The sequence below is a fragment of the Diuraphis noxia genome, unplaced genomic scaffold, assembly GCF_037042655.1.
Source record: "Diuraphis noxia isolate RWA-SAM2 unplaced genomic scaffold, SU_Dnox_SAM2 contig0001, whole genome shotgun sequence".
Classification (NCBI taxonomy): Eukaryota; Metazoa; Arthropoda; class Insecta; order Hemiptera; family Aphididae; genus Diuraphis; species Diuraphis noxia.
Genome location: NW_028301711.1, coordinates 1,616,048 through 1,688,136, shown reverse-complemented (window position 1 = coordinate 1,688,136; position 72,089 = coordinate 1,616,048). Strand labels below are relative to the sequence as shown.

The following is a 72,089-nucleotide window of genomic DNA, read 5'->3' as shown; positions in this document are numbered from 1 at the left end:
GAGCGGAGTCCATAATGAGCTCTTTTGTTTTACACACTCCTGTAATATTATTTTAAAATTAAAACCAGACATTCGTTTATAATTAAGATTTTTATCATACACTGGATTCCACAAGTATGGTGTGTATTAGCAATATATTGAAATATGAGTTAGATATACACAATACGCATTGTGTCTTCCAATATCAGAGTCTGTAAGTTACTTTTATAGTTTCCCATACAGTTTTCACTTCAAAAAATACGATAACGAATAATATCAGAAATTTATAAGAGTTGATTTGTGTATTGGAAGCCACAAGTATACAATATACATGATAGGGTTTATACGATGGACGGAGTCCATAATGAGCTCTTTTATTTTACACACTCCTGTAATATTATTTTAAAATTAAAAACAGACATTCGTTTATAATTAAGATGTTTATCATACACTGGATGCCACAAGTATGGTGTGTATTAGCAATATATTGAAATATGAGTTAGATATACCTACACAATACGCATTGTGTCTTAGAATATCGGAGTCTGTAAGTTACTTTTATAGTTTCCCATACAGTCAACACTTCGAAAAATACGATAACGAATAATATCAGAAATTTATAAGAGTTGATTTGTGTATTGGAAGCCACAAGTATACAATATACATGATAGGGTTTATACGATGAGCGGAGTCCATAATGAGCTCTTTTATTTTACACACTCCTGTAATATTATTTTAAAATTAAAAACAGACATTCGTTTATAATTAAGATGTTTATCATACACTGGATGCCACAAGTATGGTGTGTATTAGCAATATATTGAAATATGAGTTAGATATACACAATACGCATTGTGTCTTCAAATATCGGAGTCTGTAAGTTACTTTTATAATTTCCCATACAGTTTACACTTCAAAAATACGATTATGAATAATATCAGACATTTATAAGAGTTAATTTGTGTATTGGAAGCCACAAGTATACATGATAGGGTTTATACGATTAGCGGAGTCCATAATGAGCCCTTTTAATTTACACGCTACTGTCATATTTTAAGAATAAATATTCGTTTATAGTAAGGATGTTTATCATACACTGGAGGCCACAAGTATGGTGTGTATTAGCAATATATTGAAATATGAGTTAGATATACACAATACGCATTGTGTCTTCGAATATCGGAGTCTGTAACTTACTTTTATAGTTTCCCAAACAGTCTACAATTCGAAAAATACGATAACGAATAATATCAGAAATGTATAAGAGTTAATTTGTGTATTGGAAGCCACAAGTATATATGATAGGGTTTATACGATTAGCGGAGTCCATAATGAGCACTTTTAATTTACACACTACTGTCATATTTTAAGAATAAATATTCGTTTATAATAAGGATTTTTATTATACACTGGAGTCCACAAGTATGGTGTGTATTAGCAATATATTGAAATATGAGTTAGATATACACAATACGCATTGTGTCTTCGAATATCGGAGTCTGTAAGTTACTTTTATAGTTTCCCATACAGTCTACACTTCAAAAAATACGATAACGAATAATATCAGAAATTTATAAGAGTTGATTTGTGTATTGGAAGCCACAAGTATACAATATACATGATAGGGTTTATACGATGAGCGGAGTCCATAATGAGCTCTTTTATTTTACACACTCCTGTAATATTATTTTAAAATTAAAAACAGACATTCGTTTATAATTAAGATGTTTATCATACACTGGATGCCACAAGTATGGTGTGTATTAGCAATATATTGAAATATGAGTTAGATATACACAATAGCATTGAGTCTTCCAATATTGGAGTCTGTTAGTTACTTTTATAGTTTCCCATACAGTTTACACTTCGAAAAATACGATAACAGTAGTATATATTTGTATGTTCACAGGAAAATTCCCCCTTGGAGCACACTGATTTACCGCGTAACACAATACGGTGATTACACAAGATTGTCAACCTATTTGCCCCTTACACAAAAATATTTACCGTATCAACTATTTTTTCCGTTTTTTTTAATTTTTTCAATCAAATATCGCTAATTTTTATAAAAATTACAGGGAGATTGTTTTTATGTTTTTAATCATGTTGGTTACACTGTTCTAGTTTTTAAAAATTTATATATTAATTTCTACTATTTAGTTGCAAGTTAATAAATTTACATTTAGTTACTGCTGATCCGTCGTGTATTCGAGTTGTGTTTTTTCAAGTTATTATTTAAATTAATTAAAGAAATGAATTTACCAAAACTTTCAAGCGATTTTCAATCATTAGTTCATCGTATACGAAATAATTCAGTTCCAACCCATCCAGGATATACTTCAATTTATTCAAGATTAAGATCTTTCGAACATTTTCCTTTAAATTGTTTTCAAAATAAATATGCTCTAGCTGAATGTGGGTTAAAATATACAGGAGTAGAAGATATCGTCGAATGCTTTTGCTGTGGACTTATTCTTCATAATTGGAAACGAGAAGATGACGTTTGGATTGAACATTGCAGATATAATCCAAAGTGTATATATGTATTATTAATGAAGGGAAATCAGTTTGTTCAAAAAGTGTTAAGTAAATATTGTAACAATGAATATATTTGTAATTGTGAAACTAGGTCCTACGATACCGTTTGCTAAATCATGTTCTTTCATTATATGTTGTAATAAATAAAAAAAATATTATAAACAACTTATATGTGTTAGTTTTTAATCTAATATCTCGTGGACGTATAGTTCAGTGGATTAGTGCGTTAAGTTTAATTTAAAATAATGTCATGTTTTCAGGTAAGTAAGTATAGGTATAAATATCCCACCCTCTTTACTATGCACTAATCTACTGAACTGTACGTTCACATTTTTTTTTTTTTTTTTTTTTTCTTCATTTATGAAAGATTTAGAATATAATATGTTAACAGAGGAAAAAAACCTCAGTTCAAAGTATATGTTCCATCAGTTACATTATACCAGATTTTCTACATTGGTAGGTATCTGAAACATTATTATAAATATTATTCATCATGGTTCTACCTATAATCGTATCCAAATCAACTTTCGACATTCGTCCTTATAGTAAGAAGAGTGTTACGGTTGGACTATTAATTAATAAACAAATTTCGATTATTGTGTTATTAGAATGTAAATTATCAAAGAAGATAATTACTTTAAACTTAGAACAATGGTTTACACTCATGTCTGAATCTAATTACATTTCAATTACTAATAATTTACACACCAGATGTAAACGAACAAAAATATCTGATAACTTTACATATTCAACTAATGTTAAGCAGAGTTCAATTACTTTACATATCAATGATGATTATATCACTTTATCACATATAGATTTATGTAGACTTAAACAGCTTCAACATTGTGTAGATCTCTACATTGTAGAAAAACAGAAACGTCTACCAAGTTACCAAGCTACATTTAACACAGCTTACGATCTAATAAAAAACGATGTCCGTGGTCTACCTATCAGTTGCCAGAGAAATGAATTCACAAACCAGTATATACAAAACTATGATTTTAGTTATTACACTCATCTGCAAAACGATGACACATCATTCCTATATGAAATATTACAATACCATTTTAATACAATGTCAGACTTAATACTTCAGGATTTAATAGTATAAAATAAACAAATATTTATATAATATATTGTATTGTTTATTCAATAAAAAACTCATTTTTAAAATAAACATATAATAATTAGCCTATTATTTTACTTTTGATTGTACGACGTCCTGGGTCTTGTAGCATCGTGTCAAATATTGACTGCATGGTCTGATTCAAGCTTACATTCAATGTCTGGTCTTTTGACTTTTCGCTTGTATACAACTTAACACCAGCTTCACTAAACTTCCACCTATAATTATATTTATTTTTTTTTTTAAATCATGAAATGAAGTGATAATAAAAATACCTATTGAAAAAGATTAACAATAGTTTAAAAAAAGTAAATTAATTATAAATTATTTACCTATCCTTAACCGGAACATTTTCAATATTTGAACATTTATAATGTGTTATCACCCAGTAATCTTTTGGCTTCTCCTCAAATGTAGTTTTTATCGTAATTAAACCGTCACCTTGTCGAAAAGTTAGCGAATTGAAAACTTCCTCATCATATTCTTCTGATCTTAAACGATCACCAACATTGTCTCTGTATGATTCATTCTATAAATGAAAAATATAATTTATATATATATATATATATTTTATTTATAATAAAAAATAATTTAACTAACCATTTTCATCTGCTTCTTATTTGTAGATTTTTTTTCATTCGTCTTCTCAACACCACGTTTTAAAGTAGTTTTTGTTTTAGATGTTGATGCTAACGGTTTAGCTTTAGAGTCAACGGATTCACTGAAATGTTCATTCTATGGATCATAAAAATAATATTTTTTTTTTATTTAAAAAATGTACAAGTGGTTTTATAACCGATATCTAAAAGAAACATATTTTATTTTTTATGTTTCTTAATAATTATAACCATAACGTTGAGTAGTGTTACGACTGACCTCCAATTTGTTATTTGGTTTTTAAAAAAACTTTACTTACCTCTGATTTTGAAGAAATAATTGATGTTCTATAAGACATTTTTTGAGCTGCGTTGTAGACTGTGTTGAGGACTGAATTGAAATCTTGAGACTGATGAACGTTAATGGTTTTACACTGGCTTTTTATACACAGATATTAGCCACTACCACAATAATTTTATATGTAAAATGCTAATGTTAATAGCAATGACTTGAAAAACCTTTCTACAAACTTGTTTTACATGAACACAAGTGGCATTATATGAATTATTAAAGAAACAGGATCTAAAATAATCACCCGCCTTGAAAATCAGATTTGATATAACAACGTTAATGACATTAAAAGACTTTTCAACAAACATTTTTAATAATATGAACAATAATAATAGCATAATATATATATATATATATATTATATATATATAATATTAACATTTATTAGAATCAAAAAAATAATTAGTATGAACCGGATTTCAGATATAAAAACGTTAAAGGTTAATAGCAATGACCTGAAAAAACATTTCCAAAAAAAAAAAAAAATGATTATATATGAACATGACATTATATGAACTGGTTAAAATATCAAATATAATTTAAAATAAATTAGAATGTATATATTCAAATAGACTTCTCATATAATAATGTAATAAGAATTTGCATGAAAGACTACAAACATGTTCTTACATGGACAAAAGAGAATGGTATTAAGTAATATAATGTACAATCACCTCAGGATTATGAGAGGTACCTAATACTCAACGTTCAAAGAGAGGGTTAAACTTTAGTATAAAACACCGAATTTTTAAACATAAAATCATCAGTTCACCAGCAGCACTAACAGACCAAGAAGCTATCAGAACAGCAACCATCCTCGACTCTCCAGCAAAACAGTTGCCGACCATCAAAAACGTAAAAACATCTTCAACAGCAATAGCAACCGTCAGCCAGACTCAGAAAACAGTCAACAGTCAGGCTTAGAATACTTCAACACTAACTATGTAAGTACCTATTTTATTATTTTATTAAAACTTTTAATCTTTACTCCTATTTTTTTTTAAAAAAAACTAGAAACTGAATAACAATGATTTAAACACATCATCATTATAATAATATAGTTTTATGATAATATTATCTACGTTTATATGATAAAATGTTAACATCATATTTATAAGATAGTAATCACTAGATAGTAATTACATTTTATTACACATCATCAATCTACTATTAATGAACATAACCTTGAAATATATACCGTCTCTATTACCAGGTTAGGTTATTATTATTATCTATTGTTCTGTGGTTCCATGCAATATACGTAATATTTATGTCTACATAATTCTATCATATAAATAAAATTATTATTACCGTCGTCTAGAAGGAAACTCCGTCAAGTCTAATACGAGAGACTGAGAGAGAGAGAGAGAGTTCAAGAAAATGACAAATTATTAAGGGGCCTCGACACTAACATTTATTAAGGGACATTTTATAGGCAATTTCTATAATTGTATTGCGGATGTGTTAGTAATTGTATACTCGTAAATGGACATTAGTGTTAGTAAGTAAATTTAGATGGTTCCGCGACCACCGTACGACGTGACGGCACGACCGCGAAAACAAGATAAGATAATAAAATATTACATTGTAATAATATATTACCGATTCTAAATAATGGGAATTGTCTAGCATTATTATTTATTATACATTACCTACAGACTGTACCGTAATAATATTATAATAGCTTGATACCTAGTTTTGGTGTGAACTGGGTTGGATAATCATTATATGACTTGACAGTTGACACTCAAAACGATATTAACATTTACATATTTTTAACTAATATTATAACAGTTTAATAAATGTATTATTTTATTATATTTGTAATTGAAAATTGAAAACACCAACTATCTCTACATAACAGTTATATTGTTATATTTTTCATACAAGAAAACTTGTTCAATTGTAATTATAACATTTTTGATTGGTTTCATCTTTGAAAATAATAATTCTAACAGTATATTAAAAGCCTAATATTATACATTTTCAAGCTTTTTGATTTAAAGAATACAATTTTTATATTTAATAATATTATATATATTAGATTCTGAACGGAGTGAAGAATGTATTGATTTTACCATGATGTGTGTTTTTTTTTTTTTTTTGTGTCTGTCGACACGATTTGGGGCAGTAAAAATTCTTCGATTGCCTTATGTAGCAACTTTTCTGAAAGGAAAGTGACTCTAGTTGGTACTTTGGGGGGGTCAAAAGTTTCAATATTTTTTTAATGCGTCGGGAAAAACCCTTCAAAATTAAGGCAAAAACGGTACATTTTACGCAAAACTAGTTTTCGACAAAATCGAATTTTTTTTTGTTATAACTCAAAAACTAATCGATTTAAATACTTGAAATTTTCACCAAATGTTAAGATTAGCGTTCTCTATACACCGTTAAATTTTCAAAGTATTTTGACTTTTATTGAACTAATTATAGACAATTGAAATTTTCAATTTTTTTAAGTATTTTTTTTTAAAATAACGATTAAATTTTTTTGGCCGGCCAGAAAATCTTGAAAATTTAATACAAGGTTTCTTATAAGTTGTTCCTTACCTGATAAAAAAAATCCAAAATCGTAAGTCACAATTTTTTTTTAAAGTGCTCAAAGTTCCAATTTATACGAAATATGTAAAAATTACGAAAATTTGCAAATAATTTTGTGGTTGAAAAATCGTAAATTTTTTTTCTTTTATAACTAAGTTTTGAAAATTTGGTACAAGGTTTTTCATTAGTTTTTCTTCAATTATCTGTAAAAAAAACTACCGGATTCAGACAAAAAAAATTTATGAGTGTTTGAAATTTAAATTTTTACAAAAACACGTTAAACAACGGTTTAGCCTCAAACGATTTTTGCTATTTGTTTTTTTTTCCAAAAAGTATAAGTTGTAGAAACTTGAAAATTTTATCAGTTGTTTATATTGGCATTTTCTTTATATCATTTTATTTTCAAAAGATTTCACTAATTTTTAATCAATTTATAGGCATTTGAAATATTCGATTTTTTTTATAAATGTTGATAAAAAAAATTTAGCTCGGACAAAATACTTGAAAATTTAATAGAAGGGTCCACATAAGTTGTTCTAACTCCCATTCAAAAATTATAAAAATACATAGGTACAAATTTTTTTTATAAGCGTTTATAAGTGCGAATATTGACAAAATTCGTCAAAATCATGTATATTTGCTATGTATGTTGTAGGTAAAAATTAATAAAAATTTTTGTATTAGAAGCTAACAATTGAAATTTTAATACAAGGTTGTCCATAAGTTCGGCTTACCATAATTGTAAAAAATACGAGGGTAATTAAAAAAACAGCAATATTGACATAAAATTACATGTAAAACATAATATAATATATAATATTCTAAACTGACAAATCATATCGGTTTTTGGAATTTGCTCTCTAACTCAAAAACCAAATAACGTAAACACATGAAATTTTCACCAAATGTTTATATTGACGTTTTCTATGAATGATTAAGTTTTCAAAGTATTTTGACTTATTTATAGATTAAATTGTCAAAATTTTCGATTTTTCTAAATTTTTCGTTTCAAAATAAAATATACTTATTACAATTAATAACAATGTATTATATTCTAGACTAACATATCATCTCCGTTCAGAATCGTTTTTCGTATACAATGATACCTATCATTGAATTCAAATTTAACAAATCCATTGTACCCCAACTGTACAGCAGAGCGAGGCTCATCCGGTTTTTTTTTTTTTATTTAATTATGAACGGAGATGATTTGTCAGTCTAGGATATATTCTATTTAAATATTGTCATATATTCTATTTTGAATCAAATTCAAACAGTTAAGTAAAAGTTGTTTTTGGTTATCAGGAGCCTATAATCAAACTTTTGGAAAAGTTTTAAAACTTTCCGATTTAATTCCTCAAAAAATAATTAAATGACTGGACTAAATATAAAATTTTTTATTAGAATGGTGATATAGCAACTTACGTGGTTTTAGTAAATGCCTTTACATTCCCTTTATTTTTTTTTCTGTGGGATAACGGCTTTCTATGCTTGGGTATGTACTTGCTATTCATTTTAACTTATAAAGACAAAACTTCACTAAACAGTAGAATAATGTTGGTTACGTCAGACGATTGTCTAATGACTGAAACTTCTAAATCATTGATAATAATATAAACGATAGGTTTATTGAATTATATTTTGTTATCCTGAGCGTAGCCCTCAGTTCACAGTAAATATACGAAGTACGAAGTACAACAAATTACAAAATATCTAATAATAATATCCTTATCTACATTTCGCTTGTGCCGCGTCGGGTGACGATGACGAGATGGTTGAGAATGCTACGCGGGGAAATTTTACGCACCCGCAGGCACATGTCAAAGAAATTGTTCGAAACAAATGAATAGTGAAAATTTCACACTGAATACACGATTCTACTTTTAACAGTACGCTCCCATAAATACTCCGATTTAAGTTTTGAAAAAACTTATAAATTATTAATAACATTTCCAAGGCATCGCTCGTGATACAATTTAAAAAATATTTTTAATTATTTAATTATTTTTATTTGAAAAGTTGCAATTTTTCAAAATTTGAAATCATTTAAAAAATATTATTGAAAATAAAAATTCAAAATGTATTCCGACCGATGCATCAACCAAGTACTGAAAAATCTAAATCCGTTTTCAAAACTTATGTCGAAGGACGCATTCTGGAGTATGGTTAAATTTAGAATGTGCTATTTTCTATCAAAAACGGGCTGGTGTAGAGGCCCCTTAATTTGAAATCTCAACAAAAACACTACGTCAACTCCGTGTAAAAAAACGCTAAGTAAAAAAAAAAATATATATAAATGCAATAAAATGTGTGATATAAGGTGGAATCTAAGTAAATAGTTTAATGAATAAAATGTATGTATAAATAATTAATTCAAATTTAATAAAAATTGGTTATTTATATTAATTTATAATATGAATTATTTTAACTCAAATTGATCCAATTTTGGTTTACTTAGCCGGAAACAATTTATTTATTGTAATGGTGCTTTCATTATTTATTACATAAACTATTAGTACTTGGCTATACATTTTTTAGACTGAATCTTCCGGCCAAGTAAACCAAAATTGGATCAATTTGAGTTAAAATAATTCATATTATAAATTAATATAAATAACCAATTTTTATTAAATTTGAATTAATTATTTATACATACATTTTATTCATTAAACTATTTACTTAGATTCCACCTTATATCACACATTTTATTGCATTTATATATATTTTTTTTTTTACTTAGCGTTTTTTTACACGGAGTTGACGTAGTGTTTTTGTTGAGATATCATTAGTTTTTATTAGGGTCAAGATATTTTTTATTTTTTTTTCCATTATTATGATGTAATGTCTTATTTATAATTTTTTTAAGATGTTTAAACATATCGTTCTGTACAAAAGTACATTTTGTTTCCTATACTTCAGCACCCATTTTAATACTCTATCTGCAGTACACCTACCTTGAACCAGAGGCATTTTTAATTTACCAATTGATCTATTGGTACATTTTTCAATATTTAATAAAATGGAAATAACTGTTTGGATTTTGGATTCTTTCTTTTTAGTGGTACTTCATGTACCGTGTTAATACTGCACTGTTTAATAGTAGTACTATTATAACTTTCAACTACGATTTTAGATTGAGTAGACTCCTGATATTTTTTTTCCTCATATCTCGCGCCTTTTGGAGTTAAGTTACCATTTTTAATGTAGACACAATTCGACACAAATATGAAGACAGTCACAATAAAGTATTATAAATTATAATAAAGACTATTATAATAATAATAATTATTATAACGACTATATATTATTTAACAATAAAATGCTCAATGGAAAATGATAGATAGTCGATACGGTTAGGTTTGGTGATACCACGTGCATTGAATAATAATATTATGGACACGAGACAATAACGCCGACAACAAGCTCGTACGCAGGACGCGAGACGAAAGAACGAAATTTCAAATTACGAAAACAGAATGCACCGATACCGATAACTGATAAGCGATTGTGGACCATGTTCGCGTGTTAGTATGTTGTATGTGTCTAGCAGTGGGGGGAAGCAATAGTAGTGGGAGACACACGCCGCCGTCGCAAGAATCCTCTCACTCGTCCCGTCAACATGACGCGTTTAATACGGCAGCCGGCGGCGAAAGTAATATAAAATGATCACTTAAATATCCACAGTTTTTTGATCATAACTAAAATACTATTCAACCGATTCTATTTAAAATTATAAAAGCACGTAGCCTATGATTTTCTCGATCGATTGATATCTCATTCTAACTATTTGGTTCATTTATTAGACCTACAGCCTTTAATAAAGAATACCAAAATATTAACACGTATTAAATGGGAATGTTTAGGTTTCTGTATATATACACGGTCGAGTGCTTCGCCTTTTTTTTTTACTTAGCTCGCGACACTACCGTGTCGCTGGATAAATCCATCTATTATTAACAGCCAATAGGGGATAAGAATAAAATTCCAGTGACGCTCCTCGTGGAGCAATTAATTTAATTATTTTATGTTATCGATATAATATTTCTTATCGATGCATTGTTAAATGAAAACAATAGTGTGAGTAAATGATTTTATATCATTTTTTAAAATTCCATTGAAGACATAACGCGTGAGACGCGTGATTCGTTTTTCAAGAGTAAAAATATCGTATATATATAATAGGTACCGCAAGATACCGGTTTTGTGTTTTTCCGTCTTTATCATACACCAATACACCATCAAGTCATAATGTATAAATAGGGAATTTTAATTTAGCGACTACGCGACTATAACACTATTATTATAGATTTAGACTATAGTTGTGCAGTTGTGCTACACTACACTTCATGAAACATTTTACTGTTTAGAGATTTGCTATTCTGCCGTCAGACGTTGACTGTGCGCGTTACTAATCCTTAATCTATATATGCACGTTACTTTATACAATTTATATTTTATACCATGACAAAACGTTAGTGTTGTTAAATTTAATTAAGTTGTCAAGCTGTCCAGTTCGGCAGTACTCCAGTCTCAAGCACTGTTAAAATATAACCACTTCAAAAGTAAGTATAAAAGTTTTATTATTTTTAATTTGATTAATCAGTGTGCTGATTTTATTGCGATTTACTACCTAGTTTAAAAAGCATGCAATATGCAACATAATAATTGTTTACAATCGTGAATCGTGATTTAGTGGTTATTAACCATTGTACAGTTTTATAAGGGAAGTTATGAAAAAAAATTGTCAATATTGACATTGGTAAATTAAAAACTATTAGGTACCTAACCATGAAATTATAAAATGAAGGATATTATTTTAACTCTTAAGTCTTAATATTAAAGTATATTATTTTTTATTATCTTAATCGATAGTAAATATTATTACGTATTAGTCTTATTACTCACTAATAGGTTATACGTGTAAGATATTGTAAATCATATAGTGGCGGGGTTTAATAATTAGTTTACGTCAGTTTCCAGTGTTAACTATCCATACTCCTTAATAATATAATAAGAAATAATATTATTTATACTATTTTAATTATAATATAAAAAAAGGTGGGCAAGAAGATACCTACACTATGTGTTGTGTGGGATACTATTTATTACTATCTTACTATTAGCATTGATTATATATACTAGTATATATTATAATCAATGCTATTAGTAATACAGTAGGTTGAATTAATTTTTGTGAAAAACATTGCATTTGAAAATATGTATTGTTGTGTATCTAAAACATAATAATATACTTCAAAAGTTGAGTTTCAATTGTTTCAAGTACCCACAAATAATGTTTTTTTAAATTACAAAGTAACCAAAATTGTTTTTATTCGTTTAAATACTTAATTCCGTTCGAATTTGAACATAAAATATCCATAAAAAAAACTGTTCTTATAGTAAATATTTTTTGTTCTTGAAATCTTGATAGATATAATCTTTTAGTCATACAACAAAATGTAATTATATTAATATATTTTACACCTATCTGTTGTATGTGGCATGTGCCAACTAATAATAATAGAAAAATATTACTTATGTTTAAATTGCGTAATATTAGGCCAACACAGCAAATGAGCTGAGGCAGCACTTTGTAAAATAATATTTAAGGAGGTAAGCACCATAGGAGATGGACAGTGCGGGTTTCGAGTGAGAGACGGCTTATGTTTGTTAACAATTCATAGAGACCCGTATTTTTTTTGTGTTTGTTTTATGTTAATAAAGTTATTCAAAATAGTTTTAATTTCATCGATTATTTTGTGTACCATCGAGAGATAGGTATACTACATATCTAATAGTTTATTATAATTTATAACCTACTGGTATTAACTACTCATCAATTACTTTATTTATTTATATTTTTTAAGGAAAATGGGAATAAAAAAATCAAACCCTGTTGGTCAATTGTTTTTCAAATACGACCGTGAAAAAAATATATCTACCTGTAAAGTAGAAGGTTGCCACAGGTCAGTTTTGAAAGGAAATCACAGTAATAACCTTGAGACACATATCCGAAGTTATCACCCTCGTGAATACACAATATTGAATGAATCAAACAATAAACCTAACGTAGTGAAACAAATTGATGATTCTCAACCAAATACGTAGGGAATATTTTCTTTAAAGGTAAACGTTTTAATTAAAATTTGGTAATATTGATGCAACTGAAATCAAACTTAGGGTTTGAAGTAAATTTAAATTGAATTGATTGTTATGAGATTTACTCTATAGTTAATTTCCTCTATAGCCTAATAATTAATATACATAGTATGGTAGTATAATATAGTAGGTTCCTACCTAATACATAGTTAAATTATCATTGCAATAATAAAATATTAATGTCTTATGTGTACCTACTATGATATTTAGAAACGAGGTCCATTAGATGGCATGATTGAAATTTCTAAGAAAAAACTTTTTGTGAATATTGACAAGCCAGCTATTAAACGCATGTACTGAACTTGTAACTGTAAATGGTCGACCATTGTCAATATTCCACGACTCTGGTTGGAAAAAAATTTTGGATCCCCTGACTTCAGCTAGGTATTGGTGAAGGTTTGTAATTATACAAAAACTTAAATAATAAATCTAACTGTTTTATACATTTATAAGTTTACCTTATTATTTTTTTAACTTTTCATTAGGCTTTACCATAAATTCGCACAATATTAAAAAGCAAATATTTTCTACTTCAATTACAATAATGAACCAGATTAAAGATGATGTTAAAAGCAAACTTATAAGTTTGAAAATTGACTGTGTCAAACGACACAGTCGGTCGATTATGGGTGTTAATATACAGTATATCAAAAACAATAAAGTTTGTTTGGCGACATTGGCTATGAAAGAAATACATGTTCAACACACCTCAGCAAATTTAAAAACTCTGGAATATTTTAAACTTTTACCGTTATTTTACACTTAAATTAGTCGCACGTATAATTCGTGTTTTTTCTTACATGTACATTATTTTCTAGCTCCTTGATGTATAACAAAAGTTTAGTATCAGGAAAAAACAAATTTACTCAATAACGTGCGACAATGCTGCAAACATGGTTAAACTTATAAAATTAATAATAAATGATGAGGATAAAGATGAAATTACTATAAATGGTGTTTTTTGTAAATATATATATTCATAATAATATAATATATCAATATATATAGAACCTATGTAACTACGTAATATATTTATGGTTATATTTAATTTTATATTTATCAAATCCAACAATGTTTTAGTGTTTTTAGTGTAATATTTATCGTTTTTAAGAAGTGTAGTATAGATACTAAAAATAAAATAAATTATTATTTTGTCAGTTCGTTATTCGTTTGGGGTGTGTTAAAACGACGTCTTATGTGTGCCTGGTAGGTACTTAAGACTTAAATGTACTAATAATCATGAATGTGTTCATTATCTTTGATAATTTTTGCATGCTGCTTACATGTAAATATTTATCTTGCAAAATTGTTTTGAATACTTAAGTATACAAAAACCAAATATAGGTAAGTGTGATAAATGGAAAATTTCTACATATTACCAATATTACCATGAAGTTTGGTCTAAGTTTACTATTAAATATTTCGATGAAGTTAATGGTTATAGAAGATAATAGGCTACAGAAGAGAACTTAAAAGTTTTTTTCGACCTGTTATTGATAAATACTGTTTTTTCTACAGTAGTTAATTACATTAGTAAACTTATCTGAAGATTTTACACAATTAAATGATTTAACGACTAAGGCATAAGCTTAGATATTAACCCGGCAATTATTCTCAATTTATTAGGGCATAACTTGTAATTGCCACCTGTGTGTAGCCAATATTATTACAATGCCGCCTAAATCAAATTCAAATAGAAAATCCATGTAAATGAAAGTATGGGTCTAATGAAATTTCATCTTAAGATGAAACGAATGCTCTCAGCTTTCACCTATAATCTATAGTAAATACATGCATATGCAATATGCATGGTGCATACCTGTAAGAGACTACAGTTGCATTTTTACTTGCATCGGTTCATGGTCAGTTATTTTGCCATACCTACATCAACCAATTAATAAATAGTTCTCACCCTACAAAGAGTTACAATTATTTAATATTTTATTAAATAATAAATAATAATAAAATAATCAAGTATTTTTTATAATAGATTACACTAAAAAATAATGCAATTTTGAAATTATAAGTTTTATTTAAATCCCATTAAAATATTTTCATGTAGGAAAGGATTTCAAATTAATAAACAAATTGAAAACATACATTTTTATATTATATTTCTAAACAAGGATCAACAAAATAAATATGTTTATACCTAATTTATAATAGGTATTATTATTAATTTAGAAAAAGAATACTTCTAATTAACTTTATAATTTAGTATAAAATAGCAACTCCACATTAACTTTATAATCTTTAGATTTAATTGATACTGTATCTTTTATATCATCATAACATTCCCACTGATCATTTATTACCCTTAAACAACAGGCAATATAATGACCCTGGGTTTGTCGTAACTTCCAATCTGAGGCATTAAAAGCAATAATTCCTTTTAAATTATAATTATCATCATTTATGATAATTTTTTTTTCAATTTCGCCCAATTTCCATATGGCTTTTCCTGCATAGTTTTTTTTTTATTTCAGAAATTGCTTCTGTATCGCCATATGTTGAACTTTGAAAATCTATGAACAATAAGAATATAACAAATATAATTTATGTAGTAGATGATATAATGTTTTTTTTTAACAATATAATTCATATTTTTTGTCAGTACTTAGAACAACAATTTAAAATTAATTAAATATTACCTTGAGGTACTGCTACAAGTTCTACGATAATATGTTCCATAGGCTTTATTTCTTCATCTCTCATATGTCCACAGTTAAGTGAAACACATATCCTTGATTTAGATTGAAAATATTCTGCTAGTTTTTTTTGTAGATCAACTTTACCATCAAATGCATTGAATGAAATTACAACACCACTATTTGATATTTCTGGTTCAAAACATGAAGAGTTTGAACAACGGTGAGTTCTATTATATGAAGGCATTTTATCTAATAATTTTTCTGTCATTGATAGTGCAGTATCCATTGTGTCAATATAAGTAATATTACCAATCAACCTTGTATTTAATGTGCAAACCATGCTCAATAAATACACTCGAGCTCTATACATATCTTTTGATGGTTTGTTACCTATCATGTTTAAAACAAAAGTAGCTGTTAGGTTCTTTTGATCCTTGTGTTCCAATAAAAAATGATAGTAACTATTACTTTCTTCAGCGCAAACAGCTAAAACTGATAATATTGAATCAGCAGAGCAAGTATTGCTTAGTAATACATTATCAAGACCAGGCAAAAATGATAAAGGTTTGTTTTGAAAACAAGATCCATTTTTTAGTACGGCTATAGGAGTAATTTTTCCTTTTTTATTTAAATCAATTTTATCGAAACCTGGCTGTTTATTAAGATAAGATTTAGCAGAACGTAATCTTTTTGAGTTTTTTAGAGTACTGCCATTTTTTCCAATTTTCTACAGCTGTTGATTCTTTTAAAATATCTTTGTCAATCTCATCACATTCCAGGCACACTCTCTTTTCACCACAGCCCTCTTCAGTGTTTGCTAAAGTAACAGAACACCCAAATAAATGCACAAACTTATCACAATTAGCACACCTATGTAGTCCAGTAGGCATATCACCATTCTCACATGCTATGCACTGAACACAATCAAAAATGTTGGTTAACTCATTCGATTTTTTAGAAGGAATTTCATCATAAAATAACTCATTTTCTCTGTGTGAAGGTCTTTTGAGTTATCTTTAAGTATATCGTTTTCACTTACTTCTTCATTTATGCTAGATAAAATATTGATAGAGTTTTTTACATGTTCAACTTGCAAGGGATCAGCCTTTGATTCATTTATGTTCAATGCTTCCAGCAACAAATGATCACCTGCATAATGTTCTGTTATTTTTTCAACAAGGCTATCGACTCTAATAGGTAGTTCTTCATTTTTTAGAATTCTATTTTTTAAGTTATTAACATGACTTTCAACTCTACAACTAGAACCTATTTCTTCACCAAATCCAAACACATTGACCATTATGCTGGACCAGCAAGGAAATAATTTCATTGTCTTTATAATTATAGGTACAAGTTCAGGGATATATTGGGCATTATCGAACTCTCCAATTATATTTTCAACTTGGAAATCACAGGTCAAAGCAATTTGTTTTGCCCAATATTTAAAAGAAAAAATATTTAAATCATCTACATTATGATTGTCATGTTCAATTTCAATTTCTTCAATAATTGGCTCTTCTAAACTATGACTATTGATATTCTGTATTAAATCATCTGCATTATTTGATATTAAAGACTGTAAAATTTTTTTGCTTTGTGCACAGGCAGTTTCTCGGTGTATTTCTCCATCATAATGTATACAAGGTCCATCATACTTACTTAAGGCTATTATAAATATAGCCTCAAGAATACTTTTAGCTTCATCTAAAGTTTTGCAAAAAATTAGAAGGCACATTGCTCTAGTGAAAAGCTGTTTTGTCCTAGGATATTTATTTATTTTTAAAGGTTGCCATTTAGAAATTAAATGAACAAAATGATTCACATCATTTCTTATAAAACAGATTGGTTTTTCTCCATCATTTTGGCCAAGAAGGGAGAAGCAAACATTTAAATATTTCTCCAAAGTATTATATTGGGTGAATGACTGGACAATTGCAGATATTAAGGCAAGCGATTGATCACTAATAATCACCTTGGGTGCCGGTGTAACCGGGATTATTTACCCCCGTGAAATTTTACCCCCTCGGTAAATATTCACTAGTGAAATTTTACTCCCCCGGTAATATTTCACTAGAGAATATTTACCTTCCCGCAAAAAATTCTGGGGGTAAAATATCACTAGTGAATATTTACCCACCGGTAAAATTTTTCTAGAAAATATTCCCCCCCCCCCCCCCCGGTAAAATGTTCGGGGGTAAAATTTCACTAGATATATTATTTTAATAGTTTTACATGAATATTTGTACAGATTGCAGGTTAATTTATTATTAGCAGGAATTATGTTAAATTTGTTTATTTATTTCTCAAATTAACTATACTAATTAACTATATTAATTAGTTTTTTTTAAGTTTTGACACGTGTATAAAATATAAAAAAAAATTAAATTATATAAATAATAAAGTATTTTGTATAAAAAAAAAAAAATGTTGAATTATATAAATAATCAAAATAATCAAAACAATGAAAAATACAAAGTAAAAGTAATAAACATATAAATTAATAATTTGTGATTGTCAGGTAAATATCATCATCCTGGAAGCAAATAATATTATTAGATAACTGAAATGTAGTAATAGTGTTCTTATAAGTTTAAAATACTTTACTTGTTTATCAAAACCAGCTATTTTTTTCACTTTCAACACAACTTCAAAGTGGTTAGAATTTTTATGGTTGAGGTATATTGCCATTTTGTTGTAGTCTGGTTTAGTTGATAATTGCAACGAATGTGAAAATCGTAACCATTGATTTGCCGTAAAGGAATATATATCTGCACTAAGAAATGCAGCAGTAAAGTGCATTTCTACTTCAGTTGCCCAAACTTTGTCACTTTCCATGTTACTTTTAGTTATATAGGTAATTCTGGGTGTTGGAAAAATCATCTACTTTTTTGTTATGATTTTTCATAAACTGTATTATTAGTTTCTTAATTTCAGAGTGTTGCACTTCAGTTCCTGTGAGACACAACGAAATTGCTCTGAAAAAACAATTACCATCAGGTATAGTTGAATATACATTGGGAAAATGAAGAATACTATTTCTTGTCGTTTTAAAATCATCGCTTTGAACATAAGCCAGGTTCATTATTTTGCACTGTTCTTTTTGCCACTTATTATTTATAGGATGAAAACGAAATTTTGATCCATCTGAAAAAAAATTACGTATTTTGTTGTCTTACAGTTGTATTGTTTCTGCAGATATTTGTAAATTCGGTTCTTCTATTGCCACTATTGGTTTATCTGCATCCGATGTGTATCTATCTTGTTTTTTTTTTTAAAGTTTTTTCATGGATCCTTTAGTCGAATAATGTTTTAAATTTGAAATAGGATGTTGCTTTTGAATTAATTTTCCTTTCATTGTTTTTAAAATGCAGTTGTTATTTTTTTGAATTTTTATAATTGTGTAAGGTCCTGTAAAAGGAGCTTTAGACCACCCACCTTTTCGATCGTCTCTGATACAATTACGAAGCAGTACTAAGTTACCAATTTTAAAATTTGGTTTATTAGAATGACGTGTGTCATATGCTTTTTTTTGTTTTATTTGAATTTTTTAATGTTATTTGCTGCTTGAGTAAAAACAGAATTTTTAATTTGCAAAATTTGTGCTAATCGTTTTTCAAACAAATTTTGATCAACTTCATTGCATAAAATATTTGTATCTCCTTCTTTTAAAATTCCATCTTCCTTCATTTCATTTAAAGTGATTTCTTCTAAAGTAATGTCAATGGGTAATGTTGGTTCTCGATTATATAACAAAAAAAATGGTGAATATTTTGTACTTTCGTGACGAACTGTACGGTGAGCAAAAAGAACACCGTCAATTATGTCTGGCCATCTAGAAACATAATTTTCATTATATAATGTTTTTAAGATCATGTTCTTTATTGTTCGGTTCTGTCGTTCGACAAGCCCGTTGCTTTGAGGGTGGTAAGCTGATGTCAGTCGCTGTTTTGTACCAGTGAATAAATGAAGGCGATCTGATACCTGGTTAACAAATTCCCTACCTTGGTAATTTATTTGTATTAACATGCAGGAATGTCTACAAATAAGTTCAAATAAAAATCTAGCAACAGTTTCAGCAGTTTTATTTTGAACAGCTTTAATTTCTGACCACTTACTGAAATAATCAATTGCCACAATAATATATTTATTTTGGTTTACTTCAGGTAATGTGGCTATATCTATACCTATTTGTTTCATAACAGCAGTTGGCACAGATACTGGCTGCAGTTCTGGAACAGCTTTTAAAACTGCTGGATTAACTTTCTGGCAAATATCGCATTCTTTTATAAAATCACATACGTCAGAATAAATATTAGGCCAAAACATACGCGATTCTATTAAAAGATATACACGCATCTCTGCCACGGTGAGCAGATAAGGATATTGATTCTACACTAGATTCTGTACCTCGACGAGTCATTGATATTAGTTCGTTTTGTTTTTTTTTTGTCTAAAATAACTGGTAAAAACTTTTCTTCATTTTGATTGGTTAATCTATTCTTAATTTTTTTTTTATAGAGTAATGTTTTTGAATCGTCTACTGTAAATGGCTTACATTGTCTACGGAAATTAGCTTTTTGATTTTTGGTGGTAATATATGACGGATAAATTTTGTCTAATAAATATTGATGGACTGATGATAAGTTTAATGCTGAATAAGTAGATGAACGCACTACAGGTGCTTTATCCTTCTCAGCTAAGTTATTCTCATTTGAAATATCAGAATTTTCCCACGGCCGAAACATATTGTCCAAATTAAAAAGAACTCAGTCACTCTTTATATGATCTGTAAAGTAAAGCCGCAACGATAAGAATATAGCGAACTACTGTAAAAAAAACTACTCTAACTAGTCGCGTTCGACTGTTGAAGACACCTAAATGTGTCGTCAATTGCCAAATCTAAAATTACATATATATGACCCAACTCAATAAATATTTTAATTATAAAATAATAAAATATATAGTTATATATATATAATTTTAAAATGTATGATATATAATTATACATATAATTATATATATATAAAACATTTAATATACATACATATATATGTATACATCTTGTTTGTAAACTATTATAAATATTATTTATATAATATATATTTATTAAAAGTTCTTGACTTACCTGTAAAATATTGCAGCAGCAATATGAGAGGCAAAATGATTGGTCTCACCAATAACCAAAATTCAAACACACACACACACACACGCACACACACACACACACACGCGCGCACGCACGCACGCACGCGCACACACACACACACACACACACACACACACACCTATACAGGTATGGCGTAGTTAGTGACCTCCATAAGAATTTAACTGCCTTTATGCCTTCCACCCTTAATAATGAGTTTAGATGATCCGTTCAAAGATCAAACTACAGAGTATAATTTTAATATATTGGTTCTAAGTTTGAATATGAAATAATGTATAAAAAAAAATTTAAATTTAAGCATGTCTTGTTAACTCCGGTGCTTAATGGACTCCAACTGTCCAAACACACACGACTTGTGACCTCCAGCTTTGTCGATCCTTTTATTACATTTGTACAAATCGACAAATCGTAGGTGAATTTAAATGCTAGTAAGCACTAAGCATCCCGAATCCTTAGATTATAATTAATAATAGTTTCATTAAAATTATCATAATATTATAAAAATACGTTTATTAAAAAAAAATTAATTAAATTATTAGTTTTTATATACCTATCTATATCAAACTCACTTCAGAATGACTGAATATAATATTATTCAATTGATACATTTGTATATATTATATACAGGTACATTTATTTGTATAACTGATGGTTATTAGTTATTACTTATTACTATGATATTATATAAATGGCAACGGTAAATAATAAATACGGATATGATCTATATCCACGACGGTAGACATTAAGTTTATTTATAGATAGCCAGATAGGTAGGCAATTGGTATTACCTATAGTTTATTGTTTATTTTTACACCTTACTTACAAAATTCCCCGTAGGCACGGCCGATCGCGATTGCGGACCGACGACGATTAGCTATGTTATTGTTATACGATAATAGAAGTTAGTAGTTACTATATAGTGTTACTACTTACTACTACTTGTGACTTGTCTCACTGTCTCAGTAGTCACTAGTCAGTCTCATGTCTGCTCGCTGCGTCGGTTTGCGTGTTTTTAACTTTTTAGTATTTACTAATGAATTAAAATTCTATAGGTAGATATTTCTGTTCTATACTTCTATTCCTGTCACAATTTTTGAGTGTCGAGTATTGACGTATTGTGATTTGTTACTTTTTTAAATTTAACGTGTTTATACCTATACGTGATACATAATATTACTACAATGGTGGGCCAAGACGCCAAGTGCTGCATTGTGGGATGTACGTCTGACTACCAGCGAAAGCAACCAGAATTTTTTTTTCTATTTTCTGCTCTCAGATATACTTTTTATCCATAAAAGTGAAAGAAAACTATCCCTTTAAAACATTAAAGGTATTGACAATGATAAAATCATGTTTGCTTAATACGTTTTAGAGACGAAGATATATATATATAGACATAAAGTTTTTGGAAGTCTGGATGAATAAAGGTAAATTTACTAAATATTAATAACTAACTTTATTGAAATAGTTATACACACTCGCTAGTAATTATTTTGTTACTATACATACACAAGTGGGCAGGTATTACATATATGATATAATAACTATTATACAAATTATTTAAAATCAATCCTTTATGTTTTACTGTTATAGATTCCATACAGTACAATTAATAACTTAAAAAAGGTGTTATTCTTTCTCTTATCTTGGAAAACCATACTTGTTTAAATCAAAAATATGTCAAAAACATTCAAACTTCATATTGGTGATATACTGATATGACGTGTGCCTATCTATTTAAAATAATATGAATACTGTAAAAATATACTTGGATCCCTAATATGTATATTTTATACTTGTCATTTTTATTTATTTGAAAATGCTGTATCTAGAATCTAGATAATCGTTTTGAAGTAGGTATGTATTGTTAGTACTATATTTGAAATTTATTTGTTTTAAAATAAATTTTTCAAACAGACATTGATAATCAATGATAAAGTTTTGAATATTATATACTTATATGTACGCTATGCTGTATTGGTTGATATTTATTATGGTTTCTTTCAATAAAACAGGTATAAATTACAGAAATACAACGTAAAAATCAGAATTGGTACTATACTACATTGTGTCTCACCATTTGATTCAGGCAGTCTTTGTAAAAGTATACTGTTAGTGGATTAGATAATTAGAAACCTTTGGTAATGAAAGTAATTCTAGTCACCACAAAGAATATGCAGATCATCGTGTATTTTTGTAGCAATCGTTAAGCTCAACAGTTATCAAACTATAGGATGTTTTGCTTCTAAAGAGGAGGTGAATGGTAAATAATAGCTTATAAATATTAGAATCTTATATAATATATATTTATTTACATGATACCTAATTAAAGTATTCAAAAATTGATTGTTTTACTAGTAATGATAGCAAAACTGGAACTGAAAGCTATTAGTTCCTTAGAAAATAATGGTATATTTGTGGACGGCATTATTTGTGATGAAGCAGCTATCAATAGGAAGATTTCAGAACTTGGAATAGATTATAAAGATAAAATTAATAAAAACATTCATCTAACCTTAGTCGGAGAATTTATGCATTTTCAGATTTAGTTTGTTCAAATCTCTGCATAACCGTTTTTTTCAATAACAGATATTTACAAGTAAGTACCTACCTACTTATTATTAGTTAATCATGATACATACACTATACACTATAGCAGTTTTTTTTGGAATTATTGACTCATTATTTATCATCTCTGATTGAGCTGTTGTCCGTATTATAGATAGTTTGACTATATTTTTATTCACATATAAATTATAGATAGTAGGTACCTAACTAAGCAATAACTATAATATAATAAATTATATACTATTATTTGTTATTAATATAATAAATTATATCATAGTTATTACCTAGTTAGGTACCTACTATCTATAATTTATAGGTATGTGTATCAAAAATATTGTCAAATATCTTAAACATGGACATCAGCTCCAATCAGGAAAAAATAACTAATAATTCAACAACTTATTATTCTATATTAAATAATTTTTTTATAAATAATCATAACATTTGTAAAAATAATTTGAGTAAATAAATTAAAATATAGTAAAATAATAAATAAAAAAAAATTGTAAATTGTATAAAAAAATAGTTGTAAAAATTCCGAACCCAACTACTATAGCAATTTTTAATTGGGTACCCAACTCGGATGCAGCCACCCAGCCTAAGGGACTCACTGGTACAATGTTGAACTCAATCTCGATAACCCAAAATTATTCTTGGGCTAAATTCAATATTACAGAGCCATAAATCTAGCGATAGTAAGCCTATATGATAAGTGCTTAAATAATGGTGGTAACTATGTTGAAAAATAGAGTAATACATGTATTTTATATTCAAATAAAATTTATAATAAAATTTACACATTTACATGTTTTTATTGCCCAACGGAACTTACTTTCTGGACACTATTATGTATCTATATATATCAAACATGATAATTTATTTATTTAATGAATTTTTGTAAAAAATAGATTAACATAAATTAAATATGAATGATTATTGATTTTTTTTTTTAATACTTCAATTGTTATTCATTCAGCAATTTATTAATGTTTATTGGGGTTCATACTTATCAAAAATATTTATTTAACTCTTTATTATTTTTACTGCAAAGATTTGATTTGATAAATAGAACAAAAAACTAAAAAAATGTCTGTGATATAACAAAAATAATTTCTATTATTTAAATGTAAATTGGTAGTTTGAGGATACTGTTTTTGGTTTCATAAACATCTATAAAAATATCTGAAAATTATATCAAGACTAATTTATTAAGAAGATTTCATACCTGCACATGTTGTCTCCATCTTATAAGTGCATAACATGATAAATTTTATGCTCAGTAGATCTCTTTAGCTCGGTTAGTTTAATTACTAGAATTAATTGACTTCTTACAAAATTTAAAGGCAAGATTATTATTTAGACTTTTAGACACTTTTAGGGCGTTTTATTGTACATTAATTTTAAAGCAAGTTATAAGTATTTTAAAATTGTAAATTGTTTGTACATTTTGAAATACTTATAATTTGCTTCAAAATTAGAATATAATACAAGACCCATGATGCTTTCTAAAGAATAATCTTGCCCTTAAGTTTTATAAGCGGTCAATTCATTCTAATTTTTAAACTGACGGAGCTAAATATGATATGCTGAGCGTAAAATTTACTACCATCTTACGCACTTGTAGTTCGGAAAAAACATTATATGCAGGTATACGTCCTTTTAACAATAATTGATTTAATTCTAAATATTTCAAACCTTCAGAGAAATATCACTACATTTTAAATTTTGAAAATGTGTATGTTTCTCAATTTTGTAGCTTAAATATGCTATTATTATTATACCTCAAATAACACTATTAATTTTAGTCTTTACTAATTTATTTATATACTATATAACATTTTTATAATGATACAGATTTCAACATAGGTCAGAATAAATTAGGTTGAGAAAAAAACAATTTTTTAAATAGATATGAACTAATTTATCTAACTTCCTAAAAAGTGAAATACGAATACCAAACCAAATATTTTTTTTTGGACTCATTATTTATTACCTGTAAGAATCTTGGACATAATTTCATTTGCCATTTCTATTTGATAATCATAATCAGAAATTATATTTTCGTGATAAAATTTATCATCTGGGCCTTAAAGAGTTCAAAGTTATATTGGTGGTAAGTAAGAGTTAACTGTATGTTAAGATGTATCAAAAATAATGCTTACCTGATAATATTATACTTGTGGGTTCTACGACATCCGTGGTAGACTCATTTCCCAACATCACACATTCATTTTGTTCAACCATTTTTGTTTTCTTATATTCAGTATTAGTATCATCATATTCATTAATACCTATTAATTAATATTAAAACAATGTTTTAGGTACGTTAACTCAGGGTTATGTTAGAACAAATCTACAAGCAACTATTCTCACCTGACAGTGCCACACTTGTAGCTTCTACGGCATTTGTAGTAGAGGCATTTGTCAACATCACGCCTTCATTTTGTACAACCATTGTTTTTTTAATACATTCAGTATTAGTAGCATCATTTTCAATAATACCTATAAAACAATTTAAAAACAATGTTTTTGGTATGTATATTCAGGGTTATGCTAGAACAAACAATGTAAACAATTATACCTACCGGAATTTATCACGGTTTTACTTTCTGGAAGTTTTTAATCAAATCTACTGTAGCATTCTTAATGATGGTATTCAAGTATGTTTTTAAGTTTTCTTTATCTTTAAAATTAACATAATATATAATTTTAAATGCGCAATTTACTAATTTAACATCTATCAATCAAAATTAAAACCTATGATTGTATGTTTGAATTTAAATTATAATGAATTAATAAATAACAATGTGTTTTTCACATGTCCCATACAACTAGTTACTACACTCATAAATTTAAAAATTAACATTATTTTGATTCCATTATCGAGTGACTTTAATACTCTATGATTAAGATAAATATCATGGTAAATCATTACAATATTGCAAATATATATAGATATTTTAAAAATTAAAAACTAAAATGCTCTTAATTTTTACCCTAATTTTAATAATCCATATCCCTCTCCCTAAATTACCCTAAATACTTACCTCCACTTCTAATTATTTTCGCCTTATAGGTCTTCTTGTCTTTCCACTTAACCATACATATATTTTCATTTGTTTTGTTTTTTATTGTTTTTGAAGGGCAAATATAAAAAATTCCATCATCAATGTATTGTACAAGTGTCCATTCTGTGGAGTAAATAAAATACTTAAAACTTTATAATATAGATTTCATTTTATGAGCTTGGTTCATTCAATATAATTTAATTTATATATGGGATATACAGGGTATAACAGATAGAACTAACTTTTAGAATAAATTTTGTTCTTATTAATATTTAAAAAAATAGACCCTTGCGCTACACGTACAATATATAAAAAAATTTTTATATTTTAAGTAGTAGAAATAAAAAAATTAAATTTGATTAAATTTTTATTGAAAAAATTCAAACAGCCAATTGTAAACTTAATTAAAAGAAACATTTTGATGGTAAAAATATTTATCTAAATCAAATAGTTTATTTTTTAAAATTTTTTAAAATATCAATATTTTTTGCATAAATTAATTTGGAGTTATAACACTTCTTTCAAATATTATTTTCAATATTGTTTCTGAAATGAGTATATTTCTTAAATTAATTATTAATTATATAATTTTCACAATTTTTGTTGTAGGTTTAATTAGCATTTTTTTTTTTTTAGTCCTATCCGGTACTCCTTGTATATACATATGACATACAAAATTTTAAAATGTATTATTTAAATAAAAATATAAATATTTTTTAATTCATTATATGTATTTCATGTTTTAAAATTTGTAAAGAAATAACACCTTGATAACCACAAATATAAATATAGATAATTATTAGATATATTATATCATGTTTAAGTTATAAATACAATTAAACAATTTAAATAGTTCAAGCATTAGTCGTTATTTCCTATTCAAATAAGATAATTATTAATTAGGTTGTTAGATTGTCATGATTTTGCTTTACTGTTTTATTTTATATGTATTTTGTATAAACTTTACCGATATAATATAATTATTATTATATAAAAAAATAAAAAAAATAAAATAAATGCAACTAGATACTATAATCAGATTCGATTTAACTTCACACATTCAATTTACTCCCAAAAAACATTAATGTTTATAAAAATAATTTTTTTAATAAATTAAGTAAAAATAAAAAAAAATTGTAAATTGTATAAAAAAATAGTTGTAAAAATTCCGAACCCAACTACTATAGCAATTTTTAATTGGGTACCCAACTCGGATGCAGCCACCCAGCCTAAGGGACTCACTGGTACAATGTTGAACTCAATCTCGATAACCCAAAATTATTCTGGGGCTAAATTCAATATTACAGAGCCATAAATCTAGCGATAGTAAGCCTCTGATTATAGATCAGACCGTACATATCACGGTTACATAGATAAGACAAGATAATGTTTTTCCTTATGCAGTATACATAATATGTAAATATCAATGACACTGATTTATCATTTTTATGAACTAAATAATATACAAACGGCGGGAGAAGTCTTTATCACAATACAGATATCAGGCGAGAAAAACCGACATACTCGCTAATCGGTGATAACACCAAATCAGTAATAAATATATTGGATATATACGATATTATATTAAAATAAAACAAAATATTAAAGTGTCACAAAATTATGACAAGGTGATATGATAGTATTAATGATTATGCAAGACGTTGTAGTAATTAAAGTTAGATATCGGGGAACGATCGCACAGCCGTACTGGAACGACACGCACCCAATTATAAATATTAACACTGTCGTTCAGCGGCGGTAGACCGATAAGAAGCAATTACGAGCGGTTGCACAATAAAACCAAAATAGATAGAATGAGACATATAATATACAGGTGCACACAAAAACGCGTACAAATAATATACTTAAAATTAAGCCCTAAGATCTGCCGCTCAAATCTGCCCTGCAATGACGAAGAACACCTCCTCGCGACGTCGATAGAACCTCCGAGAACTAGATCGGCGGCATCTGGAACGACGGTGATACACACACACCATCATCTTCCGATCCCAGCATGGCGGAGAACCGGAAGCCCGACACTGTCTTAACCACCGGAGCATTTCTGAAATTAACGCAGGCAGTACTGGTTCTACGCAAAACTTAGACATACGCATATACACGTATATACACCCCCTATGGCCGGTATTGATACACTACCACGATACTTGGTGGGTTACTACATCTATAGTATATGTATTATATATTGTTCAATAAACACACGACGTATCGGTCGATTCGTATAATATACCTAGATAAGATGGTATTAGCCCGATCGGTAGTCAGTGCATGGTATATACACTTAAAATTATCCTGGCAAGGTCGCCATCTGTAACAACTCGCACGAGGCCATACCCAGATTCGGCGTGGAGTGTACATTGACGAGGCTGGTAAAGGTCGCAAACCCACAGCCGAGATTCGAAAATCGGAGCATGCGGGATTTTCTTTATATAAATAAATAAACAAATTGGAAAAGGGAAAAAAATTAAAACATCGTTATGGGGGTTGGTTTTTTAATGTATACCAGAAAATAAAAATTTAATTTATGACCAAGAAAAGCCATACGGCATAAAAACTTGGCCGCAATTGAAAGGCACCGAACAAACAAACATAACGGATAAATATAAATCATAATATAATAATATGGAATGGACGATATACCAATTCCAAACACGGCTCCGAATATTGGTTACCAGTGTATGTATAAATAAATAATAATGGTATATGAATATAGTAGATATATATACACGAACGATCAGATTCTATAATATTAACTAACACCATAATGTCAGAACCTATATTAACAATTAATAATATTGCACCGGCCAAGGTGTGACTGTATGCGGATTGTACGTACTACGTACCACGTTAACAAAACCATATTACCATCTTTGGTATATTTCTACTTTACCGGACACCTTTTTTTTTTGCGATTTTTGTAATTGAAATATATGTAAGTAAGTACGCTGAAAACGATGGTGAAGTCAGAATTTGGGGCTCGGACTTAGTTTCGAAGTTATCGGCGAATGAAGTTCGTTTTAAGTTCACTGTCCCTATCATGAAGATTGATGTTTTTCGGAGCGACGAGTGCCGCTAGCAAAGCATCACTGCCCATACTACGACATAACTTACCCTGTGACCTACTTAAGGTGGTGTTGCACAGCAAGTCGAGGGATATTTTCGATTTGCGCCGAGGAGCGTAGCGACGAGTGCCGCTAGCAAGGCATCACTGCCCATACTACGACATAACTTACCCTGTGACCTACTTAAGGTGGTGTTGCACAGCAAGTCGAGGGATATTTTCGATTTGCGGAGCGGAGCGACGGCGCCGAGGAGCGTAGCGACGAGTGCCGCTAGCAAGGCATCACTGCCCATACACGCGAATAATCACAAGTCCTAGCGTATGCGCAGTAACGCCACAGATTATATGATAACAGATTGTGCACTTCCTATGCACAACAAATTTTTTCAACTATTTTAATTTTTATTCACTATCAACTACAATTCTTATACATTATATAAGAATAAACAATCAACAAGCACTCGATTGATCGATTTTAAAAATAGTGAAGAACTGATCAATTAATCTATTAAAACAATCGACTTCCCCGGTTTTTTTTAGTTATTTATTACATTTTAGTAGTACTTACCTATAATTGCAGAGTTTTTTCCCCTTTTTACAATTAATTTTTTCACGACAAATCCATTTAAATTTGTCGAGTGAAAATTGGTCTTTCACCAACTTCATTTGATGTCCACGGATACACTTTTCTTCCGCGGGCAATGCACCTAACAGTTGTAATTTATTAATCAAACCTAAACCGTCGTTTAGGTTTGACATCATAAATAAATCGAATAAATTGATACGATTAATATGATTCTCCATCGTAGATGTTTTCGCGTACGCATAGAAAAACACAGTGAGTATTATAACAAGTAGGTATAAGATACTCGTGGTATCGAAATCTTAAACTTATTATTTTATCTTATCGAAAATGTTCAATGATTTAAAGGAAACACTATTAGATGTGTCATTAAATATTTATTTATATTCTTTATGTTGTTGGTTTCTAGATTACAAATTGAGAGTGCCATTCTAACCTACTTAATTAGATAAATTCTGTTTCCGCATTATATTACCCGTGCAAATCGAGGGATATTTTCACGTGGCAATGAAAACTTGCAGAAATTGACATTTTTTGTTATAGAAAATGTATAATACGTTAGATATACTTAATCTACAATTTTATGGTGTTTTAATGGAACAATAAACCTAATACAATGAGTTATTTATATCATTATTTAAGTTTTCGGTGCAACAAATATACATTTTTAATTTAACTTAGGTGGATTTGGATAGCTGATCGAGGGATATTTTCGTTTTTAATTACCTGATAAAGTGGATAACCTCGCACCGTAATCTGCATAAAAGCACAAGTTTCAAAAACAAAAACATCAATCTTCATGATAGGGACAGTGAACTTAAAATAGCGAACTTCATTCGTCGATAACTTCGAAACTAAGTCCGAGCCCCAAATTCTGATTTCACCATAATTTTTTTCGTCAAAAATATGACAAAGTCCCCCAAAAAAAATCGCAAAAAAAAGGATGTCCGGTAAAGTAGAAAAGTTCCCTGTGGCTTTATCTATATCCATTTCAGCCATTGTTTTTATTTTTTTCGTTCGAGTTATGTTTGGTAATTGTACGTGTACTACCCCTTTGTCAGTTCGTAAACCTGTTAGTTTCTTTATTGTACTATCACTATCACTTGCTGGACTTAAAGACTTAAAAGTTAAATTTAAAAATTCTTTATCTTTAACTGCTCTTAAATATTTTTCCCTATCACAATCTTGTGAATATTTATACTCTTCTGGTATATCTAAATTAATTAAGGGGCCTCACTATACCATATATTTAAGGAGCAACATTTAGGCAATTTCCAATCTTTTCGTCGCCGCCCGGGATCTATGTGTTAGTCGTTAATGAATATTAGTGTGCGTGTGGCTCAATGCGGGTACCGCTTCCTTCCGCACCATCCACCAAATAGACGTAATCATTATCGTAAATCGTAATCGTTATCGCAATATTGCATATCGAATAGTTATCGGAAATTATGTTTTCTCGTACGAAAAGTAGTTGCAAATAGTCTGCAGTGTGTAACGTAATTATAGTATTATTTATTAGGTAGGTTATAGTAGGAAAAAAATGATTCTACCCTTTTTTACTATAAAGTATTTAACTCCGCAAGTCTCGCCCAAGCCTCGGTTACCTTTAAACTTACGATCAAAATATATGGAACATAATATAGGTTGTACATTTAAAAAAAATATGGCTGAAAAGGGAAAAAACGAAGCATAAACATCTGCTTTATTAATTTTATTATAAGCATTATAAATTATTACATTATTATTTATTTTGTAATAAAAACACATCTTAAATTTTTGATAAAGGTATTTTTATAATACATAATAGAATAATAATTGTGATAAAATAGTATTAAATTATTTAGATAAAACTATAACAAAATATGTACAATGTGAATAGTATATAATTCAAAGAAGTATTAGTGTAGTTTATCCCCTTTTTTTCCTTTCTTCGTTTTTGCTTCCATAATATAACTAGGGTTTCTTATTGACATACTTCTGGTATGTCTGGGATCAACCAATTCAGGAAGAAGACAGTTGAAGAAAAACATTTTTAGTTTTGGAAACATTTTGTTATCCCAAAATATATCATCGCGTTCTATTGTTTCATATTTTATACCTTTATTTGTCCAATATGCTATTATACCAAATCTTCGGCCAGTGACGTGTAGTTGTCCCTGTACCTGGTAGTAATATTTGTGGTTGGTATTTATTCCTATATCTTTATTTTTATTGATTTTCCATAGTGTAATTTTTCTTTGAAATATTCCTTCTTCGGGCGTTATATTTGCTGCTGATAAAGGACATTTGAGTTCAACTAGTGTATCATCGCCGATTAAACCATCAGGTGTTGCTCCTAAAAAATAATCCTTGGAATCTATAAATAAACCACATTTTGATATTTGCACACCTAAAACTTTTTCCAATTCCAATATAGCTTCTTCTTCGTGTTCACGCCCATACTCCATTGCTTTACAGTCTATATCAGATTTATATAGCATACTTTTAACTACACTATCACATGATGTGTCACTGCGTAAGCAAATAATGCGTCCAAAATTCGAAGCAGTAATAAAATTTCTTCTGTAATCAAGCCATTCTTTAGATCCCGATTGTTCAATAGTTTCTCTTTCAATAATTTTCCGATTAGCTGACATTTCTTTTAATAATTGTAAAACGTTATTTTTTTCTTCTTCGTATTGTTCTTCTGTCATATCTGGTTTTTGAGAGTTTTCGCCATACGATGGATCTATGTTATCACTTCGAAATTTTAATTTTTTTCTATAAGTTTTATGTCTTACTTCATTTTGTCGATTTTGTTTATTTTGACGTTTCAATTCCAACTTCATTGATAGACATTTTGTGCCAGGGCTACGCTTGAGTAAAGCTTTATGTAATAAATAAAGCGGGCGTTTTGTATTTTTAATTACTGTAGCTGCAGAAACACGGCCTTGGTATGATCTATTCATGGCAAAATTAACTCTTTTTCCTCCGATTAATTTAGCGATAATACCGTTCAACGATTCGACGACGTTACTGTCAACATTGTGCATTAGACTGCGGCTATGTCTGGCCAAATAACGAACAGGTTGCATTAAATTATAATAAAATAGTGAATCTGTAGCTTTAATTTTTTCTAAATAATTAATGGTATTTTCTTTGTTGCAAAAATAAGACGAGCATTTATTATGTTGTCCAAAAATGTGATCAATTGAGTTCAAAATATCATTTCGTAAATCATTATCGTTATCTTTATTTTTTATTCTATATTGTATCGCTGAAACTATTCCTTTACGCAATCTTAAAATATTATTTTGTAGTAATTTTCTATTTTCCAATTTCCCTGCTTGTTTTTTTGTAGCGATTTCCCTCATTTTCTTACAAAAATTCCTTAATAAATGATTTTTACATTCAATTTTTTCAACGGTACGATTTTTGTAAGGTCGTGCTTCCAAAATTTGTTTATAAACACTACTATCGCCGTCAGCAATTAACTTGTGGTATCTAATCCCATACATACTTTCACTTTCTCTAAATCCGTTAACAATAACTGCAGCCTCCATTGATGAGGATCCATCAGACGATTTCCAATTTTTATAGCACTCGTGAATTTTAACTTTGTCTCCAATTTTCATTCTAGCACAAGTTGAGCAAAATTTATTTTTTACACCCATATACAATACTTTTTTTGTACGGTATCCAACGATTGCAGCCTAAAAATATATATGATGGAAAAATGTTAAAATTGTTAATTTCATTATCTATAATATTATTAGGCATATTTCACTTCATTTCAATTAATATTAAATTATTAATTTTTAATATTTTAGATTCTGAGCAGAGCGATGATCGTGTATTCATTTTACAATGAAGTGTATTTATTTTTTTATTTTTTGTGTCTATAATAATCTATATACCCGATAAATAGTTAGGAGGTCAACATTTAAAAATTGAAAATGTAATTCAACTTTCTTCATAATTTTCAAATCATTTTATAGGTAGTTAAAAAATTATAATATGTTCAATTTTTATCTGGGATGGAAAACGTTTTAAATTTTTCCGTTTCCGTTATTGTTTATTGATTTCAAAAATACAGTTTTGACTTTTGTTTCTTTTTATTCTTATAAATTATTTTAGTACCGCGCAATATAGGTAGATACAAAAATAAAATATTTAAAATCAATTGATCTTAATGGGTGTTATAACTTTTATAAAAATTAGAAAATTCAAAATTTTAAATTTTAAAAGTGTATAGTTAAAGTGATGCACTATAGTGTTATATTTCTAAAGTAAATAATTAAAAAGCTGGTAAGTAAGTGGATGTCGCTCTTCTGTACAGTAGTTTACAAGTGGGTAACTGTAATTGATGGTATTAAATTTGAATTCAATGATATTATATCATTGTATACGAAAAACGATTCTGATCGGAGACGAGTTTTCAGTCTAGGATATTTTATACAATATTAGTAGTACGTAACACTGGCATTTGTTGTCTCCGTCTTACAAGTATCGGTACAACAGAAATTGAATGAATATCTAATATTGTAATTCAAATGCGCATAAAAATTTAATTTAACTTTCCAGTAGAAATTTTTTATTTGATTAAAGTAGACAAACCCATGAAGAATCTTGTATAGAATTTTCAAACCTTAGATTTAAAAAAAAAATTTTATAAATTTCTAACACAAAATAAATTGTAAATTTTCATGATTTTTAAGTATTTTGTTAAAATTCGAACTTTCAATGCTTATTAAAAAAATTTGTGGCTATATATTTTTAATTTTTTTTAACTACTATTGCGACAATTTATTAGAAGTCTTGTATCAAATTTTGAAGATTTTTTACCCAACGAATAAAATTTGATTGTCATTTATAAAAAAAAAACTAAAAATGATTGAAAATTACAAATGTCTATAAATAACTTGGAAAAATTTAAAAATTTTATCATGTATAGAAAATGACTGAATAAACATTCTGTGAAAATTTCATGTCTCTACGGTAATTAGTTTTAGAGTTACACCAATATCTAAAATCGATTTTTTCATCATTTTAATAAAAAAAAAATTTTAAAAACCACACAACATTGTAAAGTCAATACATTCTTCACTCCGCTCAGAATCTAAAATAATAATGAAGTTTAACATACAGTTGTAGTTATAAAATATATCTAAACATAAAAATTTGCTCTTATGCATTGAAACAAAAATACTAAATGGTAAGTACAAAATAAAGATAAACACTGATAAAACTAGTTGTTTTCGTGTAATAAATTAATAATAATTTAATATTTAATAACAAGTTACCTATAACCAAATATGGAATCTAGGTCTAGTGTTAGAAAGTCGTGTGTTATAAGGTCAGATATTATAATATTAAGTGTCATAAAAATCAAATGTTATAAAATATTTAAATATATTTCTCATAAAAATCATATGTCATAAAAGTTATGTATTATAAAAATTACAGTAGATATAAAAAATTGAATTACTATATATTATGTGTGAATTAAAATGTTAATGTTAAACAATTTAAAAAAAAGGAATAATTGTAAAAATGTTTAAAATTTAAAATTTGAAGCAATTGCTTTAAGAAATTCTTTTATATCATACCCAGGGTTCTGCTCTAATCGTTTACATATATTTTGTAATGTATTATTTTTTTATGATAGTCTGTATCCGTGCTCCGCATCGACAAATCCAATAAAATACAAGATTATCGTCAATTTTTCGTTGATATTGTCTATTGAATATATATAAATAGCCATTAATATCCAATGTATCACGCTTCTCATGAATGGATGGAGTGACGGTCAAACTTAATTCCATTTCCATTAAATTATACAAAAACTTTAAAAAATAACTTTTTGTAGTCTGAGTGACTATTCATTTTCGTAGACTGAGTTACTAATGACAAACTATATTCTTAACTGCCTCTTGCACGATATAATTGTGCATCACCACGATGCAAATACCCGATAACAAATAAAGATAACATTTAGCTACTACATGTAGGTACTCTAATAATATATATATTTTTTTTTTTTTATTATAAAGAACAAGGCCTCGACAACATAGGTCATTGGCCGCTCTAATAATATTATATATAACCCATGATTTTTATGAGAAATCCGTTTTATAACACATGACTCTTATGAGACTTAAATTTATAACACTTGACTTTCTAACACATGACTTTCGAATACTTGACATAGTACCCCAAATATGACATTTTCTTATAAATTATAACTTAATGTTCATCATGCATTTTGTAAATCCAACATTTTTTTTTTTTTTAATATTATAACTACAGATACATAATTTTTATATAATTTTTTCATGGTTTAATTTATATTTTTTTTCGTGATAAAATTTATTTTTGTTTTCATTTTTAATTTATTTTTGTTCAATAACGTTTTTTAATTAACACAATGACATTTTCAAACTTATTTTTTTTAGAAAAATTAATTTAACCTACTGTTGTTCTAATGTTTAATATAGTAAATAAAATATTAAATATACTACTTATATTATAGTGATACTTAGTAATGTTGGAAACTACTTACCATTCCAGAGAGTGAATTATACATGGTTCTGTACGATCTCTTGCACCAGCTTCCATCTGCTACTACTGTAATCAGAGGCATTCCATCGACATCAATATCTCCTTCTTTTATTGCTAATTCTGCCTCGATTTTAGCTGCTTCTTTCATTGTTTGAATTGCTGCGTCCTCATAACCATTACAAACTAAATTATGTTCAATTTGATATGTATTTTGACTCATTATCGGTATTTCCATGGTGCACATAATTTCTTCTAATTGACTGAATCCACCTCCAATATTCATCACACCTGCCACCGCTGATGTATTAATGTTCATTAATTCTTCACTTTCCGTTGAAATGTATTTTTTTATACTACACATCGAACATTTGAAATGGAAAATAGATTTAAATCCGAATTTTCTTTCTCCGATTAAAATCATGTCTTTAAATCCACAATCAAATGGTTCGTGATTTTCCACGTTTTTAATTTGATTAAATAAATAAACTATATTTACTATTCTTCTACCAGTTATATTAATTTCCATCGAATCATTTTTTTCTGTACCAGTATAAACTTCATTGACAATTTTGATTGATGATAAACTAGTTGCTAATAATGAAGTTGACGGTGTTTGGCCAATATTAGGGGATGACGTAACCAATACTTTTTTATTACTGCCTATGTATGAATTGTCATCGATTTCGCAAGTTAGTGGTAAAGCTAAATCCATATCACTTGAGGAAAGAGGGTAAGAAATGTTCACATGTGACCTATTTTCTTCGGTACTTAGAGTAATCAATGATTCAGAAGGGATTCTATTTTTGTAAATAATAATAAAATATAAAATAATAATAATAATTTAATATTTATTTTTATTTTTTAAAAACTTACTGTATTGCATCTGTATTATTTTTTTGGTTCGTGGTATGACAGCCTCTTACAGCATTAATGAAACCTTTGTGTTTTTTTCTTTTAGATAATGGAATTTTAGTTTTTACTTTATACTTGGAATTCATTTTTCTAATTACAATAATTATTTAGTCTTTACAGAAAGAAAGTTAAATAGTGACTAAAATACTAAATAATAAATTCAAAGCGATCGGAAATTATAAATTTATAAAATAAGTACCTATTAGAATTCAAGAAAATAATAATAGCATCTTAATGTGTATAAATTATTATCAGGGCACGGATTTTATAGTTTTTGCTAATATTGTTATAGAATAGTTAGAATACTAAGAATTATACGTATCTAATCATATTACATTGTGTCATTATACAGGTTCATTATTAGATGTATGCGTGGCACGGAGGTAGCGGTACGGAGGGGCTACGTCGCACGCACTCGCACGCGCATGTCAATACGTAATATTGTCATCACGAAAATTTTTTTTTTTTCACTCTAACATACGATTCTAATTCTAACGATGCGTCGCAACGGTTACCTCGATTTGCATTCTGACAAAATATTCTTTTTTTTCACAACATGTAAAAGGGATCGACCTAAGCACATTTTTAAAATTTTACTTGGTTGGTTAAATAATTAAGCTTGAAGATTTGCAATTGTTTTAATTTTTTACAATATTTATTGTAATTAAAATTAAAAAAACTTAAAAATGTATCGAGGTCATTCCCTCGTACATATTGTGGAGAATCCGAATATTTTTCCAGAATGAGAATCGTGATAATTGTCGACACGCATCGTTAGAATTAGAAACAGTAGTTTTTGAAAAAAAAACATGTGGTGACGAGGCCCCTTAATGTTTGTTCTGTTTTAACGATATTTGTCTTTGTTTGGACTACTACAGCCCCCTCGTTGTTGTCTACTTGAACACCTACGTCTCTAGTTTCGTCGTCAGATGTTACTAATATGCTTCCTGTCAAAATATCTTGTACTTCCCCTGAATTTTTATTCATCAATATATTTTTTATTCATTTAAACTTTGAAAAATAATTTTATTTATTTCATAAAAATAACATTTATTCTTCCCTCAATAACTTTCTAATATTTATTCTTGTTTATTTATTCAACTATATATTTAATATATTTTATTTTCTAAATACCTTTATTCTCAACTTCGATTTCAATACTCAATATTACCTTTATTATTTATTCGATTCCGTAACACGTCATTTATTATATTTAAAAAAAAATCGTGTTCCGCGATGTTTTTGTTTTATGTTGCGTATTTATTTTATATCAGTTTTACTATAAACTGCACTCACACTAACGCATTAATTATATCATTACTACTATTAAATATTACGCCTTTATGTTATAATTATTTATCTTTTGGTTAATTACTCCAAATAAAATAATTAAATTAATATATCGCAAAACTACTTATAAACTTATTTATTATTATTTTTATTAAATCTTAATTAATAATTTTAATTCAAATTTATTTAAACTATTATAACTTATTCTAGACTACTTTAATTTATTTATTATACTATTTTTACTTAATGTGGACTATATTTATGCTATTATATTTATCTAATATTATATACTATTATACATATATCTAATATTATATACTATTTAAATCTAATTCGAACCGGTTCTAAAATTACTTTCTTTCACTTCAAAATTTTATTTCTTATTACTCTCAATTATTTTCTCTATACTTCAATTATTCATTTACCATTTATCATTTATCATTTATCATATATCATTTATCATTTATTCATCATTTTTCTATAATTTCCTTTTTACTATACAATATATTATAATATATATTATATTATATTATAATATATATATATATATTTTACTATTCAATATCTATTCTCAATAAACTGTGCGTGCACACATTATATATCTTTTTCAACAAAATCTCATAATTATTCTCAATATTTATTCATAAAACTAAGGACTTATTTTCTCGCCTTTTCTAAAATTCCAATTTAATTCTCAATTATCAACAAATAAGGTCTTACCTCTTGCCTTCCAAAAAAAATCACTATTATTTATTTCAATTACTATATATCATAAGGTCTTACCTCTTGCCTTCTCAAAAAATCACAATTATCAATATCCCAATTACTTTATAATCTAAGGTCTTATTTCTTGCCTTACTAAAAATCTCAATTATTTATATACATATATATATCCTTTAATATTCTTCAAAATTATCAATTCACTTATTTTCATTTATCAATACTCAATTATTTATCATTAAATTATTTCTCGTTATAACGTTATCTTTTTATTTTATTTTACCTAGGTTTTATTTGTGCCTGTTTATTTTATTATATTATTAATCAATAATATTCATTAAACGTATATATATTATCTGAGTTTATCATTTAATTTATATTTATATATAAAAATAATATATTTATGAATTTAATGTTCTAATGGTGGTGTAGATGCACACACCAAAAGTGTTTTATACGATAGATCCTAAAAAATCTAAAGGAGACGCGACCCAACAAAGCTTACAAAAACATTCTCTAAAAAATACTACACAAAAATTATAACTCACAATACTGTCGTCTTCGTATTTTGGTTCATCTTGACTGAAGCTGATTTTCCTGCGCTATCGACTGTTGACCTCTACGTAGATTCTTTTGACCCTCGGAGTTGTTGGAAAGTGATCAGTTCCCCAACGGTGATTCTGTCGAACTGCCTCCGTGAAATTCTTGACTCGAAGTTGTGGAATTTTTCAAAATTTTCGAAAAAATTTATTTTTTGCGAAAAATTCTGCTTTTTCTCCTCTTGAATTTTTTTGATGTTCTTCTTAGGGTTCCGTAATCGACTGCGCCAGATGTAGTGATCACGTCGCCTACAGGTATCAGTAGTCAAGGATGATGTTTGGAAGGTGACTCTTGAGTTAATTACACAACGTAGAACTCTTCTTAATTAGATTAATTGTTTATTTATTGTGGTAAAACATATATTTATTTATAACATGAAAGCTGAATGTAAGTTAAGTATTCTGAATGATAGAATAAATTCGGTTTGATTCGAATATTTTCTAAGTTCAAAATATTGTTTATAAGAAATTTTCTAAGTCCAATGAATTAAATTAAACAACAGACTGGCGTGAAGGTGCTCTGGCTAGTCTGGTCAAGTCGCGTCTGAATACAGGCCGTTTCGGGGTCCCTTATATAGTGCTACCCTCTACTCCCCATAGTCTACTCGTTCTTGTCGCTGTTCTCACGGATGTGGTATAATTATCTAGACTGACGGAAATGTTACTCGCCCACATACAAGCCAAATGTGCATCCCGTGCAGCTGCAGACCTTAGCGATTGATATTATAATTAACATTAAGAGTATATATTATAATATTACATTTAAACATTTGGTTCTTTGAACTTTTGTAATGATGCATAAAACTACGTCTTGTGCACCCTTATTGAGGACATTTTTATAGTCGTCTGTTCCCATGATTTAGTGTGTCCCTAATTTTAATGATTTCCAGAAATGCTGTCTCTCCTACATTTACAAGCATCGTCGCACCCTTCCCTAGATTGATGCGGCTGGTACCTAGTTGACCGTGAACTATGTAATGCGGGACGCTAGTCCATAGCAATATTTTAAAACCAAAAACTATAAGCATGTGTACAACACACATATAATATTATATAATATATAATAGCAATAGGATACATTACATTTAATTGATGTTTTATAGGCTACACATATTATATGCATCTAACAACTATGTACTTAATTATCTATAAACAATAATAATGTTGTGATACACCAAACCAGGTGTCTATATAAATAATGTATAGCATTTATTATCAAGTTTATGGAACATTTTAATTTCACTTACTACGAACACCGTGTTCGCAACCAGACACCTACATACCTACCTGGTTGCCTTAACCTTTTTATTCACTTGAGATTCGGCTTTAACATTTTCTCCTACAAAAATACAATATCAGACTATCGACGTTAGGAGGTATGCCCAGCACACGTATACATTTTTACCATACCGACCAGAGCCGGCAGGCGAAGCGAGTCACTATACTTGAAAACTTTGTTATTTAACTGTTAATAATTTAAAAAAAAAATCAAAAAATAGTTTTTTGATGTTTTTTTCGTAGATATCACGTATTTTTGAAAAAATTAATGTTTTATAGTTTTTTTGGTATAACTTCCAAAATAATGATTTGCGAGAGTTTTGGAATCAGACTTTTGTGTTCAGTGCTTTAAAACACACATTTTTGGGGAAAAAGAAATCGAAAAAATCGCGTGGGTACTAAACTGCATTTGTTCCCTATAATCCTTATCACAAAAGACTTGCGCCGTGCACCGAAATCGGTACCCACTCAAAGCCACAGGCCCCCGATTTTCTCTTACATCTTGCATGCGACGGGCCACCATACGTGGATGCTATATCCCGCAAAGATTTACATAAGTGATGATTGATAGTTAGACATTCGAATACAACTATTCGCATTTCCTAATTGCTTATACAGTCAAAACAGAACAGGGCATGCGACAGGACACGTATTAGTGTATTACACCAGAAGAGGAAAGACCGCTAGACACTCAAAGTCTCAGATTTCGGTTTGGCTTAATTTCTTTTTGAATTTCCGGTCTAACGATTTCCGCTTGACCACCACGAAGGCGCCGGAGGCGGCTTCCACAATGCCCGGAATCGAGTTACACAGGCAGCTATTATACCATAAAATTTTACTATCTACACGACTATACACGTATAACATGATTTTTGAGTGTCTATGAAATCCGCCTTGCACTGACAACCGAGTGACCGTACACGATCCATATTACTGTTGATGAAATATGGCTATAACATTTATACTAAAATACCTATTCGCTAAATATTAATTCCACTTATCGTCTTGTCTGCATACTTGAATTGATGTAGCACATTGTCCAACTTGAGTAGCTTATTTGAAAATTAATCGATGTTCATCTGTGTTGACTGACTTGCTAGACACATCAAAATGAATTTCAAAATATTACTTTTTTTTTAACATACGAAAAAGCACCTGACATGTGACGTGAGGCCGTATTATTCAATTGCCGACTTCCGTGGGCAATGTGAGAAATCTAGACATTCAAACTCGAAATTCAAACTTCCCGCCTTCGGAACGTGATCACCAACACCGAGTCTTATCAAAACTCCTTATCACATAGATAATTTTTGTTTTTCAACCAACAATTCATTTTTTTGTTAAAAAATAAACTACGACATTATCGTTTCCAGCCAACACCAACCACTCACAGCGAGTCTCACGGACCCCCGAGTTTCAGGACAGCGAGTTTCCGATGGCAGCTAGTTATTAAATAAAATACAATATGTGGTAGATATCTAAGAAAAGATATATTCAAGAACTTTGTATAATGTTTATATTAAACTTGAACTTTATTATAACCTAATAAGTGCATTATTAAAATTTAAACACTTAAAAATGAATTAAAAAGTAAAACTTTATTAACATTAACGACTCGATTCGAGCCAATTCAATAATTATTCAATCTTATAATCACATCGTGCTTATAATCTTAAAAGTTTATAACATAACCGTTTATCAGAATATACTCAACGTATTGCCATGTGCTTCACGATAACCAAGTATTGGGTATACTTCATATCATTTAACCATGAACTATGATATCTGTAATCGTGCACAGAATAATACAAATAACAGCTGATGTGAAAATACGTAATACGGCTGTTATTTATAGATGGTCTTATCACAGAATAGATTATTTTTTTTTCATCTATTCTGTGGTCTTATAATACATTATGTATGATATGAAAATACGTCATTGTAGTGAGTAGTTACAAAGATTATCATTTATCACCGATATACCTGTGGTTGAACAATATCGAATTTATTTAAATTTTGAATTTAAAAACAACACCAAAACACAGTTCTTATACCGTGTTTGAACCGTTGAAAATGCACAGTTTAAAGAAATCGACACTGAACAATATAAATGCTACTCGGGCAACTTATGAGCATCAGCCCATCACAAATCATTAAATCAAACTTCAATTATTGTGATCAGATACGGAATTGGGCTGTTAAATTTAATGTCACACATAACTGTGCCAATAGTATGTTAAATATTTTAAGATCTCAACAAATTGATATACCAAAAGATATAAGTACTGTTCTTAGAACTCCTAAAACCCATTTACAAACACCTATATAGAATGGGTCTTATATCCATTTGATATGGTATTTCCAATTATTATTAAACATTTTAAATTTATAAAAGATTTAAAAATTCTTAAATTAAGTTTAAATATTGATGTCAAAATCTTCAAAGAGCAATGTGTGGCCTGTTTTACTATCAATTATAAATGTCCATGAGCTTCAAAAAATTGCAATTCCAGTAGGAATTTACCACGATTTAACAAAAAAACCTGGTTCCGTTCAAGAGTTTTTAGATCCATTTATATCGGAATTAATACTATTAATCAATTACGGTACTAATATTTGTAATCAATGTTTTGTTTTTGAGTTGGATCAAGTAATATGTGATGTTCCGGCTAAAGCGTTTGTACTTAATGTCAAAGGACATAATGCCTACTTTGGGTGTAATTCTTGCATTGTCGAAAGAGATTCAATTGATCACCGAATAGTTTATTTAGAATTGAATTCACCATTAAGAACTAATGTTTCTTTTAGAAATCGTGATAATGATGATTATCATAAAGGACTGAGTCCGTTTGAAGAACTTCCTATTGATATCTGTAATGTTTTTGTAATAGATTATATGCACAATGTCTGTCTTGGTATTATGAAAAGACTATTACAATTTTGGGTTAAGGGTAAAAAAGATGTAAGACTAACAGATCAAGATCAAGAAATTGTTTCTTGTGATTTAAAAAATTTAAAAACATTTGTCCCTTCTGAATTTTGTAGATTACCGAGAAGTTTGGATTGTATAGAATTTTGGAAAGCTACCGAATTTCGCTCGTTTTTATTATATTCAGGACCCATAGTTTTAAAAAATCGTTTGAGTAAATTGCAGTACTCTCATTAATTTAAATAAAATTTTATTTTTATTTTTTATTTCTATTTATTTTTTTCACCTTTTTCTCATAACCTAACCTAACCTTAATGTATACTATTTTAAGTATATTGTCATGTATTCATAAAATATATTTTGTTATGATATGTATCAAATGTTTATGTTTTAAGAAGTATTTGATTTATGTTTTTTTTTTAAATTGTACAGCCACTAGCCTCGACCCGTGAATGATGGAGGTGATAGTGAACCGGGATTTGGGGTAACCAATTGATAGTGTTTTAATAGGAATGGTCGGATGAGTAGATATATATTATAGATATATTGAATGTATTAATTACACAAACGTGGATGGGGGGGACACTTAATGTTTAATCTTAATGTAGAACATAGCTATCTTAATATTAATAGTTAATACAAAATCCAGTAAGTACAACATTACGTGTCCGCGACGTCTTGAGATGGTGCATCAGTTGAAAGGTTCGTGGAAGCGAACAATACGCGCGTCACGAACAATCAAAGTGTATTATGTCGATTGTCGACAGTTAACACAGTGCGAACGATGTATTCGTACGACGGTGAAACTCGTGTTGGCGAACAGTACGCGCAATACGAGCGGTCGCACAATATACGTCGATGAACTAACACGACGGCGACGAGAAATGCGTGCGCAGTTAAGCTCCGGCCCGCTGATCAGTTGAAAAGTTCGTGGAAGCGAATAATACGCGCGTCACGAACAATCAATGTGTATCATGTCGATTGTCGACAGTTAATACAGTGCGAACGATGTATTCGTACGACGACGAAACTCGTGTTGGCGAACAGTACGCGCAATATGAGCGGTCGCACAATATACGTCGACGAACTAACACGACGGCGACGCGGGGTGATGACGGCAACGGAGGCGCACACGCGAACGCACATAAATCGGAAAAAATCGCTTAAGACTATTTTCGCAGATTATATTATGTGCAAAAAAAAGGGGTGAACGGACGACGGACATTACGGCCATATGAACGACAACAACAACTTTCAGTGATAACAGGCCTCGTGATACGCCACACCGGCAACCGTGTGTCATTTTGTGCAACGCTGGTAACTCGACGATGGCACCGTCCAGTGCAAGTACTTATGTTGTGCGGCGGCAACATAAATTAATTATTACTATGATAATGTTATGTATATCAATAGGTTAAATTGATATTTTTATTATAAAAGATTGCATTCATACATTCAAAAAGTATTTGTAAAATGTTATATATCATTTACTATATGAATACTATCTTGTAATAAGTAGTTAGAATAAATAAATTTCATAAATAATAAATTCAATTTCAATTTTCTTAAATATTTTATTGCATTATCAAGCTAGTAGATATTTCTCAACTGTTAAATCATGGATATTGTATTCATATAATATAATATTTAATAAGAGATATAAAATACTAGTCATATACTCAAATATAGTGCCAAACGAATGCAATAATTAAAAGAAAAAATGAAATTATTCATACATGACAAATAAGATATTTGTGTTAATACTGTAACATTTATTTTATGTTTATCAGTAACAGAACTGTGATAAAATGTAAAATCATTTCTTTTACATAACAGTTAATCAGCATAGGTTTGTAAAAAAGAAACGTTTTTTCTATGTTTCAAAAATATATAACTAAACCAGTGAAATACATGGTATATTGAATATTCCATTAAAATGGTTTTGTTATGTATTGTAGGACCTTAAAAGAAACTCTCCAAAGTATGTTTTTGAAACTCGGCATAAATGATTACCGGAACATTTCATTTATGTTTTGTAACACTATTTAGCAACAGTTCCAGGTTCTAACGCTACATCAATTTGATGTATTTGAAACACATCAACGCACAGTGGGGTAGGTACATATAATGTTTTTACTTATTATATTGTTATAAGGCCTAACAGTATATTTATTTATATAGAGGGTGATTCTTTTAAGTGGGTATACTAATTATCTCGAAAAGTATTTACTTTTTACAAAATATTTTTTTACATGGTTTCAAGTTGTTAAAAACCAACGTTTTTATTAAAAAATTATATTTTTAAATATTTTTTATCCTTATTATTTTTTAAGTTTTTTACTTTTTTGAATGACAACATAGAGTTTTAATTTCATATTCCAAAGCAGAATATTTTTCAAAGTATTTTGATTCATAAAAATCGAATTTAGGGCTAGTAGTTTTAGAGTTATAAGTATTTAAAGTTTAGATTGGCAGAGTGGAGTGGTACGGGGTTACCCCGCAAAATGTTTGTCCACTACTCTGCTTGTCAAGACTTTAAATACATATAACTCATAAACTACTCGTCCTAAATTCGATTTTTATGAATCAAAATACTTAGAAAAATATTCTGCTTTAGAATATGAAATTAAAACTATGTTGTCATTAAAAAAAGTAAAAAACTTAAAAAAACGGTAAGGATAAAAAATATTTAAAAACATAATTTTTTAATAAAAACGTTGGTTTTTTAACAACTTGAAACCATAAAAAAAAATATTTTGAAAAAAGTAAATACTTTTCGAGATAATTAGTGTACCCAATTAAAAGAATCACTCTGTATATATAGTACATTAAACATTTTTAATATTTTTAAAATAATAAAGATAAATATTATGGAATAATTATATTTTACATTTTATTTATTAAACTAGCTGCTGTCGGAAACTCGCTGTCCTGAAACTCGGGGGATAGGTGAGACTCGCTGAAGTGGGCGGTGGAGGCTAGTGACGACAATGTCGTCGTAGTTTTACATATAAAAATTGTTCCTGTTTAAAAACAAAAATTTGAGGAGGTGATAAGGATTTCTGATAATGCTTGGCGAACTCGTTACGAAGGCGGGAATGTTTGAATTTCGAGTTTGAATGTCTAGATATATTCTCACATCGCCTATGTAAATCGGCCATTGAATAATACGGCCTCCCGTCGCATGTCCGATGCTTTTTCGTATGTAAAAAATCGTCAATTTGAAATCAATGTTTCAGTGTCTAGCAAGTTATTAATCTCCTCAAGTGAATATCGATTAACATATGTGCAGCAGCTTGTCAGGTAGGCAATCCACCTGCGGTGGATTGCAGACCCTCTGTTCCGCGGCAATACATGAAATTCGGCTACTTTGGTAGTATAAACCTATTCTGTACACGCATAATATATTATTATAAACATTTTAGAGCACACATGATTGTATTCGCCATGATAAACCCTAAGCAAATTTTATCATACACAGAGACAGTGGCGGCGTGAACTATTTTATTTTATGAGGCAAGTATAAATATTCGACCACCACCACCTACATTTTTTCACACAGACCCGTGGGGGCTTCGCCCCCACACCCCCAATTCACAATTCTACAACAGTAATATACTTTGTCATTTTAATATCAGAAATATAATAAAATTACTTATAATATATTAATAACAATAAATCTTTATTTAAACAATAAATTGTCCCTCAATAAATCTGATGTTGCTGCAAAAGTATCAATGGCCAAATTATAATCTATGTTTATATCTCTTTCACAGTTTAAAATCATCAAACTTTCTAATCGGTCTTCGCTTGTAGTTGATCTCAACCTTGACTTTATCAGTTTTACCTACCATTGAAAAAAATTAAATTAGTATTTTATTATTTTATTGAGTATTATTGTAATAAATATTATGACAAATTATAAATTGCTACAAAGATTAAAAATAAAAAACATAAGAGCTTTATGGGATTTATTCTTAAGAGGACGCTACCCATGCATTTATTGTTTTATTAAATATATTATAAGAAAACAATTACTTTAGAAAATGCTCTTTCTGCACTTGCAGAAGATGTTGGAATTGTAAGTAAGGCTTTGTATGCGTAGTGGAGATTTGGAAAACTGTGAAGTATTCCAAAGTTTGTTAATACTTCGAGTAGTTGTTTTGTATCAACTCCTGCACTGCTATCAGTGTCACACGTTTCTTCTTCGGAAGATGGTTCTTCAATATCGCTAGCTTGATTATTTTCAAACAAAAATGTTGTTTCATTGTTGTGCAAAAGATTTGGAGACATACCATCAATAAGAGCATTTATTGATTTGCTAAATATTAAGTATTCATTTTTTAAAGCAAGTAGGTCTAGTTTTGGTAACCACCTACAAAGTTCTTGAAATGCATCAACTGGTAAATTTGGAGTTCTTTCTTTCCCAAATGATTTGATGCGAGCTGGTGATAATATACTTAAGTCTTTTAATATTTCTCTAGATTCTTTAAATCTATTTGAAATAGATGATAAAATTGTATCTAAAACAGTGAAGTACACAGTAGTTTTATAACGATCAATTGCCAAAATTTGAGGTTCATCATGACCAATTTCACCAGGCATAAGTTTTCTTTTCCTTATTCTAATTTCTTTGAACATTTTTTCAGCTAAATTGTTTTCTTCTGCAAAACTTTGAGCTTCATTAATAAGATTTAAAAATTCTTTTTCTGTTCTTAAATTAATTAGGCTCTCTTTAACTTTATCAATTAATACAATAGCTTGAATAAAATCCAAATTTTTTGATTGTAAATATTTTGACAGTGGCGTAGTTGCAGAAAATACTTTTTGCAAAAACAACATTGTGACTACAAATTTAAATGCACTAATCGTAGTGGCCAAACTAGACGCTTTAGAAGAAGTATCTCGATCTGAGTCAGGTGATGATGATAGGTGATTTAATGTTTTAATTAATGCCTTAAATTTTTCATAAATCACAATTATAGCTCTGTCATGGGATGTCCACCTAGTTGTTGAAAAATGCTTTAAACGACGCAATCTCATTTTTGGATACAATTTTTTTTGGTAGTCTACAAATAGTGCAGTCCTTTTTCGTGCTCGCATAAAGTCATTTACTGATTGAACATCACCAAGGAATACTTTAGTTTCTGTACAGCAGTCACACATGTCTACTATAACCAGATTAAGCTGATGCGCAAAACACCAAATATATAGAGCATTTGGATTTTCTTGTTGGATTCGTGTCCGTAGGCCAGAATATTGCCCTTGCATCGAGGCGGCACCGTCATACGCCTGAGCACATAATTGAGTCTTCCAGTTTATTTGATATTTTTCTGTAATATTAAGAAAAACATTGAACATTCCTAATCCAGATGCATCCAAAGTTGTATCTAAGGCAATAAGGCGTTCTTGTATTTGACCTTCTTTATTTATATACCGAATAACAAAACACATTTGTTCTAATTTGGCCACATCAGTTGTGGTATCAATAATAATGGCAAAAAGTCCAGCCTGTTGAACCTCTTTTAATATTTTGCAACGTATTTGTTCAGCTAATATCTTAAGAAGACAATTTTGAGTATCATGTGACATGTATGTAAGTCTGTTTTTCTTCGTGTTTTGAATTTTGTTCAAATGGTGCTGAATAACAGGATGGTACTGGGAGATTAATTTTAAAAGTTCTAAAAAATTACCTTGATTTATTGATAAAAAACTCTCATCATGACCTCTAAAGGCAATATTTTGTCTTCCCAAGTATAGTAATACATCAATAATTACTTTTAAAATTTCTCGATTTTTGCATACCTTTCTGTTTGCTGAGTGAACTATCTGTGCATCGATACGATTGTTGTTTGCATATAAACCACGACTAATTTCTGCTTGAAGGTGTTCAATTGCTGTTTCATGATTTTCTATATTCCTTTTCATATTTCGAAAATCTTGATTTCCTTCTGAGGCAAAAGAAGAACGATGAGCTTTTGGTAGGCCAAACAGTATACAAGTTATACAAAAAACTCTATTTAATGAAACAGAATATGATAACCATGACCGATTTACAACTGCACCATCAAATAACACTTTGTTGTAATAACTCTCATGAAAACATCTTGCAATTCTTGAAACATCAAATACTTTTGGAAAGCCATTTGCTAAATCTAATGGTGATGGTTGACAAGCACCGATTCCATGAAAATAACTTCTCATAGAGTCAGACATTTTAGATGGCCAGGTTCCTGGATCATTTTCATTTTTATGGCCCGAAATTACAAGTAACTGGTCTATAACATTGTTTAATTAATTTTATTTAAACAAACATAATATCTTTTAACAATATACAATTTATGAAAAAATACACATTACCTTCAACAACATCGTTTCTGCTGTCAATTTCAGAGTTTTTACTACTTGAAGCCAATAATAACTGGTCTATAACATTGTTCAATTTATTTTATTAATACAAAAATATATTTTTAACAATAAACAATTTATGAAAAAATACACATTACCTTCAACAATATCGTTTCTGCTGTCAATTTCAGAGTTTTTACTACTTGAAGCCAATAATAACTGGTCTATAACATTATTCAATTTATTTTATTAATACAAAAATATATTTTTAACAATAAACAATTTATGAAAAAATACACATTACCTTCAACAATATCGTTTCTGCTGTCAATTTCAGAGTTTTTACTACTTGAAGACAATAATAACTGGTCTGTAACATTATTCTGTCTATCACTTCCAGTTTCAGTTGGTAATCCTACAATTAAATGTTAATGAACTAATAATTTTTACACAAAATAAACTATAAATATTATATATAATCTATAAAAATGTACTATTTACTTTCACCACACTTAATCAATATCCATAAGCAAAATGTATTTGTTTTACAAATGTTATACAAATACAGAACTATAACATAATAATATACTTTCATGCAACAGTATACATTTTGAATAAAGCAATAGTGCAATACAACACAAATTATTACACAATTCAACTACAGTAAGCTTTTAAAAATTGTCTTATTCAAAAATAGAACTTAGAAGTTCATCTTGTAACTTATCTACTTACTTTACAATACATTGTTTGTCTCCATTCACACGGCATCTTAAAGTTTACCTGTATGGTGAAATATTGAAATTTGAAATATTCTTTTTGTTTCTAGGTATATAAGATGTTCTTATGTGTGAAAATGACTCATCAAATCCATTTTAAACATTTAACATACACATAACACATAATATAAAATATAAATAAAATAAAGGTATAAATATACCAAAGTATTATAGCAGTATTACCCATATTTTTCTTGGTAAGCTGATGATGGAGAATACAATGATTAAATATAAACACAACTCACAAGTCACAATTATTTCTAGAATGTTAAGACACTCATGCAACAAAATATTATAATTATTGATATTTCATTATGTTACATACATTAATTTTGTTTTGTAGGTATAATATTTTTCTATGATAAACTAGTTAGGTATATAAGGTTATGTTTTTTTAGTTTGGATATTTTATGAATAATTTCAACTGAGCTACAGTGATTAATGACAATAATAAAATATATTAATATGTAAACACAAAAAACACAGATGTTTTGATTCACAACATAGATGTATTACTATTAATTTAGGACACGTACGTTCGTGTCTTAAGATAAGATTATATACATTACCTGATACACATTTTGATACATTTAATTCATCACTTTTAGTGATTTCACCAATAGCTGTCACATCTAAAGATTCAGCATCTGCCATATACAAATTAACAAAACAAAATGTTATAATAATTATTATTGTTTAACATAGACAATTGAAATAAACAAACATTTTTTTTTGAATGAATTAATTTAACTAATCTTAGTTTAGTTGAATAATAATGTTATTAAAATAAAATAATTACCTGATAAGATATTTGTTTTAGTCGTGACTGAAATATTTTTAGGAGATTTAAAATAATTACTTAAATTTGAACCAAAGTAATTATGACTAATTTTTTTTTTATTGCACTTGCAAGCCTCTAAATGTCGACCCCAATTTACCGAGTTCAAATTACCACGTTTCTTACCACAAACGCATACTGACCCTACTGTCGAACTCATAATTTGGCCCAAAAAGAAATTACAATCCAGTTTAATATTGGTCACAATATTTGTCACGAGCACAACCACGAACAGAATATGAACAACAAATAACAATACATAAAAAAACTTTAAAGTTAAAAGTAACATAACCGTCAATTCGTCTGCAGGAGGGTACGGCATACGTTATCAATTAAATATTTCATATCAAAAACGTGGTTACGGCCTACGGGAAACAAGCCGACCCCGCACAGCGTACCCCGCCAACGTGGGAGAAACGTTTACATAATATGTATGACTTTGGGTCTAATATCATGTTAGTACGGGAAACGTTTTTCGGAGGTTTAGACTTCAGATCATAGGGAAACAAAACTCCAATCAGCTGATCGAGTTTCGCTTCTATATTGTTCTGTGATATTACGTGCATCCACAGACCACGATCCACCATAGTTGCCTACAGCCCAACCATGATTTAAGATAGACTATCTTAGTCTATCTTAAATCATGAGCCCAACCAACGAAGGGGAAATAGTGTTAATAGATAAATAAAATATTGACACAGATATAGATAATATTATCTATATCTGTGAATAATGATGATAAAAATAATGATATAATATTATCTTTGATAGTGTTACGTGTTACCACAATGGCACCAATATACCGCGTTATTGTACACTATACAACATGTACTATAGTTAATAGTGTATACTGTATTTCCAGTAAAAGTAACTACGTAAGGTTAGTATAGTTAAGTTATACTACTAATACTAATAAGTAATAGTATTAATTGACCATACTCCATATGTGGTTTTTAATATCCGTTCCCGGGGGTACCACCACCTAATTGGTCGTGAGGCAATTGCCTCATGAAACACCCTATCACGCCGCCACTGGGTGTATTCATACATGCATATTTATAATCTTTATATTAATTTATTTATGTTGATTAGGCTGAAACAATAAGTGTTTAACATGCCTGTGAGTTTTGCAGAAACAAAATGTGTTGTTAACTCTACAACAGTAAGTGTGGCACCCATAGGTATATGAGTTGTGAATAATTATCAACAGTATGATCGGAGTGATGCGTGCCATGTCAGTGGCGTAATTAGGAATTTGTCTTAGGGGGGGATAAACATACTTAGATTTTCAAGTACAAAATCTGGGAAAACTATTTCATCAAAAATTCTTAAACTAATATATATGTACACAAAATGTATTAATAAATGTGTTTTAAAATTCTACACAATTTAGTACCTATACAATATTATAATAATTTCTTCAAAATGTAAATTTCGAATATATTAGAATTAAAATTTACTTTTAAATTAAATAATAATTTCCTAAAACCTAACGCCTAATGGGACCTACCTACTATTTGAGTTGTTAAACGTATGAAAACAACTACTCTTAAGCTGTTTTTTTCTCTAACGAATAGTGAATTAAATATTGTTAAACCGATTAACTTTGTATGAATTGTGTAGGTAATAAAACCTATTCGGCATGCGTAAGCCCCATAAAAAAACATTCAAAGTCCCCCTAAAAACCACGCGAAGCTTTATATTATAAAAAAACAATAAGTGATTACTTTTGAAAAAACGAATAATAGACAACTTGTTAAAATTAAACTTTGAAGGATCATCATTACTTATAAATCAATATTTGTTTGAAGTTATACCTAATGAATTGAAATGTGAGATGATTGTTTTGAAAAATATGATGAAATGAGTTACTAACTATATTTAACCGTCGAAGAAAATATATCTAAAGATAAAGATATACAGTTCCAAATCTTTTTGAAATGATTCAATTGGCTATCACTCTTCAGGTCAATTCCGTCTACTTGCAATGAGAAGAAATAATAATAACCTCAGATCTACTATTATGTCAAAGGAACGGTTTTCGAAATAAGCAATACTTCATATTGATAGAGATGTTAAATTGTTGACAACGAAATTATTTTAAATAGAAAAATAAGAATATAAAATATGTAAAAACTGTATTAAATCTGTTACCTATACTTATAAAAGTTCATTATTGTTTTATTTCTTATTTTTAAGTTTTACTTGCCTTGCAATTAGCAAATTTTTGTAGTGTATAAAGGGCGGTAAAGAACTTCTAAGAGGCAGTGATTGAAAATATATGTGAGGGGCTGAAGCCTTTGGTGTGTGTGTGTGTGTGTGTGTATTGTATTTGTATCTACATTATGCAATTTAAACACTAAATATATAATACTGTATGCAGAATATTTATATCAGATATTTGTAGTATCATGTGAGTACCTACAGTGTACTTATATGAGAGAAAGTCCATTATAACATACTGTGAAATGTATAAGTGTTTTGTTATAAGTGAGTTATAACTTATAAATAACTGTAACTCTACTTATTGTCTGTCACACACAGTGTGTGTGTTTGTGTATGACCTATGCAATAGAAATATTCAATTATATTTTGTTTTGAGCAGTAGAATTTTCGCAGTGTATAATAGCAATAAACGTTATATTGTTGTATAACAACATTAAAATATACATTACACATTATTTTTTAAATCTATATAACATAGTGAAATTAATTATCAGTGCCTACTATACTACAATACATTATTAAACAAATTTCAAATATTAAGTTAACCTAAGCATTTACAACGTACAATTAGTTCTATCAACACGGCAAATAAAGTATTGAAATAATCTAACGACATAGGGATCATTGAAAAGAGTACAGCATGTGGAATGATGAAGCCATTTAGCAGAACTCAACATGTATTTATGTATGTATTTAAGAATTTAACACCAAGGGGCAAAAAAATTAATAAAATACAATTAGCTGCCCTCTCAGCTGCCTGGGTCTACAGTACCCTGTATCTCCCCCCTAAATACGGCCTTAGTTATGTATATACAGACAATTAACTGTGTAAGAAAACGTATAAGTATAAATTGATATGGTACCTAGGGAGTTATGAGTAGCTAGGTAACTTTAAAATTGTAACACTGCAGCTTATTGTAGGTGTGTGTGTGTGTTTTACCTAATTAATATTAATACAATCATGGGCAACATAATCAATAACAGCAGTAGTCAGTTGAACAAAGCTGGTATAAGATGAGTTATGAAATTTTAATATTTGTTAATCTACTTGAATGTGCTGAGGTGAGATTTATGAAAGAAAGTCCATTATAACTTACTGTGAAATGGATAAGTGTTCTGTTCATTTGTTAAAGGCACATTTAAAATAAATGTGAGTTATAACTTATGAATAACTGTAACCTTGCTTATTGTGTGTGTGTGAACTATGCAAAAGAAACATACAGTTCCATACAGTTATACCTTAACAACATATTATTGTACATATTATTCAATTGTAATTTATATGAGCAGTAGAACAAAACAGAAGAACGTTTAATTGGTGTGCCTATGAGTTTTGCAGAAACAAAATTTGTTGTTGACTCTACAACATTAAGTGGAGGCACCCATTACAGAATTTGAAATGATGGAATCCCTAGTACACGTCTCACAAATAAAGAATTCAGTAGAAAGCCATAATCAAAAACAGCAGTAGAACAAATTATAATATTATGTGATAAGTCTGAGGTGAGATTTATGTTATGCAGAATATTTATATCAGATACTTGTATAGTATCGTGTGAGTGTACAGTATACATACTGTGAAATGTATAAGTGTTTTGATAATTTGTTAAAGGTAAAATAAAAGTGAGTTATAACTTATAAATAACTTAGTGTGTGTGAACTATGCAATAGAAACATAGTTCCACACAGTCCTACTTAAACAACATAAATACGGTCAACATTTTCAATTGTATTTTAAAATACAGAAGAACGGTGTGTTCATACATATTTATAATCTTTATATTAATTTATTTATGTTGATTAGGCTGAAACAATAAGTGTTAACATGCCTGTGTGTTTCGCAGTTACAAACGTGTTGTTGACTCTACAACAGTAAGTGTAGGCACCGATAACTATCGACTGCATGATCTACATTTATGTTTTAAACGAAGTTAGTTGGATAGATTGTTTTGACAAAAACATTATTGCAGCAGCATGTTAGTGTAAAACTTACAAATACAGAATTTAAAAGTGTCAATTTGGAATAATTGTTAAGCAGTAAAAATGAAATGAAATTGACATAATTTATTGTTTGTGTGACTTGCATTTGAATAACGAAATACATTTGAAACCACTGCCTAGATGATAATCTTGAATAATAATTTATTAAACTTTATGCAACCGAGTTACCGCGGTAATAAGTCATAATTCTATAAACATTTTCAACCGATTTAATGATATACTTATATGGTATTATACATAAGACGTGTGTCACCCCGTGATGTAGCAAATGCAAAAATTTAGCCGACGGTACAATAATTATCATTTATGTTTCCATTTCGTCGCGAGACAGAAAGTCGCTATTTTGTCGGCTTGGTGTAAACCCGGCATAATAATGTACGGTAATGTCGTACACGCAATATATTGTTAGAAGACGTAGGTACGATATGGATGGCTTTGAAACAGACTCGCGGCCAATTAAATTTTTTTTTTTTTTGAAACGTTTTCAATGAAAAATTCAAAAAAAAAAAATGCAAAAAAACACCGACCGTGCCGATTATCATTGCCGCCGCCAAATCGACGATCACGGTATCGATCTACACACCTACGGTTACTATGCCTAACGCCTAACGGGACCTACCTACTATTCGAGTTGTTAATCTCTGTGGAAACTACTACTGTTAAGCTGTATTTTGATATAATTAATAATGAATCGTATTCCATTTAACCCATTGAATACATATGTGAATTCTATAAATCATATATTCTTACCTCTCGTGTATATATATACCGTTGTTTTATATATTATTGCATAATGCACTTATTTTACAATATATGAATACTTACACACACCATTGTTTTCATCAAATCATATACAATATATATATTTATGTATTCCAAATACTATTAAATATTGCATTTTAAAGGTGATCATAGTCATCCAATACGAATACATTGTGTTTTGTTAAAAAATATAAGTCATGTATTACATATTACAATATATATTGTTGTGCATTAAATACTTGCATGTTTATTTGTTTTTTAAAACATAAACAACACATAAGAGCAGCGGAACATTAACGTCGCTTACCAAATGAGTACACTATAAAATCCAGTATATTACAGTAGAGTTTATAATCTACACATCACATATATTTAATTGTTGTGTACCGTGTTTGGGTGAAATCGTATCACAGACAACAGAAAGCACAGCAAACATATATACCCAATTCGAATACATTGTAATGTCTGATGTGTGTTTGATAAAGAATAAAAGTCATGTACTACTTCTTTTACAACCTCTCCGGTGTATATATTACTCCAATTAGATATATTATGCTATTGTTATTGTTATTGTCGTTTCTTACCAAATGAGTACACTATAAAATCCAGTATAGGAATTTAACAATATAAATCTAATAACTTTATACATGTCACAGGAATATACCTAGTAGCATACTAAATGTGAATACATTGCATATGCATTATTATTGTTGTGTATGTATTGCTCTAAGTCCAATGCTTAAAGCTATGTTACATATAATATGGTCACTGGCCAGTCTAAGGCATATAATATATTGTATTTTATTCGTTACCTATGCACTATGTGTGTGTGTTGAGTCAAACAGAATTGTGAAATTCTATAACAATATACAGCTGTTAAAGTAAGAACAACTTGTTATGTTAAGCTGTGTACTAACCTGGTTATGTACTACACATTACTACAACTCACATGTCTATTTGTTTGTTCAATGTATGATGTATCATATCACAGAGTTGTGCGTACATCAGTTGTTGACGTTTAGAATGTACAATAATTACTGCTGTTACTCATTATGCTTTATTTATTAAAGTTATTCTCCTGACAGTATCACAATTTGTTAAAATTAAGCTTTGAAGGATCATCATTACTTATAAAGCAATCAAGTTATACCTAATGAATTGAAATGTGAGATGACTGTTTTGAAAAATATGATGAAATGAGTAACTAACTATTTAATATAATTAGCAATACTTTATATTGATAACTATTATTTTAAATAGAAAAATATATATATAAGAATATAAAATGTAAAAACTGTATTAAATCTGTTACCTATACTTATAAAAGTTTAAGAACTTCTGAGAGGCAGTGATTGAAAATATATGTGAGGAGCTGAAGCCTATGGTGTGTGTGTGTGTGTGTATTTGTATGTACATTATGGAATTAAAAAACAGTTTTACCTAATTAACACAAATGCAATCATACTTATTGCAACAAAATCAATAACAGCAGTAGAATAATACTCATATAAGAAGATGAGTTTGTAAACACATATATTTTATAATGTTAGTTAATTTGTTGGTAACTATACTATATGCATTAAGTGGGTAAGATTTATGTTTTGCTATTCTCCCGATGGCATCACGATTTGTGTCCCCGACCAACCTACGGGCACGGTACACGTTAATTATGTAGTACGCGTGGCATTACATCCTTCTGTATGTCTATAACAACACACATTATATTGATGTGATTTATTGAATTCAAACAAAATCGTGTACAGGCGTAGGCACGTAAAAGACGGCGGGGAAGGCTGCGAACCGAAAAAAAGCACTCGCGGCCTTTAAAGAGACGAAACGGATCGGGGAAAAACAAAAACGTCCGGAAATCCGGGCGACGGACGACGGGCGGCGACGGTTCTGGCGATCGACGTCTCGGGCCCGGCGGACGGCGGACGGGAGAAGAGCGGACCGCGCGGACGGTAAAAACTCGCGGGGAACGCGATGAGAGCTCGAACGGGGCCGAAAAAAGGTCGAAAACGGTAGTGCGGGGGGCGAAAAGCGAAAATGTCGGCACCCGCCGGCGAGAATCTGAAGAATCGCACTCGAGTTATCAATAACGCGCAAACATCGGAAAAGGCGAAAAGCGATAAGCGAGAATCGCCGTCGAATTTTGTGATTGGTGATTCGCTATGGGACGAAATAATCGACACTTGGACGCGCCACCGTCTTCACGTTTTATAATATAAGACTAGCCCTCCGTGCTAGCTGGGGGAGACCCCCAGACCCCCTTGGTCGGTGAAAAGTGGGTACCGATGGCGGAGACAGAGTCGTTTGAATTATTAAAATCATTGCTGTACTCGCCGGTCAATCAATAATCAAAAGTCGTAGCAGGTGATAACGATTTATGATGAGGCGTGGAGGTATCGTTTCGAAAGCGGCAAATTTGAAATCCCAGTTCAACAGTCGATACGGTCCAGTCTTGTGCTGTTATGAATGTCGAAACGAAAAGCGTAAAGCCGAATGCCGTATTTAAATGTCTAGCAAGTCGGTCACGTCAAGTGAATACCGATTTCGGAGACTGTATGGTTAGAATTTTGTACATAGCGCCTGTAATGTTGCACTACCATAATGGTAGACGATATGAGTAGTTAATACGATTGACGTCGCGATATGTGGATTTATAATAAAAGGTTTTTGTGGTAACCCGTCGAAGGCGGCACTATTTGAAAACCGTGTTCGAGCGTCTATCAATTCGTATTAGAGAGTCGGTAATCAAAAGTCGACCCACATGAAACGTAAAATATAATATCATATACAATATCTCAATATCATAATTAATCAATTAATCAGCCACACTGTCAAAACAATACAAATTAAAGGATAAATGTTAAAAATTACCAATAACAATGAAATGAAACCGACGGACTACTTGTGTTGGTAAGAATGAACGTAAAAATGTCCGACGTGCCAATGACATAAAGTGAATTACACACATACCTTCTTCTTCTTCTTCGGTAAACTCGGCCACTATGACCATCCCGACATACATCCTTGCCTCCAGTTTTCTCTATTCGATGCCTGTAATCTCCAATCTTCTCCTCCACCTAATGCTTTCACATCATCCCTAACTCCATCCTCCCATCTCCGACGTGGTCTTCCCAGCGGTCTTTTTCCATTAGGGTTCTCCTCCAGTACCATACGTATGAGTGGGTTTTGACTACGCCAGGCATGCCCAGCCCAAAGCAATCTTTTGTTCTTTATCGTTTCGAGTATACTGGGTTTATGAAAGAGTGTCTCTAGTTCATCATTCTTCCTTATTCTCCATTCCCCACTAAGCCTGTCCTTTACTGGTCCAAAGATCTTCCTCAGTATTTTTCTTTCCAGAACTAAGAGTTTTCTTTCATCACTTTTCCTTAATGGCCACGCCTCAGCTCCATAAGTAATAACAGGTCGTATTAATGTGATGTATAATTGTAATTTTAACTCTCTTGAAAGTGATCTTGATCCCAATAATTTCGCAAGACCATAAAGGCATTTATTTCCTGACTGAATTCTTGTTCCTATTTCTATTTCGATTTCATTTCTCTCTGAAAGTATGGATCCTAGGTACTTAAATTGTCTTGTTCTTTTGAAATTTCGGTTGTTGATGTTAAGAGTTGGATATAATCTTATAGTGTCTCGTCTTCCTACTACCATATATTCCGTTTTGTCCTCATTGATATGGAGTCCAACTTTCAGTGCTGCTTTCTCCAGCCGGTTTAATAAATCTTTTAGTCCGTCTTGTGAATCCTCCATGATCACCAGATCATCTGCATAAGCCAGAAGTCCTATGGACGATTCCTGGAATTTAACTCCTTTTTGCGGTGTAATATTCATCTCTCTTACGACTTTCTCTACTACTATATTAAATAAGATTGGTGACAATGATTGGGTCTGAGTTTGTATTTCCAACCTTAACTTTGACAAATGTATCCAAAATGCTTATCCCAACCAATTTTATAAGCTTGTCCTGGAAATGGAATTCTCTCAAGATGTTTATTAAGCTTTCTCTATGGATGCTATCATACGCCTTCTTAAAATCTATGAAAAGAACGTGTATTTCTCTATCGAACTCCCAGATTTTTTGAAATATTTGTCTTAAAATAAATATATGGTCTGTGGTCGATCTTCCCGGTCTGAAGCCACCTTGGTAATTGCCAATAATTTGTTCTGCTTTTGTTTTTATTCTTGTTAATAAATTGTTAATAAAAAATTTTATACGCCACGTTTAAGAGGGCTATCCCACGATAGTTATTGCAGTCTTGTTTACTTCCCTTTTTATGAATTGGACAGATCACCGCTGTCTTCCACTCTTTAGGCATTTTTTCAGTTGTCCAGACTTCGTGAATTACCTTCCATAACCACATTACCATTTCCTCTCCGCCTTCCTTTAAGAGCTCTGATTGAATGTCATCCTCTCCGGGGGATTTGTTATTCTTTAGCATGTTTATCTGTAATTTTATTTCTTCCAAGGTCGGTTCTTCACAATCCCGTGATTCTTGGATTTCCTGATTAAAATTAAAATTAAAGGTTTCATTCGGTTCTTCACAGTTTAGCTAGTTTTCAAAGTAGCTAGCCCATTTCTTTGCCAACTCTTCATTTGTAGTTATCAGGGAGCCATCATCATCCCTTAGAAATCTTTCTTTCTTTTTGTATCCACCTCTGAGATCATTCACTCGCTTATACATATCCCTAGTTCTGTGTGTTTTATAATCGAGTTCTGCTGTTTCTAATATGTTTTGAACGTATTTTCTCTTTTCACATCTCAATATCTTGCTGGCTTCTTTTTGGCGAGTTCTAAATCTTCTCAGTGTTACTTCGTTGTTAGTGTCAATTAACCACTCTTGTCTTGCTAATTTTCTTCTTTGTACAGCTTCTTCACAAATCGTATTGAACCATGGTTTTGTTTTCGATACTTTTTTTCCCAAGACTTTCGATGATGCTTCATTTATGCTTTCTTTTACATGTTCCCATGTTTTATCAACATTTAAGTTTCTTTCTATATCTAGTTGTTTACTTTTAATAATATTCTGAAAGCACTCTACATACTCTTTGCATATTTGTTTGTCCTTTAGTTTATTTATATCGGTACGTCCTTTGTTTGTTAGATTACCTTTCTTATACTTCTTAATTTTTACTTTCATCCATATACCAACCAATAGGTGGTCCGAGTCCATATCAGCTCCCCGTAAAGTTCTTATATTCAGGATACTATTTTTGAATCTATTATTTATTAGGACATGGTCAATTTGGTTTTTATGTCTCCCATTCGGCGAGATCCATGTATATTTATGTATGTCTTTTCGTTGGAACATAGTACTTTTGACCACCAAATCCTTTCCTAAAGCGAAGTCGATTAATTTAGTACCATTATCGTTGGTGCTGGAATGTAGGCTGTAGTTTCCAATAGTCGATTTGTAGCGCTCTTCCCTTCCTATTTTTGCATTGAAATCACCTAATACTAATTTTATATCACCTTTTGACGTGCCAAACGTATCTTCTAGTGTTGCATAAAACAGCTCTTTTTCTTCTTCATTCTTATCCTCAGTTGGAGCATGCGCGTTGATTAATACCATGTCAAAATTGTCTGTTTTAATTGTTAAAGTTGTAATTCTCGGATTTATATCTCTAAACTCCTTTACTGAATGTATAATTGATTCGTGCACAGCAAAACCGGTTCCCAGTTTATGACCTTTTTCGCATTTTCCGTTAAACATACCTAAACAATACCTACATCATCAAGAGTGTATAGTGTAGGTACATGATAAATACCCACGCATGGAAACGCCATCGACACCGTCAACGTTTATACAGATCCCACAAAGTCGAACCAAAAGTGACATTTTAACATTTTAAAAGCAAACAGAAACAGTTGTTTTTAAAATATTATTTGTACATGGTACATTATTATTGTTATTGCATTACTATTATTTTAACGTCAAAAGTAACATGACATCATAATATTATGGTGGTATAGAGAGTGGAAAATAACTTCTAAAAGGCAGTGATTGAAAAATATATGTGAGGGGCTGAAGGCCTCCCAATTTTTTTACTCTAATTGCGTCTATGTGCAATACAATTGAAGTACGGTTAGGTTAAAATACAGATATAAGAAGATGAGTTGATTAGTTTGTACATTCATATTTATAAAAGTAAGTGTAGATACTATAAATTATATGGTAAGTCTGAGCCATCTGAGGTGAATATTTGTATCATGTGAGTACTATGTAATTGTATGAAAGAAAGTCCATTATAAACTATATTGTGAAAACGTATAAGTGTTTTGTTCATTTGTTAAAAGTACAATAACTGTAACTCTACCTTTTATTGAGTGCGTGTGTGAACTATGCAATAGAAACATAGTTCAATATCAATACGGTCAAATTATTCAATTGTATTTTGTTTTGAGCAGTAAAACAAAACAGAAGAACTACTTTTTTGACCACTGATAACTTGCTTTATCTTACATATAAAATCAGCAACTTTCACGGCGTATATAGTAATAAACGTTATATAACAAATACAAATACAATACAAATACAAATAGCAATTCATGGTGATACATAATAATAAGTTAACTTAAGCATATACGATGTACAGTTAGTTCTAAAGTATAGGGAGCATTGATAAGAGTATAGCATGTGGAATGATGAAATCCGTAGTACACATCTTACAATTAATAAAGAATTCAGTAGAAAGCCATTTAGCAGAACTCAACTGTTTGTAGTTAAAATACCTAGGTACCGATGTGTTATGTATGTAGGTACAGACAAACAACTGTTTAAGAAAACATATAAGTATAAGTTGATATAGTTGTGAGTTGTAACACATTTAGTGTAGGTGTAAGTGTGTGTGTCTGTCATAGGCGCTGTAGTGGGGGAGGGGCTGTAGGGGCTAAGCCCCCTAAAAAACATTCAAAGTCCCCCTAAAAACCACGCAAAGCTTTATATTAAAAAAACAATAAGTGATTACTATTGAAAAAACGAATAATAGAAAACTTGTTAACTTTGAAGGATCATCATTACTTATAAATCAATATTTGTTTGAAGTTATACCTTATGAATTGAAATGTGAGATGATTGTTTTGAAAAATATGATGAAATGAGTTACTATAATATATCTAAAGATACAGTTCCAAATCTTTTTGAAATGATTCAATTGGCTTTCACTCATCAGGTCAATTCCGTCTACTTGCAACGGCCATTTTCTGCAATGAGAAGAAATAACAATTACCTCAAATCTACTATTATGTCAAAGGAACGGTTTTCGAAATAAGCATTACTTCATATTGATAGAGATGTTATATTGTTGACAACGAAATTATTTTAAATAGAAAAATAAGAATATAAAATGTAAAAACTGTATTAAATCTGTTACCTATACTTATAAAAGTTTATTATTGTTTTATTTTTAAGTTTTACTTGCCTGGCAATTAGCACGTTTTTATAGAGGATAAAGGATAACTTCTGATAGTCAGTGATTGTAAAATATATGTGAGGGGCTGTGGTGTGTGTGTGTGTTCGTATGTACACAGTTTTACCTAATTAACACTAATACAATCATAATGTTGGTTAATCTACTTGTGACAGTAAACTTGAGACAAAAATTGTTGAATGTTCTCATGTGTTGTTAACTGTACAGTATAGTCTATACTATATGCATTAAGTGGGTAAGATTTATGTTTTGCAGAATATTTATATCAGATACTTATAGTATCATGTGAGTACACCTACAGTGTACTTATATGGAAGAAAGTCCATTTTAATATACTGTGAAATGTATAAGTGTTTTGTTCATTTGTTAAAGGTACATTTAAAATAAAAGTGAGCTATAACTTATAAATAACTGTAACTCTACTTATTGTGTGTGTGTGTGTGTGTGTGTGTGAACTATGCAAAAGAAACATAGTTCCATACAGTTATACCTCAACAACATATTATTAGGTACTTTAACAACATAAAATTTTCAATTGTATTTTATACTGAACAGTAGAACAAAACAGAAGAATGTTTAATTGGTGTGTTCATACATACATATTCATAATCTTTATAATAATTTACTTATAAGTGTTTAATATGCCTATGAGTTTTGCAGAAACAAAATTTGTTGTTGACTCTACAACATTAAGTGTAGGCACCCATATGTAGTGTTATGTAATTAACTTTCAACAGTATGATTGGAGTGAGAAATGTTTATGTCTTGAGTACAGAATTTGGAATTATGAAATCCCTAGTACACCTCTCACAAATAAAGATTTCAGTAGAAAGCCATTTAGCAGGACACAACAGGTGGTTTTAACTGTTTGTAGTTAAAGTACCTATCGATACCAATGTGTTATGAGTAACATTAAAATTGTGTAACACTATTTAATGTAGATGTGTATGTGTGCGTTAGTATGTACAATACAATTAAAACATGGTTTTACCTAATTAACAATAATGCAATCCATAGCCAAAACTGCTATAAGATGAGTTATAAAATATTTGTTAATCTACTTGAATGAGCTTATGTGTTAGTAACTGCAGTAAGTGTAGGTACTATACTATATGTATTAACTATTAAGTGAATTTATAAATTACATAGGTATATGATTGTAGCATCTCATGTGAGTAGAGTGTACTTGTAAGAAAGAAAGTCCATAATGTGTTTTGTTCATCTGTTATTGGTATATTTTAAATAAAAGTTAGTTATAACTTAAAAATAAAGTAACTCTACTTATTGTGTGTGTGTTTGTGAACTATTCACCTAAACAATATTAAAATACGGAATATTCAATTGTATATTGTTTTGAGCAGTAGAACAAAACAGAAGAATGTTTAATTGGTGTATTCATACATGCATATTTATAATCTTTATATTAATTTATTTATGTTGATTAGGCTGAAACAATAAGTGTTTAATATGCCTGTGAGTTTTGCAGAAACAAAATGTGTTGTTAACTCTACAACAGTAAGTGTGGCACCCATAGGTATATGAGTTGTGAATAATTATCAACAGTATGATCGGAGTGATGCGTGCCATGTCAGTGGCGTAATTAGGAATTTGTCTTAGGGGGGGAAGATAAACATACTTAGATTTTCAAGTACAAAATGTATTAATAAATGTGCTTTAAAATTCTACACAATTTAGTACCTATACAATATTATAATAAAACCTAACGCCTAACGGGACCTACCTACTATTTGAGTTGTTAAACGTATGAAAACAACTACTCTTAAGCTGTTTTTTTCTCTAACGAATAGTGAATTAAATGTTGTTAAACCGATTAACTTTGTATGAATTGTGTAGGTAATAAAACCTATTCGGCATGCGTAAGCCCCGTAAAAAAACATTCAAAGTCCCCCTAAAAACCACGCGAAGCTTTATATTATAAAAAAACAATAAGTGATTACTTTTGAAAAAACGAATAATAGACAACTTGTTAAAATTAAACTTTGAAGGATCATCATTACTTATAAATCAATATTTGTTTGAAGTTATACCTAATGAATTGAAATGTGAGATGATTGTTTTGAAAAAAATGATGAAATGAGTTACTAACTATATTTAACCGTCGAAGAAAATATATCTAAAGATGAAGATATACAGTTCCAAATCTTTTTGAAATGATTCAATTGGCTATCACTCTTCAGGTCAATTCCGTCTACATGCAATGAGAAGAAATAATAATAACCTCAGATCTACTATTATGTCAAAGGAACGGTTTTCGAAATAAGCAATACTTCATATTGATAGAGATGTTATATTGTTGACAACGAAATTATTTTAAATAGAAAAATAAGAATATAAAATATGTAAAAACTGTATTAAATCTGTTACCTATCCTTATAAAAGTTCATTATTGTTTTATTTCTTATTTTTAAGTTTTACTTGCCTTGCAATTAGCAAATTTTTGTAGTGTATAAAGGGCGGTAAAGAACTTCTAAGAGGCATTGATTGAAAATATATGTGAGGGGCTGAAGTCTTTGGTGTGTGTGTGTGTGTATTGTATTTGTATCTACATTATGCAATTTAAACACTAAATATATAATACTGTATGCAGAATATTTATATCAGATACTTGTAGTAACATGTGAGTACCTACAGTGTACTTATATGAAAGAAAGTCCATTATAACATACTGTAAAATGTATAAGTGTTTTGTTATAAGTGAGTTATAACTTATAAATAACTGTAACTCTACTTATTGTCTGTCACACACAGTGTGTAGGTGTGTGTCTGTGTTTGTGTATGACCTATGCAATAGAAATATATTCGATTATATTTTGTTTTGAGCAGTAGAATTTTCGCAGTGTATAATAGCAATAAACGTTATATTGTTGTATAACAACATTAAAATATACATTACACATTATTTTTTAAATCTATATAACATAGTGAAATTAATTATCAGTGCCTACTATATACTACAATACATTATTAATATGTTAACAGCAACTCATGGTGATATATAATGTTAAGGTTACATAAACAAATTTCAAATATTAAGTTAACTTAAGCATTTACAACGTACAATTAGTTCTATCAACACGGCAAATAAAGTATTGAAATAATCTAACGATATAGGGATCGTTGAAAAGAGTACAGCATGTGGAATGATGAAGCCATTTAGCAGAACTCAACATGTATTTATGTATGTATTTAAGAATTTGACACCAAGGTGCAAAAAAAATAATAAAATACGCCTCATTAATCATTATAAAAATACAATTAGCTGCCCTCTCAGCTGCCTGGGTCTACAGTACCCTGTATCTCCCCCCTAAATACGGCCTTAGTTATGTATATACAGACAATTAACTGTGTAAGAAAACGTATAAGTATAAATTGATATGGTACCTAGGGAGTTATGAGTAGCTAGGTAACTTTAAAATTGTAACACTGCAGCTTATTGTAGGTGTGTGTGTGTGTTTTACCTAATTAATATTAATACAATCATAGGCAACATAATCAATAACAGCAGTAGTCAGTTGAACAAAGCTGGTATAAGATGAGTTATGAAATTTTAATATTTGTTAATCTACTTGAATGTGCTGAGGTGAGATTTATGAAAGAAAGTCCATTATAACTTACTGTGAAATGGATAAGTGTTCTGTTCATTTGTTAAAGGCACATTTAAAATAAATGTGAGTTATAACTTATAAATAACTGTAACCTTGCTTATTGTGTGTGTGTGAACTATGCAAAAGAAACATACAGTTCCATACAGTTATACCTTAACAACATATTATTGTACATATTATTCAATTGTAATTTATATGAGCAGTAGAACAAAACAGAAGAACGTTTAATTGGTGTGCCTATGAGTTTTGCAGAAACAAAATTTGTTGTTGACTCTACAACATTAAGTGGAGGCACCCATTACAGAATTTGAAATGATGGAATCCCTAGTACACGTCTCACAAATAAAGAATTCAGTAGAAAGCCATAATCAAAAACAGCAGTAGAACAAATTATAATATTATGTGATAAGTCTGAGGTGAGATTTATGTTATGCAGAATATTTATATCAGATACTTGTATAGTATCGTGTGAGTGTACAGTATACATACTGTGAAATGTATAAGTGTTTTGATAATTTGTTAAAGGTAAAATAAAAGTGAGTTATAACTTATAAATAACTTAGTGTGTGTGAACTATGCAATAGAAACATAGTTCCACACAGTCCTACTTAAACAACATAAATACGGTCAACATTTTCAATTGTATTTTAAAATACAGAAGAACGGTGTGTTCATACATATTTATAATCTTTATATTAATTTATTTATGTTGATTAGGCTGAAACAATAAGTGTTAACATGCCTGTGTGTTTCGCAGTTACAAACGTGTTGTTGACTCTACAACAGTAAGTGTAGGCACCGATAACTATCGACTGCATGATCTACATTTATGTTTTAAACGAAGTTAGTTGGATAGATTGTTTTGACAAAAACATTATTGCAGCAGCATGTTAGTGTAAAACTTACAAATACAGAATTTAAAAGTGTCAATTTGGAATAATTGTTAAGCAGTAAAAATGAAATGAAATTGACATAATTTATTGTTTGTGTGACTTGCATTTGAATAACGAAATACATTTGAAACCACTGCCTAGATGATAATCTTGAATAATAATTTATTAAACTTTATGCAACCGAGTTACCGCGGTAATAAGTCATAATTCTATAAACATTTTCAACCGATTTAATGATATACTTATATGGTATTATACATAAGACGTGTGTCACCCCGTGATGTAGCAAATGCAAAAATTTAGCCGACGGTACAATAATTATCATTTATGTTTCCATTTCGTCGCGAGACAGAAAGTCGCTATTTTGTCGGCTTGGTGTAAACCCGGCATAATAATGTACGGTAATGTCGTACACGCAATATATTGTTAGAAGACGTAGGTACGATATGGATGGCTTTGAAACAGACTCGCGGCCAATTAAATTTTTTTTTTTTTTGAAACGTTTTCAATGAAAAATTCAAAAAAAAAAAATGCAAAAAAACACCGACCGTGCCGATTATCATTGCCGCCGCCAAATCGACGATCACGGTATCGATCTACACACCTACGGTTACTATGCCTAACGCCTAACGGGACCTACCTACTATTCGAGTTGTTAATCTCTGTGGAAACTACTACTGTTAAGCTGTATTTTGATATAATTAATAATGAATCGTATTCCATTTAACCCATTGAATACATATGTGAATTCTATAAATCATATATTCTTACCTCTCGTGTATATATATACCGTTGTTTTATATATTATTGCATAATGCACTTATTTTACAATATATGAATACTTACACACACCATTGTTTTCATCAAATCATATACAATATATATATTTATGTATTCCAAATACTATTAAATATTGCATTTTAAAGGTGATCATAGTCATCCAATACGAATACATTGTGTTTTGTTAAAAAATATAAGTCATGTACTACATATTACAATATATATTGTTGTGCATTAAATACTTGCATGTTTATTTGTTTTTTAAAACATAAACAACACATAAGAGCAGCGGAACATTAACGTCGCTTACCAAATGAGTACACTATAAAATCCAGTATATTACAGTAGAGTTTATAATCTACACATCACATATATTTAATTGTTGTGTACCGTGTTTGGGTGAAATCGTATCACAGACAACAGAAAGCACAGCAAACATATATACCCAATTCGAATACATTGTAATGTCTGATGTGTGTTTGATAAAGAATAAAAGTCATGTACTACTTGTTTTACAACCTCTCCGGTGTATATATTACTCCAATTAGATATATTATGCTATTGTTATTGTCATTGTCGTTTCTTACCAAATGAGTACACTATAAAATCCAGTATAGGAATTTAACAATATAAATCTAATAACTTTATACATGTCACAGGAATATACCTAGTAGCATACTAAATGTGAATACATTGCATATGCATTATTATTGTTGTGTATGTATTGCTCTAAGTCCAATGCTTAAAGCTATGTTACATATAATATGGTCACTGGCCAGTCTAAGGCATATATATTGTATTTTATTCGTTACCTATGCACTATGTGTGTGTGTTAAGTCAAACAGAATTGTGAAATTCTATAACAATATACAGCTGTTAAAGTAAGAACAACTTGTTATGTTAAGCTGTGTACTAACCTGGTTATGTACTACACATTACTACAACTCACATGTCTATTTGTTTGTTCAATGTATGATGTATCATATCACAGAGTTGTGCGTACATCAGTTGTTGACGTTTAGAATGTACAATAATTACTGCTGTTACTCATTATGCTTTATTTATTAAAGTTATTCTCCTGACAGTATCACTATTTGTTAAAATTAAGCTTTGAAGGATCATCATTACTTATAAAGCAATCAAGTTATACCTAATGAATTGAAATGTGAGATGACTGTTTTGAAAAATATGATGAAATGAGTAACTATTTAATATAATTAGCAATACTTTATATTGATAACTATTATTTTAAATAGAAAAATATATATATAAGAATATAAAATGTAAAAACTGTATTAAATCTGTTACCTACACTTATAAAAGTTTAAGAACTTCTGAGAGGCAGTGATTGAAAATATATGTGAGGAGCTGAAGCCTATGGTGTGTGTGTGTGTGTGTGTGTGTGTGTATTTGTATGTACATTATGGAATTAAAAAACAGTTTTACCTAATTAACACAAATGCAATCATACTTATTGCAACAAAATCAATAACAGCAGTAGAATAATACTAAAATTGTTGAATGTCCTCATGTGTTGGTAACTATACTATATGCATTAAGTGGGTAAGATTTATGTTTTGCTATTCTCCCGATGGCATCACGATTTGTGTCCCCGACCAACCTACGGGCACGGTACACGTTAATTATGTAGTACGCGTGGCAGTACATCCTTCTGTATGTCTATAACGACACACATTATATTGATGTGA

General features: G+C 29.5%; 5 protein-coding genes across 5 annotated transcripts; 1 reads left to right on the top strand and 4 right to left on the bottom strand.

Annotated features, from left to right (window-relative positions):
* Positions 1-2,231: 2,231 nt before the first annotated feature.
* On the top strand, positions 2,232-3,631 carry LOC149059228 (baculoviral IAP repeat-containing protein 7-B-like). Its single transcript, XM_089216808.1, has 2 exons — positions 2,232-2,536; positions 3,334-3,631. The coding sequence occupies exons 1-2, from the start codon at positions 2,232-2,234 to the stop codon at positions 3,629-3,631; spliced, it is 603 nt and encodes a 200-aa protein (XP_089072934.1).
* A 22,028-nt stretch (positions 3,632-25,659) lies between these two features.
* LOC149059227 (uncharacterized) lies at positions 25,660-26,355 on the bottom strand. Its single transcript, XM_089218175.1, has 4 exons — positions 26,263-26,355; positions 26,051-26,179; positions 25,840-25,968; positions 25,660-25,763 (listed from the first exon to the last, which is right to left on the bottom strand). Exons 2-4 carry the CDS (start codon positions 26,130-26,132, stop codon positions 25,660-25,662), a joined length of 315 nt encoding a protein of 104 aa, XP_089074301.1. The 5' UTR covers positions 26,133-26,179; positions 26,263-26,355.
* Positions 26,356-32,305: 5,950 nt separating this feature from the next.
* Positions 32,306-37,945, bottom strand: LOC149059226 (uncharacterized). The gene is made up of 3 exons (XM_089223168.1): positions 37,821-37,945; positions 36,949-37,744; positions 32,306-34,099 (listed from the first exon to the last, which is right to left on the bottom strand). Exons 1-3 carry the CDS (start codon positions 37,943-37,945, stop codon positions 32,306-32,308), a joined length of 2,715 nt encoding a protein of 904 aa, XP_089079294.1.
* Positions 37,946-48,357: 10,412 nt separating this feature from the next.
* On the bottom strand, positions 48,358-51,178 carry LOC149059225 (zinc finger MYM-type protein 1-like). Its single transcript, XM_089223161.1, has 4 exons — positions 51,175-51,178; positions 51,036-51,101; positions 48,714-50,953; positions 48,358-48,522 (listed from the first exon to the last, which is right to left on the bottom strand). The coding sequence occupies exons 1-4, from the start codon at positions 51,176-51,178 to the stop codon at positions 48,358-48,360; spliced, it is 2,475 nt and encodes an 824-aa protein (XP_089079287.1).
* Positions 51,179-61,512: 10,334 nt separating this feature from the next.
* On the bottom strand, positions 61,513-63,364 carry LOC149059224 (uncharacterized). The gene is made up of 3 exons (XM_089223153.1): positions 62,225-63,364; positions 61,918-62,155; positions 61,513-61,817 (listed from the first exon to the last, which is right to left on the bottom strand). The coding sequence occupies exons 1-3, from the start codon at positions 63,362-63,364 to the stop codon at positions 61,513-61,515; spliced, it is 1,683 nt and encodes a 560-aa protein (XP_089079279.1).
* Positions 63,365-72,089: the final 8,725 nt, after the last annotated feature.

Bases quoted from the DNA above. Each gene is read 5' to 3' on its own strand.
- LOC149059228 (XM_089216808.1), top strand. From the start codon at position 2,232: ATGAATTTACCAAAACTTTCAAGCGATTTTCAATCATTAGTTCATCGT. The intron at 2,537-3,333 runs GGGAAATCAGTT...TTTATCACATAT, and splicing joins ATATATGTATTATTAATGAA to AGATTTATGTAGACTTAAAC.
- LOC149059227 (XM_089218175.1), bottom strand. From the start codon at position 26,132: ATGGTTGTACAAAATGAAGGCGTGATGTTGACAAATGCCTCTACTACA. The intron at 25,969-26,050 runs GTGAGAATAGTT...ATTAATTAATAG, and splicing joins TACAAGTGTGGCACTGTCAG to GTATTAATGAATATGATGAT. The intron at 25,764-25,839 runs GTAAGCATTATT...GAACTCTTTAAG, and splicing joins CACAAGTATAATATTATCAG to GCCCAGATGATAAATTTTAT.
- LOC149059226 (XM_089223168.1), bottom strand. From the start codon at position 37,945: ATGAATTCCAAGTATAAAGTAAAAACTAAAATTCCATTATCTAAAAGA. The intron at 37,745-37,820 runs GTAAGTTTTTAA...TTACAAAAATAG, and splicing joins AATAATACAGATGCAATACA to AATCCCTTCTGAATCATTGA. The intron at 34,100-36,948 runs GTAAGTAGTTTC...ATATATTTTTAG, and splicing joins ATAATTCACTCTCTGGAATG to GCTGCAATCGTTGGATACCG.
- LOC149059225 (XM_089223161.1), bottom strand. The intron at 50,954-51,035 runs GTAATGTGTATT...ACAATGTTATAG, and splicing joins CAGAAACGATGTTGTTGAAG to ACCAGTTACTTGTAATTTCG. The intron at 48,523-48,713 runs GTAATTGTTTTC...TTTCAATGGTAG, and splicing joins CAGAAAGAGCATTTTCTAAA to GTAAAACTGATAAAGTCAAG.
- LOC149059224 (XM_089223153.1), bottom strand. From the start codon at position 63,364: ATGTTTAACGGAAAATGCGAAAAAGGTCATAAACTGGGAACCGGTTTT. The intron at 62,156-62,224 runs GCTAGCTACTTT...AATTTTAATCAG, and splicing joins AAGAGTTGGCAAAGAAATGG to GAAATCCAAGAATCACGGGA. The intron at 61,818-61,917 runs GTAAACAAGACT...AAACAAAAGCAG, and splicing joins TCCAATTCATAAAAAGGGAA to AACAAATTATTGGCAATTAC.